Source organism: Nicotiana tabacum, chromosome 2, assembly GCF_000715075.1.
Source record: "Nicotiana tabacum cultivar K326 chromosome 2, ASM71507v2, whole genome shotgun sequence".
NCBI lineage: Eukaryota > Viridiplantae > Streptophyta > Magnoliopsida > Solanales > Solanaceae > Nicotiana > Nicotiana tabacum.
In genome coordinates this window covers 68,998,994-69,071,082 of record NC_134081.1, presented here as the reverse complement: position 1 = coordinate 69,071,082, position 72,089 = coordinate 68,998,994, and the positions used below count along the sequence as shown (strand labels likewise).

The following is a 72,089-nucleotide window of genomic DNA, read 5'->3' as shown; positions in this document are numbered from 1 at the left end:
ATGAAATTAGGTTAAGTTTTGAACATCTGAAAGTTGGTAGCCATTTTTCTTTACTGTTTTAGGAAACTTTATCATAGCTTGTTAATTTTACCTTGGATTTTCATCTATTTATCATTAAATATGAGTTTAATCATTTTTTCTTCTTTATTTTCTTCATCACCCACTATGAGTAGCTAAATTCCTAGTTAGGGTTGTGACCCGACCCTAGTATGGGTACCTAATGGGTGTTTGATTTAGGGTTTTTTTATAGTTGGGTGTGTAATATTTAGCCTAGTTCTTGTTATAATTGTAGAATTAATGGTTGCAAACATTGATTCAAGCCTATTTGACTTAGTCTCTACCCGAGAAAGAGAGACTTAGTCTAGGAAAACTTGGCCAACAAGAAATTGGGATGAACTCAAGAAATTAATAGTCCCAATTAAAGGGTTGAATCTAGAGATAGTAAAACCCGACTTGAGCATCTATCAAGTGTTTTGTGCACTACCCATTTGGACTTGAGAAAGCCAAATTGGGCAAAACCACTCTATTACCGAGAGGTATTGAGTGGGTAATTGTGTGTTGATTGTTATAATACACCCCGACCAACAAAACTCGCTCTAAAGCCCACAACCCGTTAGGCAAACACCTAGATGGAAGTCACAGCTCTAGATCTTTTATATACTTGAAAAACGATACCAAAAATATTATTCTCTAGCTTTACATTTGCAAACCGTAGCATAATTTAGAAGTAGAATCAAAACACAGTTTGTAGAAGTGTATCTTAGACACTTTACGTGCTTAGTCCGAATATATACCTAATCTCATCTTCGATCCATGTGGATTCGATCTCAACTCCTAGTTGAGTATTATTATTGCAATCGACCGCTTTACAACCCCCAAACTGAAGTTTGATGGGAAGAATATTTGGGTTGACTTTGCAATCACTTAGCATAGTATATTTTACCTTATACACCCCTAATTTTCTTTTTCGTTTGGAAACGCGTTGAACCCAAATGACTGCCGTAAGTGTGACGTTTCTTCCGCAAAAGCAGATACATAACTCCAAAGAAGTGTGACTGCCCAAATTTTCCACTTCCTAAAATCTATATGCGTCAAAAAGTTTGAAAAACACACATCCAAAGAAGTCAAAAGCAGTCCAAGGGTATATTTGTCATTATATCTCACATTAACCGCAGATCCTAGTCATTTCCGTCATAATGTAAAAGCTCACTCTTCATTGTCATCAATCGTACGAAGAGAGTGCTCGCGCGAGTGTGTGTGTGTGAAAGAGAGAGAGAAATAGAGATGGCGAGGAGACCGGACGAGGAGTACGATTACTTGTTCAAGATAGTGTTAATCGGAGATTCAGGAGTAGGCAAATCCAACTTACTCTCCAGATTCACTAGAAATGAGTTTTGCTTGGAGTCCAAATCTACTATCGGCGTTGAGTTCGCCACTCGTACTCTCCAGGTCCTCTTTTCGATCCTTCTTTACGACGAATTCATCTTCTTTTTATTATTCATTTCAAACTGTTGATCTCTGTTTCTCCTCGCTCTTGCGAATTCGAATTTTACATTATGCATCAGTGCATTGTCATTGATCATATATTTGCTCAATTTTTTTAACAATGCATCAATGAACTGTCATTGATCATATAATTTTAGTTAAGACCTGGATGATGTGTGTGCATTCCCTCGTTTTGTGGCATGGAGTTAGTTTTTGTGATTTGTTTGGATTAAACAATGCGCTTGTGCTTATGTTTGCGATCTTTTCGGATCTATGGCGCCGCAGCCTTCTTTTTACTTCTTAGATCTTTGCAATCTAGCTGAGCCTGGGTACTTAATTTTTTCATCGATTCAAGTTATTAAGTAGGCATTTGGAGAATACTTGAGTTGAAGTTGAAGTTGAAGTTGAGAAAAAGAGTATTTGAAGTTGAAAAGAAGTTTGTTGATATTGTGTTTTAGTAAGAGCTTTATGTGAAGTTTTCTTTTTTGTGAAAGTTAAAGATTTGTGAGTGGAAATGAGAATTTCACTTAAAAGATACCTTCAAACTCAATTACTGAACTGCATTTGCAAATACGCATGGTCAAACTAATATTTGTAATTATTGAAGTACAGTATTTGTAAATATTGATATAGTGATTGATACCTAGACAGGCCCTAATAAGCTTCTTGGGATCCCCCAGATCACTTAATGCAATATTAGATGTTTGGATTTAAAGAAACAGAAATAAGGAAAAGTAAGAGTGTCGGATTAAGAAAAAGCATTAGTGATGCAGAAAAAGAGAGGAGAGAAAAGGAAAGAGCATTGATCACTCTTGTGTGGCTTACATGAGTAGCTACAAGAATTGGCAGATCTATTCTGCAGTTGAAACTATTAATAAAGTCCAAACACCCTTGAGAGATTATGTTGATCTTTGTAAGCCCATAATTTTTATCTCTTCTTGATTTGCTGTGAAGTTATTGAAAATTCATTCCTTTTTCTTGAACTTTTTGTTATCTATATTTAAAGCGATATTTAACAAAATTATGTGAAAATAAAAAAAAATTCAAATAATTATGTTAAATATATACATTCGTTACTTGATTCCTTTTTGAATTTGTTTTTGAAGTGGACAACTAACAAAATAATCTAAAAATATAAACACACTTTGAGAGTGACTTGGTTTCCATAACAATATTAGTACAACCCACATGAGCCTGTTTTTGTTCATGTTACGAAGGTTTATTTGGTATTACATATTTATTGGTTAATTCAAATGTACCATACTCAGGAAATTTACCTTTATGGTTTACATGGTTTTTCATAGAAGTCTGTTATTGATGTTTTAGATTGAAGAAAAGTGATACAGGGAGCGCAAAAGGCATAAGCTTTCTTCCGCATAAATGTTTGGCTGAGAAAAGAGAGATGGATAGAAAGAAAGGGATAAAATCATGAGCATTAATTTACGCCCCATTTTTGTCCAATGCGAGGGAAGTAGATTAAACCTCTTAAAATAAATGTTTTTGTATTGCCTAATCAATCTTTGCCTATAGATATAGCAAATACTTTAATTAAGAATATTAGTGTCAGTGGCGGCATGACACAATCCTTTTCTTTCCTAATCAATCCAAAAATAGAATATTAACAGTCCTCGCCTTTCATTCCTCTCTTTTCTGCATCACATGGTCTCTCTCATTTCTCTTCCTTTATTTCAATTATTATCCTTTTTATGTTTGGGAAAAAAAGTTCACAACCTATCCTTTTGACGTGCTTTTACTAATGAGGGAGGAGTTGTTTCCGTGGTTGCCTTCTGTAGTATTTGTATTTGCTTCATGGTTTTACGTTTCTCAAAAGTCCTTGCGTGGTTGATGGCCATCCTGTTAATATGCTGTGATTTTTTATCTCAAGGGCTATGTCCATGTTAATATTATATGTGTACCTCCACACACACACACACACACCCCACACACACACCCCTGTTTATGAGCATATTCACTACTTGGGGAGAGCACAAGAGAAGATGCTAGAGTTTGACATTTTTTCCTAATTGCTAACTTCATGGATTAGGTCTTTTTACTGGGAGGTCACCGATATCAATGCTAGTGGCATCCTCTCTGCATGAGACGGTGATGAATGAAGATGCTAAAATAATTAATTAACACGCTTTCCCTCCTGATCTAATATGAAGTTTTCACTGGGAAGAAAAATGTTTATATGTGTTATATGTGATCCTTCCATACAAAACCAATTACATGAGAGGTTGTAAAATGGTCAATACATCGTATTATGGAAGAAGCTTCAAAATTACTGAAAAAAACGTGGTTTGCATTCCAAATCTGCATCCTATGGACTCTCTAGAAGGAAAATGATCTCAGATGTTTTGAAGGAAAAACTAATCCTGTTTATAGATTGAAGGCTTTGTCTCCAACTAAGCTTTTCAGGTGTAACTTCCATTTTGTTGGTGGTTGAGACTCCCTACATTTATAACAGGGTTGGCCTAACTAATTTTTACAGCTGTTCCTTAGTGCTAATTTGTGAGTTATACAAAATTATCTTTCATAAAACTAAAAGAAAAATCACTTTTTTAAGAACTCAACATTTTACGCAGTGATCACTAGATAACGTTTGGTATTAATTCCAGAAAGTTAAAGGTAAACATAGCCTCTATGACTACTGCAAACATAGTTACATTATCTCTTGTTTGATTTTGGATCCAATTATTTGTTTTCTAGTTTTGAAACTCTTAAAAACCTATTTCGTGATGCCAACGGTCCTTATACAATTAAAAAAAGGTTAGTCCTCTCTATTTAACTTTGATTTAGTCCTCTCTTTTTTTCTCTTGAACTTTGCACAGAAGTAAGCAAAATAGAAAGGGGCATTTCTAATAATAAACAATGGATGGCTTTGCACTTAGTGTTTTTTTATAATACACTTGTTACGATTCTCCAAAAAAAAAGCTGGAAAGGATCTTATATTTTGCATATTGAGTGTGTGATGTACAGAATTAACTTTATTAGAATAACGGAAAAGTAGCCAGGAGTTCCAAAATTAAGAGTAAAGTTATGAGTGTTGCTCCAAGTCACTAGTAGGTCAAACATGATTGCCAGAAACCGTTTAAGTGAAGTCTACCTTTGTGTAGATGTCATGATATTTTCCATGGATTTAAATATTCGACATAGCTTTTGACATGCTGTAAGCAAGTGTATCACTTTTCTGTTGTTGAATGAGCAAATGTAAGTTGTCACATCTTTGGGTGTTTCTAAACTGTACACTTGGAAATAATTCTTTTGTGCTAAAGTGATGATATATGCACAGGTTGAGGGAAGGATCATTAAGTCTCAGATCTGGGACACCGCTGGACAGGAGAGATATAGAGCCATTACAAGTGCTTACTATAGGGGTGCACTTGGAGCTCTTCTGGTATACGATGTGACAAAACCTATGTCCTTTGAAAATGTCAGCCGATGGTTAAAGGAACTGAGGGATCATGCAGACTCCAACATTGTGATTATGCTCATTGGAAACAAGACTGATCTGAAGCATCTCCGAGCAGTTCCTACAGAGGATGCTCAGGGATACGCTGAAAGAGAAGGGCTTTCTTTCATTGAAACATCTGCTTTGGAGGCAACGAACGTAGAAAAAGCTTTCCAGATGAATCTTTCAGAAATCTATCGGATAATCAGTAAGAAGTCGCTCTCTTCAGGAGAGGACCCAGCACCTGCTAACATTAAAGAAGGGAAGACTCTTGTTGTTGGAGCAGAGGAGATAAACACCAAGAAAGCATGTTGCTCTTCTTAATGGTCATCAGCTCGTTCAATCCGCTGTTTGATTCCAATTCACAATTGATTGCTTTTATCCTTTTGTTTTTATCTATTTGTTATCATTATTCTAATTAAATTTTGAACGTATTTGTTTTATATTTTCTATCAATCGGTTTGATCCTTTTTTTATGATTATTGTAATTAATTTTTGAACATTTTCTTGATTGAGGTCAAATAGAAGTGCTCATACTTCAAGCTTTACGAGTTCCTTTCCCATGCAATTAAGCTATTCTCACGTAAGGGGAATCAAACCTCCTACGGCTACACTCTTGTTAGTATACCAAATTGGTGAAGCCCTCCGTACCCAATTTCAAAGCTAGTATTTTAACTTAGCATTCAACCTACTGAAGCTACTTGTTCCAATACATAACATTTAATTATTTATTTATATATTTATTTTATAATGATGATGTTGATCTTCCACCAGCACAAATACCTGAGTAACTTTCTTCACCAAAAATTAAGCAAATGAAAAAAAAAAATTGCCTTGACTTTTTTCTCTGTTGAGATTTGGGAGTTACTCATGATTTTCACCAACTTCATTAATTGATTTCCTCCATTTCTGATCGTGTTGAGAACAGAAATAACATTTATTAACCAAGCAATCCGAGCAAGGCCACAATGCTAACAGATGGTTATGGACATAGCAACAGGAGCATGCTATAACAGCTTTGCCAAGCAAGTAATGCTTCTTCTAAAGTCAGGGGTGTCTCTGTGCATTATGTTTTTCACCAAGCAATTCTCACAAGTGCATTATGTACGAGATCCATAGGGGACACTAAGAATTGTACGTTCTTGATACAACATATTCAACATTTTGCCGTCGAACAAAAAGGTACTGAATAAGCAGTTAGCCACAACAGTTGCTCTTTTGCTCAATTGGTTGTCCCTTAATCTGAACACCGCTACCTGATTTCTTCGTTCCAGCTGGTTGGTTACCCATTCTGCAGAATCACAATTTGGAGATGTAGTTCAGCGGAGAATAGACAAATTCTGTTATTGTTTCACATCATTGTCTCAATATTATCATTATTAATCTAATAAGCATATCGCAAATAGTTAGTAATAGCATATGTGATTACATTTGTGGCAAGAAATTAACCATAAAGAACACAATTTAATATCCACCAATGCAATCTACGTTTTGAAAAGCTTAAAATGATACATTGAAATTGATCATTGCCCTCATCTACTAAAGTTGAGAATAGCTTTGTTAGATAGTTATATGTAAATAGTCCTAGTTCCATATGTGCTAGGAGTAGAATATGTCATAGTCTCATACGTAGGAGTTAAATATGTCCTGATCCCATATGTAGTAGGAGTAGAAGATTATTATATATAGGACTCATTGTATCATTATCAATAAATAGATTTTTCTCATGTGCATTCTCACATGGATAGATGTGTGGGACAGAGAACTCATGGTACCTGCTGCCCACCCTTCCTCCTCTGCTTTGAGAACCGTGTGAACGGAGAGTGGGCAAAAGAGAAGGAGGTCCTCATACGGAGTTGCACACTTACTTGAGCAGTGCGGGAAATTGGGGAATGGGTCGAATAAACTCCCCTGGGGCCGGAAAAATAACAGACAAAGCTTTACTTAGATAGGGCTTTGATTGGGATTTTTTTTTCTTAGCGATTGGAAAGGAGGGCGCCTGGGTATGTTATAGAAAGGGAAGGCAGAAGCATCGAATGGCGAAGAGAGGCAGCTCGAGAGGGAAGGAATGGGAAATCGTCAAGGATGACTTCTTTGTTGGCGGAACGAAGGGCTAAATAGCGAGTGATTCTCTGAGCCGGTCTGGATTTCCAACGCCTCAGGAAACTGGTCGAGATAGATGACAAAACCTTTTTCTCCTCTTCCTTACCGGTAGGGAAATCTTCTCTTATGGCCTTCATCCCTCGCCCAGAAATAGCCCCCCCCGCCCGAAAATAGAGAACCAAGCCCCTTTTTGATCCATTCATTTCTGCAAGCAGGGAGGATCCAGAGCGTTGCCCCCTCATATTCGAGGTTTTTTCTCGCCCCACAAGCACCCAACCTTCCTTTTGCAGAGCTTCAGTGAGAAAATTATCGATGTGCGTCATTCCAGCGACATCCGGGAAGAAAGATCTTATCGCCGTGCAGTTTTCCGGCAACTTCGCCTTGTTCCCAAGGTTCATCACTGCTACAGTGATACTGTACATATATCAGTACCACCATCAGATACGAAACCCTTGTGCGACCAAACCCCAGAAATTCCAGTCCCTTCGGAACAGAAAAGTCAATCACCGTGCGTCTTTCGGCTGATGACTCAAGATTGATTTGCATTATCTCCTCATCGGTAAGTATTGTGCGTTAACCAACACTACCATCTTGTTCGAAAAAATCAGGCTACAAAACCCCAGTCAATCGCTCCGGCAGAAAGTCCCTCACACACCGCCGAACTAGGGTTCCGACGAGCTACAACAACCTTTCCGCCGCGTGTGAGCCATTCCGGCCACTTTTTGACAAAACTTCTTCAGGACAACTTACTTGTCCAGTGATTCCGCGCCTACACATATAAATTACATCAAATTTTGACAACTTCTATTTTTTCGGTGTGAACAATGCACTTTTTCCGGCGTGAACAGTAATTTCCGGAAAAGTTTATGTTTCTGCTGGTGTTTTAGAACCTATTTTGTAGTGTGTAATTCGGCGTAGTCTCACTAGTTTCAAATTTTTTCGGAGACTTTTTGGCCAACTTCTGTTTATTAGCAATTACCTGGTTTTGTTGCTCATGGGAAGTCTAGAGGCCTTGTATGTCGAATGATAAGCTTGCAGATATTTTCACCAAACCCCTCACCGGTCCTCGTATTAGTTACATATGTAACAAGCTCGGTACATATGATTTGTATGCACCGGCTTGAGGGAGAGTGTTAGATAGTTATATGTAAATAGTCCTAGTCTCATATATAGTGGGAGTAGAATATGTCCTAGTCCCATACGTAGGAGTAGAATATGTCCTAATCCCATATGTAGAAGATGTATTATATATATGACTCATTGTATCATTGTCAATAAATAGGTTTTTCTCCGGTGCATTCTCACAAGATTAAATGACTTTGGTTGAGAAGACATGGTGGAACTTAAAAAATGTGAGTACTTTTGCAGATTGGTTAAAGACATGAAAAGAAAATTTCGCCAGCTTACTTTTTCTTAATCTCTCCGGCCATCGTCAAGAAAGCCTGCTCCACATTAATGGAATCTTTTGCACTTGTCTCAAGGAAAGGGATACCTAACTCATCTGCAAATGCCTGCAATTCATCACAAGGAAATCACTTGGAAATCATTCGGAATGAGAACATAACTAAGGATTAGGTTCTTCCATACCATAAAATTATGAACTGAATATAAAGAGTGGACAAGATGTAGTTTTCAACATCCACAGAATGAACGAACTGTATGATTATTAAACAAAGAATTGGACAATAATTCAAAAGAAAAAGGAAAACAAATGAATATTCGGATCGCCAACTTTCTTTTTCTGATTGTAATTTTGTCATCTTCCAAAAAATCAATCCCTTAGATGGAACACAGCCTTTTAGAATGGAAGTGGTTATCCATACATATGAATGATGTCATAATCCTCTAAATTGTTTATTCCCTAAGGGGTCGTTTGGTTTAAAAACAAGTTAAGCAGGGATTGTAATGCAGAGATTAGTAATGTAGGGATTGTAATACAGAAATTATTTCGTATCAAACGTTTGGTTCATTGTATTAAATATTGCATATACAGTGAATAACTTAAACTTATGCTTGGTTTAAATCTGCGCAAAATTTTGTTTATCGTTATACCCTTGGATTTTCATAGGCTATTCTATTTCATTGAACTGATTAATCATATAAGACAATGCCTTCAACAGTGAGCTATTTGATTACTGATTAGGAATGAGATGATAAAAAAGATTCTAATTAAACTAGCTAGGAGAAGAACAGCTTTCTCATTAGGTTTGTTAGTTTATAAAAAAATAATTTTGTTTGTAGCTGTAATGAAGGATAAAGGAGCTTTTGTCTACTAGAGTACTAGTACTATATGTTATTACTGCATACTGCAAATTTGATTGAAACAGACAATTTGGTTACATTATATTCTTCTAAAAGGTATGTAAATACTTCTTTTCTGCCCAGATTTTCCATCCTCACCATGGATTATTCTCTGGAAAGCTTCGTGATTGGTTGTTAATATAATTGAAAACGATCAAATAATTTCACGCTCATTATCATTTCTGTCAAAGAATCTGATTTTTATCATACTCATTTTATATCTTAACAAAAAGACCAAGGTTGTTATTAGTATGAGGTAGCAGAGTTTTAACAAAAAGAATTGCTCAATGAAAAGGTTATTGGGAGTAGGGTAGTTTGTCATGTTGAATCTTTATCCGCATATAGATAATCATGGTATTAGTTATTCCATCTTGGGGATGGTATAGAATAATTGGGGTATGATGCAGAAGCAGACGTGGACGTGAGGCTCACGGTTGTAAAAACCGAGCGCTTCCTCGCTAAAAGCGAGAAGCGAAGCGAGGCGAGGTATCTGGTGCTGTTTTTTTTAAAAACACCATCGAGCAGCAGCAACAGAGAAAGAAAGAGGCAACCTAGGGTTTAAGTTTTCAACTTCAAGATCATCAAGTTTGGCCCCAGGTATGTGATCTCCTCCTCCTCCTTTTTCTTTCACTGTTTCAGCATCCAAATAGCAGCGAAATGCTAACGAAATTTTTTTTTTCCCTTCAGTTCTTCTTTCTCATTCATCTCCTCTTCTTCTTCATTTTGTTGCACTGTTTCAGTGATAAAAAGATTGAAATGCTGCCCATTTTTTCTTACAACTACATGTGTTGTCTATACAGTATTTATTTTAATTTTTTTTTTAAATTCCGCTTCACTTCAAAAAAGCGAGCGCTTCGCTTCTCGCTTTAAGCGAAAAGGGCCTTGTCGTTTTTCCTCGCTTCACGCTCTTCACAACACTGGTGAGGCTTGATACACAAGATATTCCCAAGAGAGATAGCTTCAAGTAACTTGGGTTAGTAATCCAAAGGAAATGGAGAGATTGGCGAGGATGTCACACATCGTATTGGAGTGGGGTGGATGAAATAGAGGCTTGAATCTGGTGTTTTATGTGATAAGAATGTAACACCAAACCTTATCTACAGAGTGGTGGTTAGATCAACTATGTTGTATGGGGCAGAGTGTTGACCAGCCAAAAACTCTCATTTCCACAAGATGAAAGTAGCAAAAATAAGGATGTTGAGATAGATGTGCGGGCATACCAGGACAGGTGCCCCAGGAATGAAGTTATTCCGGACAAGGTGGAGTAGCCTCCGTGGAGAACAAAATGCGGGAAGCGGGGGTTAGATAGTTCAGGCATGTGAAGCGGAGGGACACAGATGCACCAGTAAGGAGGTGTGAGAGGTTAGCCTTGGTAGGTCTGAGGAGGGGTGGAGGTAGGCCAAAGAAGAATTCGAGAGAGGTGATTAGGCTAGACATGGCGATGCTTCAGCTCATTGAGGACATGAATCTTGATAAAAGGTGTGGAGGTCGAAAATTAGGGTAGAGGATTAATATATAGTCGTGCGCTTTTCTTTTCAGTACCAGTAGTATTAGGGTAGTCTTGTATTTTTATATTCGTAGATTTCTATTATTACTTGTTGTTTCTTTCGCTTTGGTTTCTTACTATCTTGTCTTTGTTACTGCTTGTTGCTAATATTGTTTTTTATCTTTTCTTGAGCCGAGGTTTATCAGAAACAATATTTTTATCTTCTTAAGATAAGGGTAAGTTCGCATACACACTACCCTCCCCATACCTCACTTGTGGGATTACACTAGGCTTGTTGTTGTTGTTGTAAACTGGGGTATGAGTTATACAAGGATTAAATATACTGAATTTGCAATTTAAACCTAACACTAGGGGGCAAAAGTGTATGCAGATTTTTATACCATGATTATTTGCTAATACATCACAACAAACAGCCCCTAAATGTCTACCACAAATTCAATAAGAGAGCTAAGTTAAGGTGCTGGCCCCTGATCAGTCTTCTTTCTCCACCCAAAATCATAATAAATTAATGGCCAAATACATAGACAGCCCCCTAATCTCGTCCGAATTTCTTATATAGCCACCTGAACTAAGCTCATGATCTATTGAACACTTAATGTTAATTGAAATTATATCAATTAGACACCGGTTGTTGACATGGCACTGTGCGTGTAGTGCACCTCTTTTAAGAGCGTGGAAAGACATGAACTTTTTATTTTAATTTTTTTCTTTCCCCTTCATCTTCTATTGGCGGACACCCTTTCCTCACCTCCCTTTACATTGACAACATAAGATTAGTGAAATGGAGATTTAAATATTTTATTAATTGGAGTGAAATGATGGAAGAGATACATTCATGTTCTTGAACCCACCAAAATAAAAGATTTTCAGAAGAAGCTATGTCGGAGAAGATTCCCCCCGAAGTCAAAGCCAAAGGGAAGAGGCATATGAAGATGAGCGAAGCTGTGTTAGCTCATGAGGCTTACACGAAGAGAAGAGCTAATACGAAGATTTGATCTTTCTTATCGAGCTCATCGGATTTTACACAAATGTGAACAGTTGAAGACATTTACAATTTTCACTGGCTGTTCTTTTGGCATGTGCGTCGTGTCTTTGGTTATTACTCTTTCCCTTTGTTTTGCACTAATCCCTTCTGTTTGCCATGTGACAAATTGTCGAGCACCTAAGCTGAATTATTTGTATTGTTCTTTGTTTGTACTGTTTGCCATGTCTTGTTATCCCCTTATTATTTATCAACAACAACCTCCTCATTCTCCAATGCAGCAACAGATTTCCTTAGTCAACAATCAACTTTTATTTCTGAGCATACTGAGTTTCTTCTTTATTGTTTGTATTTTTGGTTTCCAATTCTTCATCTCTTAACAGAAAGGTCAACTGGAAGGTGATAACTTATAAAAAGAAGAAAAAAAACACGTTTTTGATCAAACCCAAGTGATCAACAACTAAGCATCCTTGATCAGACCCAAGTGATGTAAGGCAACGTTTTTGAGAACAGATGTTATGATGAGGGGAGGAAGAAGAAAGGTTAGGTGCTTTGTATTTGTTTTAGCGTCTGATTTCAATGTAAAAAGTGGAAGAAATAAGAAGGAAAAAAAGGCACGTCTGGTTTCCATGGAAAGAGGTAGAAATAAATAAAGAAAGAAGAAAAAAGAAAAAAAATGGGAATAAGTAAAACCTTAATAAATGTAGCTTTTTTTTTCCTGTCACATGTCTTTATTCTATTTGTTCATTGCCACTTTATCCGCGTGTGAACTACATGCATTTTTGTTTTTTGACTAATTTTTTTGAAGGGTTTAATAGACACACATTGAGTATAGTTGAAGTGTTCAATAGATCATGAGCTTAGTTCAGGTCAAATATTGGGGCAAGTTAAAGGGGCTGTCTATGTATTCAGCATAAATTAATCTCTCTCCGGGTCTTGATCCACCTCCCTTGGTTAATTCACTACCCAAGCAATGTAGATACCAACAGAAACCAATCTTGTGCACCCGGACAGAGAAAATATGAGATCAAATAATGGGTGGCTCAAGTGACTAAATCAAGGTGTTCTAGGCACAACATTAAAACGAGTGTATGTTTTCTGATTGATGACCCAGCCTCCACACAAGTGCGATGTCCGGTGCTAATAATGTGTGAGCCAATGATAATTGCTAAGATATGCAAATCTCTTATGGCAAAGAATAACAAATTTCAAAGGACACATATCTCAAACATAAACGGAACGGAATCAAATGTGAGAACATAAAATGAACTCTACCCTTTGCGCAACAAGCCAGTATAATAGTCTTATTGTAACACCAAAGCTGAAACAGTGAGCAGAACAAAAAAGTAAACGAACTAAATGAATCTAATGCAAAGGCAACAAGCAATACCTTTGCTATCTGTGTGTCCACAACCTTATTCTCTACCAAATCACATTTGTTTCCAACCAGAAGCTTGCAAACACTTTCATTTGCATATCTATCAATTTCACTCAGCCATTGCTTGACATTGTCGAAGCTCTCCTTTTCAGTTACATCATAAACAATCTATAACAATATAACTGCAAATAAGAACACTTCAAGAACAAAGGAAGCCTCATAATTTGGTTTTTTTCCTAAAGAGTGTTAAAGACTGACATTACGAGACTGGATAAAAGAAAAGAAGCAAGTGAAAAAGATTTATACGTAGGGATGCTGTGAATCTCCCATCTTACTTGCAGGAGAAATATTGATGTCAGGCGTACTTGAAGTAGAATATTTATAAAACGGTGCAACTTATAAAAATCTAAAATTGATTTCTACAGTGTGTCCTTACTTTCATGCGAAAAGGTAGAATTAACATCATGGAATCAATATGCCTAAGTTTTCACATTCTCTGCTTTTAAAAACAAAAATGAGACATCTATAATTAGTACTACGATATATTGCTATTGCCTCTAAGAACAACAAAACTGTCAGTTCGTTAAAAGCTTATAGCCGCTACTAGCATAACAATTACCTAAAATTTGAAAGGTAACTCATAAAATCTTGATTCAGAATTGTCCATACATGGATAATAATGCGTGTAAATTGTGGTATTTTCTTCCTTCAGTAGTCTTAGAGAAAAGATATGAATGGATATATTTTGCTTCATTTTTTAAAGATCCAATAACCAAAGCATTGGGACACACAATAAAATTATATCATCAGCAAAATGCCACTAGAAATATCTGTTTACAGAAATGAGATGCTAGAGAGTGCTGAAAATAATGCTCAAGTAGTTTGCGAGCTTTTATGGGCTGAGCAAGTTCTAATCAGATCTAGGTAAGGGAGTATCTCACAATAATCCCATGTGCTCCACGATAATAACTGCTTGTTATAGTCCGGAACCGTTCCTGCCCAGCAGTATCCCACTGGAAATACAGAAAAATGGCATTATAATATGTAAATCATGACAAGAATAGCATTCACACAAGGAGTTGATAAGTTTGAGCAGTGACACTCTTTTAGCAAATACCAGCCTCCTAACACTCTGATAATCAATACCTAATTAGAGGAAAATAATGTGAACATTTTGACAATGATACAATACAACTGAAATTGCTAAAGAAATTTCCCTCTAATATGCTAGAAAAGAACATTACACGCACCAACCAGCAGCAGGACATGCCAAAGACTGCAAATAGTTCAAAATAAAAAAGCAAAAAAAGAAAGGCTGTTCATTCCTCTTCTCCCCCAGCCGAAAACCTTTTTCCTTTCCCTTCTGGCCTCATCCTAGTACAATAGCTTTTCTTACACTTCCTTCCCTAACTCTTATATGCATCAAGCATAAGACAATTGATAACTCACTTTCATCTCAAAACAATTTTTTTGAAAAAGTTTAAGCCGAATTCAAACGATTTTAAAAAAACTGAGCAGCTTTCAGCATGAGCTCAATATTATTAACCAAAACATCAGCAGCTTTATCTGTAAATTTACATAGCACCGATGGACTATACTTACAATTTGCAGCTTGATTGTCTTTCCATCCAGCTCCACGGTCCTAATTTTCTATAAGTAAGAATCCAAGTAGAAAAAGATTATTTCAAAGATCAAACCACTAAGGATAAGAGCGATAAACTAGGAGAGAGATAGAGAGCCTTACGAAATCAACCCCAATTGTGCTTATGTAACTATCGACGTATGAATCATCCTAAAATAACAAAACCAAGTAATATCAATACCACAACACAATATCCAGAAAGAAAATCATTAAACCGGAAAGGACTTTGTAACGAAATTGACTATTCCTTCATTCATATCAATCATTAATCCATCAACTACGCCTCAATTTCCAAACTAGTCAGGATGTCTACATGAATCATCTACACCCATTTCAGCTCCATCTGGACTCATTTCATTCCACTACAAATTTGAGGCCACCATAAATTTTTTTTATAACCAAGAAATCTCTAAGTGCTAGTGGCGCACGGTTCAAAAATTGGTGGATAATGGGCCCGCCCCTCTAACCCTCTCCATTTAAATACAAGACTTTTGTCTGCCGCAGTATTCAAACCCGAAAGTTTTTGTATTATTGTACTTAGGAGGAGGGGAAGGGTACGAAGAGGGATTACAAGGTAGGGAATCGAACTCCCATCATCAAGGTGGACATTGAGGTAGTCAACCAACTGGGCTACCATGATTCCGCTAATTTGGGGTCACTATATGAATCCTAGCATCTTTTCTGTTATATCAAGACCCATTTCATTCCAAAAATTAAATAACTCAGGGTTACTGGTGGCAGAATGGATAAAAGAAAATAGTTATCCACCCATATTATCCATTAAAAATGGGTTGGATAATGAACTTTTTAAAAGCGAGTCAAATATGGATAAGAACCATATTATCCACTTAGAAAATGAATAATCAATGAATAACTAAGGCCATCTCCAACCTTCCCCCATTTTCCCGTAATGGGGGCAATTTTTGCCATAATGAAGCTCCAACCCTCCCCCATTATTGCCCCCAAAATGGGGGATGAATAGTGTTCCTCCAAATATGGGGTACCCTATTTATCTCCCCCATTACTATTCATGCATATTTTATTATTTAACTCTTTTAATTTATCTCTTTATATATACCTAAATATGTTTATGTAATATCTTTATAATATTAATTTTACATCTTAACTTTGGCGTATAATTTTAATAAATTAATTTTCGTGCATTTATTATTTTTATGTAAAATTGTAAGTTAATTTTATTATAAGTTATAATTGTACAAAAAATATATAATCATCTCAAAAAATGAATGGTGCAAATATAAAATATTAGATGTTGCTAAAATTGAAAGGTGCGAATATAAAATATTAGATGTTGCTAAAATTGAAAATTAAAAATACATTAAATGAAAATACATTAAAATTGGAAATACATGAAAATTGAAAATACATTAAATTTAACTCGACATAGAAGAATTAAGGACAAAGATGCTCATTTTGCACTTCGTAATGCATTAATAGATCATTTATGGGAGAATACTAGAGGTTGAAGTTGAATATTTATGTAGTATTTCGAATGAATTTTATTGTTATGTAATATGTATTTAATTAATCTTGTATCACAATGATTTCACTTTTATTTGAATTAATAGTTAATCTATAATAATTGCTTACAAATTATATTATTTAAAATTTGATGAAATTGTTTTAATGGAAATTACAAATTAATGAAAATAAAAGATGGAATTTGTTTAATGGAATTTTAAAAATAAAAATTGAAATGAAAGATAATAATATAATATAGAAGAGAGAGAATAATATAAAAAAGAATATTCTCTTTCTTTCGGGGGGGGGGGGGATGGGAGAGATTGTTGGAGTAAGTTGTTTCCCCATTTTGGGGACCAAAATAGGGGTAAAGGTTGGAGATGCCCTAATGGGTTTAACTTTTACATTTGTAAAACCTCAAATTAGGGGTTTCTCAAGTTTGGGAGACTAGAAATTCTCCCAAAAATGATCATATTCAAGAAGCCATGGATATCCATATTATCCGGCGGTTAACCCATTTTTTATCCGTATTAAATATGGGTTGTGTCCAACCCAACACGCCCGTTAGCCCCCACCCCCCCTACTCAGGGTCATTATATGAATCCTTCGCATTCATTTTCACTCTATTTGCGACCCATATCATTCCAATATTGGTGTCTTTTATATTAATCCTTGCATCATTCTCAATTCAGACTCATTTCATTCCAATACTAAACAATTTTACCTTTAGGGCACATCAGACTTCTCTAAAGCTAAAGATTCTCTAAGTACGAATCACCTAACATTTTATTGGTCCATCAGAAACGACCTAGTAAACCATAGTCATTGCCTCTCAATGACCATTCCTAGTTGTTTGATATTTTGGGGCCATAAAACAGGAATTCTACACGATTTCTGATTTTTCGTGTGCTAATATCCACGTCATCTTCATGAATTCGGACGATCGGCCTCGAATCGCTTAAAACTTTTTGGGCCTACTATAAATGACCTAATGAATCATAGTCATTACTTTGCCATGATTGTTCCTTGCGTTTTGGCATTTTAGGGCCATAAAACAGGAATTCGACACGATTTACGATTTTCATATGCTAATGTGCATGCCATCTTCTTGAATTTGGGCGACTGATCCTGAATCGCCTAATAATAATAATAATAATAATAATAATCACGTAACCACACACATTGCATATTTGCATTACACAAACGTTTATTCAAACACATAAACATACAGACTCTTAAAGCAGTGCGAACAGAAAAGAATGTACAGCGAATCTGAGAAGAAGACAAGATTTGCCAACAGAAGAATCTCCGATTAACAATAGTTTGAACAAGTAATCACTGCAAAAAAATAAAAAACAAATGAAAATCAGTTAGAAGAAAAATGTAATTAAAAAAAAAAATAGAACAGCAGAATAAATGTAGGAAGAGTAGAATAACATTACTATTCGTTGCTCATATTCTTTTTCCCCGGAGGATTTTCTTTCGACTGTTCGGAGTTTTTGAGGCCGTGAGAGGGGAACGCTTATGTTTTTTTTTTAAAATAAAAGGAAAAGGGAATTTATTTGATATTGATGTACAATAGTAGAAATTTATTCTAGTAAGCGCTTTTCTTTATCCACTCCCTTTAATCTTTTCAAATCCTTATCCAGGTACTATATTTTCACACAATAATTAATGGGAGTAAGAGGGTCTTAACTATAACTCCAAATTTCTCTTCTTTTTTTCTTTTAGTCAACCTTTATTACGAACCTTCCGAAAGCAAAACAATTGTTGAGGGGGACATGTCACCTTACCCTCAAAGAATTGAGAGACTGACAAAACAGCCTCTTACTCAATTTTCGAATCAAAAACAAAGTGAGACCGCCTATCCTTTACTTATATGGTAGATAATTTAATGTATAGAGTTCAACTTATATACTAAAGATTAAATTATCGGTTCTTATAAATTATAAAGATTATGTTCACCCAATCTAAGATGGAATTGGACAAAGTATCGTAATGTTTGTAGCACAAAATTAAATATAATTTATCTTGATTATTGGAATGGTATAATTCTGACTTCTTGTACATTTTTTATGTATTGAATGGACCAAGTAGAGATAAATATTTTATATTGACGTAATAAAATAAGTCTCTAGCCACTAAACGTACTTATACTTAATCTTGATATAATTATTATTAGTTGTGTATATTATTTATTATTTTGATTTACTAAAAGGTAAGATTCTTTTGTGGGTCAATATGCCTGATAAATTGGATAATAATAATATACATTGGCGAAGTAATAGTTAGTTGATGGAATCCATGTCTCGGTTTAGAGATTGATGATATACCGTTATGAAAGCTTATAAGTTTTCACCATAAAAATCTCTGCCATCTTACTATCCTAACACATTTATTCTTAAGTGGACGGAGGGGACACGTGGCACTCATCCATGCCTTTTTTATATCTGGTATCATATTTAATCGACCCGATCCACGATACCCCATACCCAAACCTCATAACACGTAAAATATAACACAAAATAAACCCCAACCCTAAGTTATACTCCTACAGCCATTTCCATCAAACCTTCTATGCTCTAAGCTCCATCAAGACTGCCAATTTTAACAAATTTTATCATAAATTCCTTTTCTGTTGGTGGTGGTAAAAGTGGGTCAAATGTCGGAGTCTAGTACTACATCAAAGAAGAGGTGCCATTGTGGAGATATTGCCAACCACTTCCGATTGACCACACCTCAAAATCTCGAAAGGGGATTCTATAAATGTGTTAAAGCTGAAGTAAGTTGAAATTTTTCATGTGTTTAGTTTGTTAATTGTTTGTACCCAAATTAAATTGTTATTCCTTGTAACCTAATTATTGTTCATTATCGTTAGAATGAGTCTTGTAGATATTGGGAATGGCAAGACGATTTACGGACCAAGCATTGATGGAACTCAATAAGTTGCAGAGTAAATTGGATGTTACTAATATTACAATCAATATGTTGAAGCAATTGTTGGAAAAGGTTGAAGATTTGGAGGCTGCAAAAAATGTTGAAGTGAACAAAGCAAGGGAAATCGAAGATAAAGTGGTTAAGATGAAGATTTTTATTTCGATTTCAGTTGCAATTTTTGTTGGATTTGTTGCGGCAATATGGATTGATCACGCCCAACTCTAGTCCTAAAAAGGATAAGCGGTAGCTGCAAATATAATCCGGTCTAAAAGTCCGGAGTCGAATCCCACAGAGAACTAAGGTTTCACTATAACTGTTCAATAACACTAAAAAGACAAGCTCGAACAATTCCAAAGTTATAAATATTAAGATTCTTATGTCTAACTAATTAACTAACAAATTAAAGTAGTAAATTAGCAACTGTGATACTAAGGGCTGGAGACAAGATTAGAAAATCCTAGAGTTATAATTTTCCCAATTGTCGGAATCCTTCTCGCTACGTCTCCTACAATTTTGCCTAAGTATTCTCTTCTGATCATGAGCACTCGACTTATCGTAATTCTCTCTCGAGCAACTACAATAATTTATTAGTCATATTTTCTCGAATTACGCTAGCTCGCACTTTTTCACCGCCCACAATGATCACGTCAAAGCTTCGTTATCTCTAATCCCGCTTTTAAACCCGTCGTATTGATCTCTCATATACCTTGGGAGTGACGTTATTCGATAACAACCTAAATATGCACTCTTTCTCAAGCAATCCATAATAAATAGGCACAGTCAATTGATGGTCATTTAATCAACAACAATAAATACGTAGTTGAACAAGTTGGGATATTCAAAGGCAAAATTATATTAAAACGTAACAAGAATTCATTCTCCAAAAGGTTTCATCAAACCCTAGATTAGAAAGTTTAGTTACTCATAATTGTATAAACAATCATAGTCATATTTGTCACGCCCCGACCTCGGGGAGCGCGACCGGCGCTCAACCGAGATACTCCGGTCAAGCAAGCCTTTACAATACCTTATACCCAACTCACCCATAAATAAAGAAAAGAATATATTTCATTAATTAGACAGTAAGAGGTCATGTGAAAATACTAGTTCATTTCCATTAGTTACGAGATTAACAAGTCTCCAAAATAGTACATTGTACAATAATAGTTAAAGTGGAACATATGATTCGATTACAGCATTTTTAGTTTAACCTTCCAAAAAAAAAAAAGATACAACCCACACTATGTCTACGGGGCCTCTAACAGGAACAAAAGAGTGATATGACAGTGCCGGCAATAAGGTTCCGGCTATACCTCAAAACGCTATGTACAAAGGATAAAAGATACAAGACCCCGAAATGAAGTGGGGCTCACCAAATCAATTGAGGAGAGGGTGTGCTGCTATCACTGATCAATACCACCTGCTATGGAACCACCTGCATCCATTAAAGATGCAGCGCCCCCGGAAAAAGGGACGTTAGTACATATAGAATAGTACTAGTATGTAAAACTAAATACCATTTCAATAGAACGACCAACAGTAAACGGAGAATAAAACATGAAATCAATAAAAGACTCAAACAGTATCAAGGTGTCAAGTTAATGGAAAGGTAAATTTCAAATAGGTTTCGGTAATTTAAGTTGGGAGATTTTTAGCATCGATACACCACCGTATTTTAGCACGGAGTCCGTTCTCAGCCCGACCAGCTAAGCCGTCTCACCCTGAGACATACACTCACAATACCACCATGTGCGCGGTATGGCGTTCGATCTCAGCTCGATCCGCTAAGCCGTCTCACCACAATGCCGTGTGGACATCACATCTCGCTAGCAATAATCTCATCCCATTTAAGGGAAAACATCTCAATACACCAATCTCATCCCATATAAGGGGAAACAGTCTCATCATATTAATACGGGGATTTACCCCTCAATCACTCCTACACCGGCACGTGTAGTTTCGGGGTTAGGTTGTTCCGACCTACTCTTCCTCGGTGGCTAATCGATACTCCCAAGGCATTTATTATTAAAAGTATTTACCACTCAATTCATATTCGTTTACATGTCATTCATTGTATTGGCATCATTGGCCATAACGCAATATCATTCTTGGCACATTGGCCGTACTTCATAATTCATGCCCACTATTCCACTTTCAAACATTAACACGGATTTTCAACAACAAACATTTCTATTCAAGACTTTAAGCACACACTTGAGCAATTTAGGGTCTTAAGCACATATGATTTCTTACACAATTTGATATGATCACTTTCATTTGGGCTTGACTTGAAGTCACAACATTTTAATGCATACTCATACATTGAACACACTCCCGAAGAACAACATAAAAATGATAAGAATATTTTGAAACACATTTTGAACATATTCATATAAATACATCTTTCGACACCAAACTTATTCATAAAAGTCAATTCATAATGGACAACTCGGGACTTACAAGAACATCGTGGGAATTCAATTCTAAGAGAGAAGTTTAGCCAACATACCTTGCCTCGAGCTTTTTAAATTACTACAATGTTCCAAAAATCTTAGCCACTTCGATCTATTTTGAGATATAGCAAAATTGAATACAAATTAGGAAGGAGTTCATAGTTACAACTCACTTGAGCATTTTTTAAAATACTAGGTGAGCATTAAGGTTTCAAGGTCCTCCTATGGTGGATTCTTTCACTCCACTACCCAAAGTTCACCCAAAAGAGCTCAACAATCTTCCCACTACCCTTGATGGTACATGTATGTAAAAATAAACAACTCCCACACCTAAGAATTGCTTGGATTCTTACCTATTGTCAATTAAAATCACAAAATTGAGGGTTGTAGAGTAGAACCTTACCTCTAGGATGAAGACCTAATGAATTCTTCTTGCAAATTCTTCAACTTTGAGCAATAATTGATGGATGATGAGCTTAGGAACTTCCCCTCTCACTTTTTGGCACTCCCTCTCTCTAGAATATATGTTTTCCCTTTTAAAATGATCCCCAAGGTTGTTTCATAAGAATGGGGTCGGGTTAAAAAATTAGAAACAATAAAGCCCCGACGCACATCTGCGGTCGCATATACGATCGCATCTGCGGTCCGAAAAATGGACCGCATAATGGCCCTCCGAAACTGGGCACTCCTGCCTTACTCTGCGACCGGTCTGCGGTCGCATAATGTGCCGCAGAATGTTCCTCCAAATTTTTTTTGTGCTGGATCTATGAGGGGTTATGCGGATCGCAAAGTGATTATGCGGCCACATAATAGATCGCATAATGGTCAAAAAATTTAGCCCATATTTCTACCTCGGTCTACGGCAGATATGCGATCCGCAGTTCAGTTCTACGACAGCAGAATGGATCGCAAAAAATGCCCTGTATTACCCAAAAAATTTCTTCAACTCCCCAACGCACTGTTCAACCCAAAATATCTGAACTCCCTACAATCGCCAACACATAAGCCTACTTCGGCACCACGAAACCCCGGGTTTTAGGTAAACTTTTATGGGGCCTTACAATATTCAAAAGCATTAAACTACAGATTGAAGAAGAACGGAGAAAAACTCTTGTGATCCGCGTTCCAGAGTGTTCTGTAGCCTTTTGCCTTTCCAATAATGTCCCATATTCAAAAACTAACTATAAGAGGTATTTATATGGTGGGGGCGAGGTCTACACGTCCAAACATTATGAGGAAATAAAAGTAACTCGAAAAAGCATCGTCGGTGGGGGGCATTGTCATAGGCACCAACATTACTCCACGAGGCACCATTAGAGGTGCCAACATTTCCCCTCAAGGCGCTATCAGAGGTGCCAATGACAATGCCCTGGACAAAGCCTTGCACTGTTTACGGCCGTGACTTTTCATTGCATTGCACGTCTTCTTTTATTGCTCTATTTTGTAGATTTGAGGTATCATTTCGAACTTTTCTACACTTCATGTCCAAGCATTCCTACACGTAAAATAAACTCTATTAAGCTCAATTATCGCACAAATTAGTATCCAAACAATAAGCAAATAGGGTAAATAACGTCAAAATATATAGAATTATAGCACGACATCAACACCCCACACTTAAATGTTGCTCGCCCTCGAGTCAACCAACTAAACACTTCCTCTTCAAGGATCCAACAAACCACACATTCACAATACATTACACTTATGACCATGGTTGGTAATAACAATTAAGCTCTAGCATAGGCGGTCAAAATACACTTCCCGTACTTATGTCCAATTTCAAAATGTTCAACACAAGAACAACATGATTATAATAATCCTAGCCTCGAAAACTAACTCAATATACCAATGCACCTGAGGCTTGAATACTTAATCTAACATAGAAGTTTAATAATGTTACATATCCTTTGTGAAACCATGTGCCCTCATAATAAAACAAAATAGTAAGCAGTTCACACATACAAATCACATGATCGAATATATTTTAAGGACTCATACATATGAAGAAAAAACACTCACTCTCTCAAAGAAGTCACATGCATGCAAAAGGTATCATAGGATTGCCCATTATGTAAACCTCTACTAATATATGCTCGCTCGGTCTGAAATCAACTAGGACTTTATTATGATTGTAATGTGGGCTAAGGGACGGGTATGATATACTTAGGATATAGTGGCTAAACCTCCTAAGCACTTTAACACATCACATATTCAACTTTAAGCACAAAATTCCTTCAATCCACTTCAATCATCACAAAATAGCTCACCCCAGAATATTTTTCCTTCTTCTTTACGCACTGCTTAGCAAAAATAGTTATTTATTTATTTTCTTTTTTTTTCCTTTGTATTTTTGCCTTGCCGCTAGTGAAATTTTATTTGAAATACAAGTGCACATTTCTTCCTTCTATTGGTTCCACTCAAAAGTTACCTCAAGTTTTCTCATTACTTCTCTCTAGCGCTCTCTTTACAATTCAAGTTCTTTAAGAGGTCTAAGGATCAAAATAATTCAAGTAATAATAAATGGAGATAGGCTTGCAATAAAGGGTAACTAAGGATGATTTTATTTGTGATAGGCAACAAAACTCAAAAAGATCAAAGAAAGCCTAACATCACTTTTCAAACCGAGCAACACCTAGGATTTCGATTCAATTCACATTCCGGACAAGTTCTAGATTCAAACGCAATAACATGGACTATGCAAAGAACTCACTTCACACGTGGCACATGACTCCCTAAGGACGGTTTCATTTTGACTCTAACTAAAATAAGTATTCACAAAGCCAAAAGATATATTAAGCATAAAGCACAAAGTGAACACAAGTAAAGCAACCGAGACATAGGAGTTATACCACATGTTATTCATTTTTACCAAGTCATCATCATATATTTTAAAATCAAGGGAAGGTGAAACACATGCCAGAACCTAAGTATGCAACCATCAAACAAGTCAAAAAGTGCGAATCACATCATTTCTTCTCCTTTATTTCCTACACTAAAAGTACAAAAAAAAAAAAAAAAAAACTACTACTCGGTTCAAGTTACATCCCATAAAAAAGAATTGAGGCACAAAGAAAAACCATAGGGGATTATTACAACATAAGAAAAATAAAAGATATGTTTTTGAATTTTTTATTTTTTTTGTATTTTTGGTTAGACTTAAATCCCTCAAGAAAACTGTCTAGGAGATCCATTGTTGGGAAAAGTCCAAATTATTTTTCTAAAAAAATCATCAATTAAACTAACACAACTAAAATAGCATAGAAAGTCATCCAGACAATCTCCTCACCCCACACTTAAAATTGTGCATTGTCCCCAATGCACAATATAAATAATAATAAGGTTAAAAGAAACTCACTGGTAGGCCAAAGGCCGAAGCACTAGCAGCTCATGGGGTACTCAGACTTCTCCCCGGGTATTTTACTTTGTGTAGGCACCCCGCACTTAGTTCTAACCATCTGGCGTGTCGTTGCATCCTTCCAATGGCTTTGCTTCACATGCTCCTAAAAAATAAAAAATGACACTATAAAAATAAAAATAAAAAAATACTTTAAAAAAACTAAAAATAAAAAAAAATCAATAAAGTTGGGTTACCTCCCAACAAGCGCCTGATCTAACGTCGCGACACGACGTGAATAATTTTTTGCCTTCACCTCGAGCTTATGAATTGAGCCCCCAATTTAGCTTCAAGTTTTCGGTTATGATCCAGGGGTGGTTGAACAAATCTAATTGGCCCAAGCAACCATTGTACAATTTTACACTTCTTGGCTTTTAGATGAAGTATGTAGTTGTGTCTTTCTAGCAAGAAATTTTTTAGAATGTAGGCACCTTGTTCCTCATTCCTTGACTCCTCAATCGGCTTGGATGACTCTATTTCCATATCATCATCCAAACACAATGTGAAAAATTATTTGGAGTGAGGACCAATGCGCTCAAACACATGAACTTTAGGACTTTCAACATCCTCAACATCAATGATACTAGAGTCAATAAAATTAATATCCTCAATGTCTTTTCCTGACTCTAGTCTCACGTCTTCAACATCGACATCCTCAAATTGTAGTTGGCTAGGTTATTGATGTTCTACTCAAACCTCCTCCAATAGAACCTCGAATTCACGCTCTTATTAGCTACTATCCCCAATATTGGCTTGTTGAACATTAAAGGCTTCAACTAGTTGACTCACTTGAGACTCCAAGTTGCGAATAATTGCCTTTTGCCTTTGTATCTGCAGTTGTGTCTCATTATTATTTCCCACAAGGTACCTTAGCATATCTTTGATCTCTTTCAGGTCTTTATCCCTGAGTTCTTTATTCCTATTAACTTCACAAGAAAAAGTAGAACCAACATAGTAACGGGTTGGGGAAGATAAGAAAATAAGCACAACCAGGAAAGTTACCATTTTCACCACCACACACATCACACATATTCCACAAATAAGATTGAGTTGGTGCACATAACTCGCTCTCGGAAATATTTTGATAATTTTGCCACGAGTGGTTTCCTTCACAATATGTATGAGGATCAACAGTAGAATTACCAACACCTAAACTCCCATAATTCCAAGATGTTATATTTCTCAAATCAACAAGTAGAATAAAATAAAACAAAACAAAACAAAATAAAAGTTCAAACTTGAAATCTAGCAATATATACAACTACACCGTTAGTTCCCCGGCAACGGTGCCAAAATTTTGATCACGCCCAACTCTAGTCCTAAAAAGGATAAGTGGTCACTGTAAATATAATCCGGTCTAAAAGTACGGAGTTGAATCCTACAGAGAACTAAGGTTTCACTATAACTGTTCAATAACACTAAAAAGACAAGCTCGAACAATTCCAAAGTTATAAGTATTAAGATTCTTATGTCTAACTAATTAACTAACAAATTAATGTAGTAAATTAACAACTAGTGATACTAAGGGTTGGAGACAAGATTAGAAAAGCCTAGAGTTATGATTTTCCCAATTGTCAGAATCCTTCCCGCTACGCCTCCTGCAATTTCGCCTAAGTATTATCTACTGATCATGAGCAATCAATTTATCGTAATTCTCTCTCGAGCAACTACATTAATTTACTAGTCATATTCTCTCGAATTACGCAGCTCGCACTTTTTCACCGCCCACTATGATCACGTCAAAGTTTTGTTATCTCTAATCCCTCTTTTAAACCCGCAATATTGATCTCTCATATATATTGAGAGTGACGTTGTTCAACAATAACCTAAATATGCACTCTTTCTCAAGCAATACATAATAATAGGTACAGTTAATTGATGGCCATTTAATAAACAACAATAAATACGTAGTTGAACAAGTAGGGATATTCAAATGCAAAATCATATTAAAACGTAACAAGAATTCATCCTCTAAAAGGTTCCATCAAACCCTAGATTAGAGAGTTTAGATACTCATAATTGTATAAACAATCATAATCATATTCAAAAGCATTAAACTACATATTAAAGAAGAACAAAGAGAAAAACTCTTGTGATCCGCGCTCCAGATTGTTCTGTAGCCTTTTGCCTCTCCAATAATATCCCCTCTTCAAAAACTAACTTTAAGAGGTATTTATATGGTAGGGCCGAGGTCTACACGTCCAAACATAATGAGGAAATAGAAGTGGCTCGGATAAGCATCGTTGGCGCGGGGCATTGTCAGAAACACCAATATTACTCAGCGAGGCACCATCTGAGGCGCCAACATTTCCCCGCGAGGAGCTATCAGAGGCGCCAATAACAATGCCCTAGACAAAGCCTTGCACTGTCTACGACCGTGACTTTTCATTGCCTTGCATGTCTTCTTTTATTGCACTATTTTATAGCTTTGAGGTACCATTTCGTGCAATGTTTCTCCACTTCATGTCCAAGTATTTTTACACATAAAATAAACTATATTAAGCTCAATTGTCGCACAAATTAGCATTCAAACAATAAGCAAGTATAGTAAATAACGTCAAAATATATGGAATTATAGCACGACATTATAGATGAAGTAAATTCTGTAAAAGAAAGATGGCATATGCTCCATATTTCAGTTCCTAGTTCTTGTAAAACTTAGATGTTTCTATCTACTATATTTTGATGCTCCTATCTACAAACTTTTGATGTTCTTAGCCATTGTAAAATAATGACATCAATTGTTAATGTATGTTCCAAGTACTATTGTTTTGATGTTCTATCTACTATTTTTTATGTTCCTATCTATTGACTTGTACTAGTTGCAATTGTTTAATTCCTTCACCAAAGATGTAAATGAAACATGTTTTCTTCCAAATGCTTGAAGACACTTCAAAACATAGACACTTGAAACATAGACAGTTGAAGACAAATGCTTACAACATATATCTTACAACTTAGAGCTTAGAACTAACAACTTGTAATATTGAACTCCAATATAGCAAGCTACAACTTCGAAACAGTTAGATTAATATGGCATCCAATTTCAGTAATTACATCACCAAAAACATACACTTCTTCACAGTAACTCCAATAATTACATCACCAAAAACATACATCAAAAAACTGTAATTATCGTAATTACATCACTGGATCATAATATGATATCCAGTGACAACATTCAGAACCAACCATTAATCAAAAAATACTAAATTTGAGATAACTATCATTAAGTTTGATGTAAATACATCCAACACACAACAAAAAAATTCCAACTTTGTCTTTATTTATTTTCTCCTTAATTTCAGCTTCCCAATTCTCTCTTGCCCTTATTTTTCCAACTGATTTGCAGTTACAACAACTTTCCCCTTCCACTGTAATGTTGGTGCTGAATATGGTAGATCTGTTGGCACACTAACACCAGTGTGATCACCAGTAAAGTTGATTGACTATGTTTCAGCTGGTATTTGTACATATTTTTCTCATCTTGAGCCTTGTAGTTACATCTGATATAACTCTTGGCCTAAGCACATTATCTTCTTTATGTCTAACTCTTGGCCTAAGCATAACTCCAGATGTAGGCATGAACCTAAGCCCACTGTCCTGTGTTGACTGGCTTGAGGTGCTGAACAATTGATATAATTTTCAACTTGAGGTGCTAAACTATCCTGACTTGGTTCGGTCTCATGATCTATCAAACAACTTTGCCTCTTCCTCTGCTACTTTCCTTTTGATTTTGTTGCTTCAAGTGCAACACGTGCTGAACTGGTGGCTGCCTGCTCAGTTCTTCCACTCTTTCTTTGCTTCTTTCCCTTTGGTGGTTGTTAAAAAGACAAGTTAGAAAATATGTTTAATTTCTAGCATTTAATGCTTTGAAGTTCAAATAAACCATGTAAAAGTCAAAAGTCGGAAAAGAATAATTAAAGCCAAAAAAGAACTTGTACTAGTTGCAATTATTTAATTCCTTCGCCAAAGCTGTAAATGAAACATGTTTTCTTCCAAATGCTTGAAGACACTTCGAAACATAGATACTTAAAACATATACACTTGAATACAAATGCTTACAACATATATCTTACAACTTAGAGCTTAGAACTAACAACTTACAATATTGAACTCCAATATGGCAAGCTACAACTTCGAATCAGTTAGACTAATATGGTATCCAATTTCAGTAATTACATCACCAAAAATATACACTTCTTCATAGTAACTCTAATAATTACATCACCAAAAACATACACCAAAAAACTATAATTATAGTAATTATATCACTGGATCATAATATGATATCCAGTGACAACATTTAGAACCAACCATTAATCACAGAATACTAAATGAGAGATAACTATCATTAAGTTTGATGTAAATACATCCCACACACAACAAAAAAGTTCCAGCTTTGTCTTCATTTTTTCTCTCCTTGATTTCAGCTTCCCAATTCTCTCTTGCCCTTGTTTTTCCAACTGATTTGCAGTTACATCAACTTTCCCCTTCCATTGTAATGTTGGTGATGAATGTGGTAGATCTGTTGGAACACTAACACTAGTGTGATCACCAGTGAAGTTGATTGACCTTGGTTCAGCTGGTATTTGTACATGTTGTATCATCCTGAGCCTTGTAGTTACATCTGATATAACTCTTGGCCTAAGCACAACATCTTCTTCATGTCTAACTCTTGGCCTAAGCATAACTCCAGGTGTACGCACGAACCTAAGCCCATTGTCCTGTGTTGAGTGGCTTGAAGTGCTGAACAATTGATATAATTTCAACTTTAGGTGTTGAACTGTCCTGACTTGGTTCAGTTTATTGATCTATCAAACAACTCGGTCTCTTCCTAAGCTACTTTCCTTTTGATTTTGTTGCTTCAGGTGCAACACGTAATGAACTGGTAGCTGCCTGCTCAATTCTTCCACTCTTTGTTTTCTTATTTCCCTTTGGTTGCTGTTAAAATGACAAGTTAGAAAATATGTTTAATTTCTAATATTTAATGCTTTGAAGTTCAAGAAATGGGAAAAGAATAATTAAAGTCAAAAATAAGTTGTACTAGTTGCAATTGTTTAATTCCTTCGCCAATGTTATAGATGAAACATTTTTTCTTCCAAATGCTAGAAAACACTTCGAAACATAGACACTTGAAGACAAATGCTTACACCATATAACTTACATCTTAGAGCTTAGAACTTACAACTTACAATATTGAACTCCAATATGGCAAGCTACAACTTCGAAACAATTAGATTAATATGGCATCCAATTTCAGTAATTACATCACCAAAAATATACACTTCTTCACAGTAACTTCAATAGTTACATCACCAAAAATATACACCAAAAACTGTAATTATAGTAATTACATCACTGGATCATAATATGATATCCAGTGACAACATTCAGAACCAACCATTAATCACAGAATACTAAATGGGAGATAATTGTCATTAAGTTTGCCGTAAATACATCCCACACACAAAACAATTCCAGCTTTGTCTTCATTTTTTTCTCCTTGATTTCAGCTTCCCAATTCTCTCTTGCCCTTGTTTTTCCAACTGATTTGCAGTTACAACAACTTTCCCCTTCCACTGGAATTTTGGTGTTGAATATAGTAGATCTGTTGGCACACTAACACTAGTGTGATCACCAATGAAGTTGATTGACCTTGTTTCAACTGGTATTTGTACATGTTATATCATCTTGAGCCTTGTAGTTACATCTGATAAACCTCTTGGCCTAAGCACATCATCTTCTTCATGTCTAACTCTTGGCCTAAGCATAACTCCAGGTGTAGGCATGAACCTAAGCCCATTGTCCTGTGTTGAGTGGCTTGAGGCGCTGAACAATTGATATAATTTCAACTTGAGGTGCTGAACTGTCCTGACTTGGTTCAGTTTTATGATCTATCAAACAACTTGGCCTCTTCCTCTGCTACTTTCCTTTTGATTTTGTTGCTTCAAGTGCAACAGGTGCTGAACTGGTGACAGCCTGCTCAGTTCTTCCAATCTTTCTTTGCCAATTTCCCTTTTATTGTTGTTAAAAAGACAAGTTAGAAAATATGTTTAATTTCTAGCATTTAATGCTTTGAAGTTCAAATAAACCATGTAAAAGTGAGAAGTGGAAAAAGAATAATTAAAGCCAAAAGAACAAATTTTTATGACAAGAGGTCCTCCCCCCTTAAAGAAGAATCCAAAATACCCGAATACTTTAATTAGATGGCCACAAAATTGGGCACCATAGTTGTTAATAAACAATAAAAAAGTGTAGAATCTTTAGACAACACAATTATATTTTATTAACAATGATAAAAATAAACCCCACAAAATCTCACAAAACAGAGAAGCCTAGATATCGACACACCCAATAATAAATAAACAACAAAGGCCTAAACCATGCATACAGACACTAAAACAGACAAGAAATAAGGATATATAATTGAAATTGCAGAACTTAAGTTGTATTTAGATGAAACCCAAGGAATCGAAACCCAAGAATAAAAACCCTAAAAAACGAAAATATACTAAAAAGATGAAATACTAAGAGAAATAATATAATAGAGACGAATCACTTTAATGGAGGAAGGTATTACCTCCATGGCATTTGTTGTTCAAATCGGTAGTCAACAGAGAAGAGAGAGGTTAGAGAGTTCTAAAGAGTGAAAGACAAAGAAAAGAAAATGAATGAAATGGGTTTAATTTGAATTATATTTTACGGGTTATGAGGTTTGGGTATAGGGTATCGTGGATCGGGTCATTTAAATATGATACCAGATCTTAAAAATAGGTACGGATGAGTGCCAATGTTTATATGTTAAACTCTTAACAGGGGTGAAATTCAAAAATAACCATATTTACAAGTGGTAATTGAAAAATAGTCACAGTTTCAAAAGTAATTGAAATTTAGTAACTTTTCATGTAAAGATAAATTTGAACAAAAATACTGTTCAGAATCCGAAAAATATTTCCAGCATAATATCCTGTAGTTCGAATTTTTTACATATAAACTTCTAGCATAACATGTTGGAATTTCATAATGTGCTAGAGTTTCAACATAATATGTTGGAAGTTCATGCACATGTGCTTCAATCTCCAATATATTATGCTGGAATAGGGGTGGCAAGTGGGTCCGGTCGGGCCCTAAACAGGCCTAACAGGTTGATCTCGTGGGCCGCGGTCCCGGGCCGGTCCTCGTCCTTAAATAAATGGGTTAAACAGTCTTTTTGTAGCAACCGGCCCGGGACCAGGCCCACGAACTCATGGTCCCGGGCTAAACGGGCGGGCCCGTGGTCCCAACGGGCTAAATGGGCCCAACGGCTAAGCAGTAATATTTTTAAAAAATTAAATAGAAATTAGAGATAAAAAGATGTTAAAAAAATATCTAAGGCAATGCCTTGTAAGTTTATTATAGAATTGTGACCTAATTTTTTAATTCAAATTTAAAGACAAAAATATTGTAAAAAGATATTCAAAGCAATGCCTTTTAATTTAATTATAGCAATAAAAAATATGGCAATATCTTTCTTAGTCTTCCTCTCCCCTATGGAATGAATACAACAAGGTGCTAATACCACCATTGAAAAAAAAGAAATTAATCAAGATGTGCCAAAATACAAGTTATATAATACATATTAATTTTTGTTCATACAAGTTACATGCTATCTCTTACAAACTTCATAAATCCTTAAAGGTTCGGAGTAAGTTCCGTTGGTGGTGGCAGAAAAGTAGCTTGGTCATCGTCGCTTCCATTATCGGGCGAAGCAACATCCTCACCAATAAAGTTGGCAAGTGGGTCGGTTTAGGCCCGGGACCACAGGCCAGGACCGTTAAGACTGGATTTAGTGTGCATGGGCCGGTCTCGTGGGACGATACTTTTTAGGTTTGGTTTGGTTTTGGCTTTAAATTTTAAAAACCGATCAAATTTGGTTTGATTTTGGTTTTAATAAAAAAATAACCGAAAAAAATAAACCAAACCGACTATAAAAGTAGCTATATAAATTTATTATTACACATATATATATATATATATATATATATATATATATATATATATATATATATATATATATATGTGTGTGTGTGTGTGTGTGTGTGTGTGTGTGTGTGTGTGTGTGTGTTATATATGTGTGTATGTATTTTTTTAATTACTTATAATAATATAATAATATAATAATATAACCCATTTATTCTCCATTACTTCTTGTCCCCTTTATATTATAATAAAATAACCTCCTTATTCTCCATTACTTCTTGTCCCTTTTATATAATAATATAATAAAATAACCCATTTATTCTCTATTACTTTTTGTCCCCTTTATATAATAATATAATAAGATAATAAGATAACCCATATTTAATTTATTTTTAAAATTTTGGTGGGCCCACTTAGCCCATTTAGCCTGCGGACCGGGACCGTTTAGCCCGGGATCAAACGGGCCCGGTCCCGACCCAGTCCCTACAAAAAGACTATTTAGCCCGGTCCCGTTTGGCCCGTTTAATTTGGGACCGGCCCACTTGGCCCGGGACCGGCCCACTTGCCACCCTTACTCACCAAGTTGAGCTAGCATTTCTTCGTAAGATTCGTCTTCCTCTGGTTGTGATTCAGCAAGTCTAAAATTTCTTCTTTCCGAACGGATCCAATTTCTATAAAGTACTAATTTTTCCAAGCTCTCCCTCATAGACGGGTCATCATTTGGATTAGCAGCGTTATCACTAGTTGGGTCAACATCAAGAGCAGGACTAGTGGGTGTATCATCGTCCGGTTGAGTTTCATCAAGATCAATTTCCTCATCATTATTTTTATCAATAGTATTATAATTATTAGAATAGAGAGCATTTATTAATTTGTGGTCTAAATATTCACCAGGTGCAATATTATGACAAAATTCAGTCTTGGTAAATTATAATAAACTATTATCGGTATCAAGAATAACAGGTGTAGGACGGGTATGGGGTTTGGTTCGGGGAGTCGGGGGCAGCAGTACCACTAGATTCGTCAGTCTTGGATTTTTCCTTATTCTTATTTTTACCAAAAATATTTCTTAAAGAAGACATCTTACTTAATCAAGTAATAGCAAATAAATAAAAGAAATAAAACTATAATATTAAGACTTAAGAGTTGGAACGAGTTTTACCGAATTGACGAATAACTTGTTGAAAATTAATTATCGTTGAAGACTTGAAGACTTCAATTCACCAATTTCACAATTTTTTCACAAATTGGAACAACCTTAATATTTTTTGACTATTTTTTGGAATAAAGTAAGCAATAGTAGCAAGTATAGAAGAAAATTAGAGAGAGATTGTGATAAATTGATATTGATTTTGTAAGAAAATAAAAGAATGAGGGGATATTTATAGTTGAAAATAAGAAAAAAGTGTAATAATAAAAAGTTTGGGGTTAAAACTAAGTTGGGAGGGGGAGGGGGTTAAATGGCTATTTTTTAAACCCCCAACAACTCTTTTTTTCAAAAGCCAAACGACTATTTTTTAAAAAAAAATATCCGTTGGGCCTGTTTGGCCCGCCAAGCGACCGGTCCAGTCCCATTCTCTTGGCGGGCCAAACGAGCCCGGTCCTAACGGTTCCTAGCTAAGAACCGGCCCACGAGACCGGCCCGGCCCACTTGCCACCCTTATGCTGAAACTTTTCATGTGCTGGAGTTCCAGCATAATATGCTGGAAGTTCATACACATGTGCTCCAATCTCCAGTGTATTATGCTGGAACTTATAATATATTGGAGTTTCAGTATAATATATTAGTCCAACATAATATACCGGCGGTCCAATCTCCAGTATATTATACTGGAACTTTCTGCGTGTTGGAGTTCAAGCATAATATGCTGGAAGTTCATACACAGGTGCACCGATCTCCAGTATATTATGCTGGAATTTTCCGTGTTGCAGTAAAATAATTGCTATTTTTTTAATAATTTTACAAACATTGACTATTTTTTAATTATCAGTCCGAAAACCGGCTTGACCGTGCTATTTAACTCTTAACCGTGTGATTTGCCAGCTTAAGTGACATTTCACAGACAAGGAGACAAATAGTGGCTAACCGAACCACTAAAAAATGACTCAGATTCTCAACTACTACAGGGTTTCCCCGTAGGGCTGCTTATCGGGCGGATTGGGCGATTAATTACTCTTAACGGTTTGGCTTAACGGTTATCGGTTTTTAAATGTATTAATCCGCTAGCCACCCGATATGATATCGGGCGGATTGGTATCGGTTTAACTCTTATTGGGCGGTTATCGGGCGATTTATCGGCCTAATTCAATCTATATTGCGTGCATTAATTGTTTGTTGACCGCCTAGCATACAAACTCAGAATATGAAATTACACATTGAGTCCAGACATACATGTCTGTTAACGCCTACATAAGAATAATATAGTGTGTCATGTGGTGTAGAGTGAAAAAAGCAGAATACATTGTAGTCTACATTACATCCCAAAGCAGACTATGATATGATGTAATTAAGGAAAAAGTAGTTCTAATGGATATGCCACTGTAACTCTTGCTAGCTATAACATGGATCATACAAAGATATCAAATTTTATTGAGATAACTATGTGATTGCCTGGGTTTATATGCAAAGGAATAATTTCAGTAGTTTAGCTCATTAAATATAATGGCATCTAAGCTTTTATTAATTTATTCATATCACAAACGAAGCAACATTACAATAAACGTGCGGTCCTTTCCTTTGTTTCTTGTTCATTTCTCTTAGAAAGGTAACAATATATTAATAATTAACACAAAGGATGTGCTGGAGCCATATTTACAGTTTTAAAAAGCAAAAATATGAGCTTGCTCTTCATACTAGGGCACTAAAATAGAGTGCTGGAAGCCTGGAAGTCGACGAGATAGAGTACTGCGGGTGGCTGCTGGAGTGCTAGTTGAATTTCTACTGAAGCTGGTTGAGTTATGGTCGAATAAAGAGAACCATAATTCTGCTGGTGGTTGAAGTTTAGGCGTTAGGGTTCTGATTATTTAGGAATTAGGCGTTAGAACTTAGAGATAAAGTACTAGAAGAAGTGGAAGGGTTTTTGATATTTAATATATATATATATATATTCTTAACGGGTTAACGGATTATCCGTTAAGAAAATTGAATAATCCGCCCCCAAATCGATAAGCCGTTAATTAAAAAAATTCAATCTGTTCCCCATCCGTTAAATCGTTAACCCGATACCAATAAACCATTAAGCTTCGATTTCGGTTCGGTTTTCGGTTTTGATTCGATTTTGAACACCTCTATTTCCCCGGTGATCATTGCCTTGGATTCTTCTATCCTTTGTTTGCGAAAAACATGTAGTCCTTTCGATCTCAACACATAAAAAGACACACGTGCTTCCAAGATAAATTAAGTTGTGCTATTTTTGAAGAGGAGATAATTAACATTCATAGGATGTTATCCAATCATGTTCTCTTTCATGTTTAAAGCTGCAATAAATTAAGGCTGAAGCACTCTTGAAAAAGAATCCAACCTTTTTTCCCAAAAATAGAACAAAACCGTGAACCCTTTGACTGTTCAATTTGAAGAAAAGATGTTGAACAAAATTCCATTAAATATCTTGATGTTTCGAACACGATCTTGGAATTGTTGAAATATTTAGAGCATGCGGTTGTATTTTTTCACATGACTTAGTCAATATAATCTAGTATATCAGCTTAGTTTATTTGTAGTAATTAGTTAAAACAAATTCAGGCATTCTTGTTAGATAAAGTTAGTACTCCCTCCTATCACTTTTTCTTATCCACTTTGGATTTTGCACGCCCCTTAAAAAATAATAAATAAAGTGCATAATTTATCATAATACCTATATTAATTGGTGTATAGTCTTAATAAATTTAGAAAATAATTTGGAATGAGTAATTAATGCTAATTATTTTCCTCTTAATATGCAAAAAGTAACAAGTAAAAATAAAAATTTATTTTTAAAATACTTGACAACTAAAAGTGAACGAAGAGAGTAAATCATTGGTGTTTCGGTATGGTAAACCTCTTGAGCCCATAATCACAAGTCACTTCACAACGTACATATCTTTAATTATTCAATACTAGTACTCCATCTGTTCCAGTTTATGTGAACCTATTTTCTTTTTGGTCCGTTCCAAAAAGAATGATCATTTTCTAAATTTGGAAATAATTTAGCTTAAACTTACAATTATACCCTTAATGAGAAGTTTTTATAACCACACAAATACTTTGCGTCCTTTTTGACTTGTTTAGGACCACAAATTCCAAAAGTCTTCATTTTTTCTTAAACTCCGTGCCCAGTCAAACAGGTTCACATAAATTGGAACGGAGAGACTATTAGTTTAAATTCATAATTGGAGTGATTCGGCCCAATCAAAGCCAATTAACTGAAGGTTACATATCTTATTATCTAGGGAACTACCAGCTATGTCAATTTATAAGTAGCTCATTATAAAATTTGGCTAATTCATAAAATATAGCCAATTAGTTATTTATTTTTACTTTCTTTTGAGTGAGTATTATTAGAATAGATTGGGTACATCTTAAGGAGCTTGAATCTCAGTTTTGGGATGATTTGGTGAAGTTTTGAGGTAGTTTGAATTGAAAATTCGAAGTAAAAACTGAACATGAAAAAAAATGATATATGTATCACACTGTGTATCATTTGTGTATCAATTGTGTATCACATGTATATCCATGTATACGTGTGCATGAGATACATGCGCGATACATGTTTGATACATGTGTCGCAAAAGAATTTTTTGAACTCAATTTAGTTACGAATTTTGATACAAAACCAGTCCAAATCACCTCCAATCTTCCTCTTTATCTATATGTTTTCAATGAATTTCAACTATACCCATTGAAAAAGTTCCTTTTTTGCTTAGATTTTTGGAATATTGTATTTTTTTTTTTTTGTATTTCATCACCTTATTTGCTACCTCATCCATCAAATTTCCTTTCCGTCTTGCACCTAATGTTGCTAATCACGCTTAAAAATATGGAAGGTCATTTTTGCATGTGATTCTTTGAGAAAAAGAACCTTATTTATTTGGGTTTTTCAATTTTTATATTTGCTTGGCTAATTTTGGTAAGTCTATGACTAATGACTAGAAGTTGGTAAGTTGAGATTTATTTGGGACATTTGTGTAAGTTTCCTATTATTTAATAAGTTGATAATTGGTACATGAAAGCTATTAAAATTGGTGCTACGTTCAATTTCAACAGTAGAGCAAGGAGAACAATTAAACACAAATGTAACTAAGAATAGAGATCATATCTCATACTTTCATTATATAACCAGAGCAGAATCTGGTTTAATATTAAAGCTAATTAAGCAGATAGTTTGGCAGAACCTCTTTAGTTAGGCCTATCATACTTAAATTGAAAAACTTATAACAGTATAACAAGTTGCTTAGATTGAGATACTATTGGGAATTCCTTTGGCAGTAAGTCCTGGTTCACTTGTAGGATAGAGCAATGTGTATGGCATCTTAACAGGCCCAGTCCTATTCTTCAATTTCCCATCATTGTTCATCTGCGAGATATTTTCCTCAATTTCAGCCAGCTTCTTTCCAAATCTTTCAAAAGCTCTCAGTGCTTCACTGCTTCTTTGTCCATAGTCCATTCCAGAGAGTCTCTTTAGCCAAGATAAACCTCATCTGAGGTATGTGTTGATAAAACCTCAAGAGCAGATATGCCAATCAAAGTCTGGAACTGGGGTGTAATTGTCTTTAGATATCCCTTTACAGGGTTCAATTTCAGCTCCTCATACTCAGTGGTTCCAGGCTCAGGAATAAGCCTTCGGCTCATTCCAGGGCGATTTGGAGCAAAGCCTCCATACGGATACTGCCCAAAGTTAACTGCAGCATGAAGAGCAGATGCCATCCAAATAATGATAGTCAATAAGTCGACCAGCTCTTGACGCGTTTGCATCTTAGGCCACCAGGGCTCATCTTTCTTGTCACCATGTCCTACTTCGCGAACCTCCTTCCACCAAGCTTGGAGTTCAATGTCTTTCTGTATCATTTCATCTGATTTGTAATACAAACTGGTATATTCCTGTACCCAATTTTTGATTGCTGACCAGATTTCAAGTCCATCCACCGCATAAGGATAATCCTCAATTACTAGGCGGACACCATGTTTGGAAACAGGATCCTCCACTGCCACTCCTTTGAAATAAAACAATAAACCAAAAAACTTACCTTAGGACATTGTTACATAGCAGATAGACAAAGTAATGACTCACCTCTTAACAAGTACAGCAGGGAGAGCTTGATCAGGGAAAACACAATCCCTATAAGCAATTGATGTCAACTCCATTGACAGTGGTCCTGGGAAAACAGTTTTCTCAACAATACCTCAAGCGTTAAGTACAGCCTGTCGAGCCAAGACGTTGATATGCATTGTATCACAGAAGTGAGGATGCAAAAGCTTATAGCTAGGATGGAGCACGCTCAGCTGCCTATGTGTCGCTATCACAAAAGGCTCAACTGAAGCATGAGTACGTAACCTGCAAAGAAAAAATAGACACGATATCAAACAAATGTTTTAACAGACTAGAATTAATGCACTTGAACAAATTTAGGTACCAGTGGCTGAGGAGTTGGTGCACTCCAGAGTCATTGATTGCAACAAATGCCTTTGCAATTTGCCATAAAGCACCCTCAACACCTTTTTCGGCTGGAGTGAATACTTTGCTGATTGCACCAAGTTGATCTCCATCTGGATGAGGCAAGCTTAATTCAATGGCTATTGGCTTCAAAGTCCCCTCTTTTTGCAGAAAGAGCACAGTTCTTGAGGCATATATCTTCGAATGTGACATGTTAACTTTCCTTGCATATGACATCACTATGTCATGGTAATTCAGAATGAACAGTCGGTTAACATTCATTGCCTAATAAAAATCAATATACAGTTGAGTCACCACTAACCAAGGTAAACTGCTTTCTTTGTTAGAAACATTAAATAGTCGAATTAGTTACCTCCTCAATGGACAGTCCATTGAGCTGATTCTGTATGTGTTCTCTGGTTATTTTGCTTGATTGGTCACCATATATTTTAGGTTCCAGCTTGCTTGTTGGAGGGAACTCCTGTATCAGGAGAGCGACGAATGTAAACTACACCATTCCTTGGACTAAAGACAAGGTCTTTAAAATAGAAGCAAGAGATTTACTTTTAGGCCAGTTATGCACACAGGGTTCAATCCAGCTAACGTCTCTCTTCCGAATTCTTCATCTGACATCCAAGCCGACTTCTCCTCTGTTTTAACAATAAATTTTCAGAAATACAATACAAAAGGAATCATTTTAGAAAGGGGTCGAGCCAAAGACTCATCCAAAGTAACCTCTAATAACATGTGGCATTGGATACTTGAGAAAACCCGGAGATCCTGGTTCATAAACTTTCAGTACATCTTCAAAACTGTTGAATTCATTAAGAGTGAGGTTTCCTAGCGCAGCAAGCTGAGGTGCAAAAAGTTGTGCAATGGCTTTCTGCGCATTACTAAGCACATCTGTCAGCTTCAAGGGCGAAAACTGTTCATCCCTTGGGACATAGATTGCAAAGCTAGCAATTTGTGGCAGTCGGCTTTCACTGTTAGGATCTGTCCAACCAATTGAAAAAACAAAACAAACAAGAGCAAACGTCAGTAAAGAGGAGTTTCTAAAAATCAGTTATTGAAAGAGTAATTACCATTCTTTGATGGAGGTCTTCCTGTTCTTCCTCTACGCGGATAAGGATACTCAACAGATCCGCCAAGAACTGGTCGGGCATAAAGTGGACCATTGTTGGGATCTCCAAGATCATTGTAACAATCATAGTCATAAACCCTGTCCCATTCCTCAAGCTTTCCACTTCCATTTCCTCTCAAACTGAGTAACTCTTCTTCTCTGTACCACCGCAATGCTGCTGGAGTTTCACTTGGAAGCAAAGCCTATTGCAATATAATAAAAAAGGTCCTCATCAAACCAACAAGAGTATGTCATCTATAACACTAGAGTTAAAATCATGTTACTTGTGTACCTGATTCACAAAGAAAATACGGTCTGACTTGTACTTGTCAGATGGATAAACCCAAGAATTGCAAACAAAGTGGAAACTGCATTGACTTGGATCATCAACTTCAAGAGTCAGTGACTTGAGAAAGAATTCACTTTGATTAAGGTTCTTGATTATGAATGCTCCTGGAGCACCAAGCCTTTCATCATCCCACTCAAATGTCACACTAAACCTTGATTCAGTATTGCCTGATTTGTTTTAGTCTCCCAAATGTGAAGGCTTCCCAAGTTTCCCTTTCAGATTATTTCCTTCAAGAAAATAAAAGTAAGACTTTTTAATCGATCTACACTTTCAAGAAAATGCATATATTCACATTTAACCAGACCATTATGTTTGAAGCATGAGAAATGGAGTAAACACTAAAAGTTCATACCTTGATCATCTCCATGAACAGAGCTAATTAGCTGCAGGATGACTTTGTGCCCAAGAATTTCATAAGCTTGAGGTTGAGCAACTGCTAATTCAGTTGAACCAAGGTCTAAAGGTGTTTTTTTCATGAGCAAAACAGTGCCATTGATCATTTTGCTTTCACGTTTGTCACTTGATCCCATTATTTCTTTGGTAATAAAAGTACTATAAGCCAATATTGTAATGGAGTAATTAAAATTGGATTTCTGATGAGGGTTGATATGAAACAAAGCAGGTACTCTCAATTTATAGGTGAAGACTGGCTAGTCTTATGTGACGAGTGGAATGAATTTTCATAAATCAAGTGTTGGAACTTGTGTTTGAATTCTAAAGAAGACTCCTTGAAAACTCTTAAGTCTTGAGAATTAACAATTTACCATGACTTGATAGCTGTGTATTTACCAGAGACGCATATCTTTGTTTACATGAGATTTCCATGTGCGAATGAATTTGTACAGTCTATAGTAAATTTGTCAAAAAAATGTATACTATGTACCTGCTTTGTGGCTAAGACCCTTAGTAATTCGTGCTAACGAATGAAAAGGTTTTCCATTTATATCTCGATGAATATAATGTAGTGCGGCATTTGGATTTGGGACGTTCTCCCTTTCTCTTCCTATTTTAACCGAAATGAATTTTAGCATGGGACAAATATAAACTACTCCAACGGTCCAACCAAGCTATGGAAATAATGTTGTAAAGTTGCTTTTAAATTTTTTGTAATAATAAAATCATAATCTACGCACAAAGTCATTTCAATCGGAAATCAACTTTCCGATACCGGAAACATGACGTGAAACTTTTGCAAAATCTTTCTTTGTTTCATAAATAAATTCTATGCCAAGTCAATAATATTTACTGGGTAAATATTTTTGTTTCCTATCACAAGATAAAATATTCTCCCTTTTATAATATTTACTCGATAAATAAATTTTTCATCAAATAACATGTACGTTTATTTGAGGAATAAAAGGAGCGTAGAGAATTGGTGTAATTAAAATAAATTTTTTCTTCATTTATCTAGAAAGTTTATCATGCATTATCCCCAAAAACATCATGCACAGCACATTCTAATTTCCTCCTAGCCATATTCTGCCTGGTGCTTTCCTCATAGTACACCCTGTTGTAGGTAACATGAAAGGATCCCAACATTGGCAATCGATCTTCTTTCTATTTGCTCAAATCCAAGTCCCATTTTCATCAAGATTGTTTGCCCTCTATAGTTGAGTGTCTACCACATTAAGCAGTCATTGCCTAGAAAATTGCAGCTGGATTTCTTTTCTAACAACTTGAACATTACCATATCTCAATAGGTGATTGTTTTTTTCAGTTTTATTTTTTAATAGTAGAGGTTGTGTAGTGAATGTAAACATAAGATTTTGTTGCGCGATTTGTTGCTTTCATGTCTCCAGTAGACGACATTAATCTCTACTTCAACGAAAAACAGAAGGAAGAGAGCCACGGCCCACGGTAATACAGATGATAAGAAACGTTAGGCTGAGTGAAATATGCCTCGTGTTTGGCTTGTTTTCTAATATAATAAAATCTGAGATGAAGAAAACATTTGGAGAAATGACATTAACTCAATATGAGCAAGACCATGTTTCGCAAAAGGGTCCAGATATTCAGACACAAGTCTTCAACACTCAGGGGAAGACCCAGCAAATTCATCGCCAATAACCCAGAATGGTCAAAATATCCTGATTTTTCCTTTTTGGGTGATAAGAACCCAGAAGGGCGATTCTAATGAAGAGAAAAAAGAAAAACAAACAACAATGGTGATCCAGAAACTCAATTTATTTTTCCTTTTTCTAAGTAAAAGGGTGACTCAATTCAATTAACAGAAGAAAAAAAAAATTCAATTAACAAAAACTCGAGGACTAAACAACTCACTAGAGAAGAATGCAGTCTTTCATTTGATGCTAAGGCACATCTGTAAGCACATAAATGTTTGGAAGACAGTAACTGTTATATTCTTGACAAAATTCCTCATTACCAGCTTAGCTGAACCAGAGAGATGGCTTAAAGATCCGTGTGGACTCATTTATTGGAGAAATAACAAGACTGTAAGAAAGAGTTGAACTATAACTGGCACCAATGACCAAACTATTCCCTAGGCCACTACCAAAAAGTATTATCATGCTTCTGTAGAGGAAAGTTTTCATGCAGTTGCTTCCTTGAGATAAGCTATTAAATCTGCGCGCTCCTGTGGCTTCTTCAACCCAGGGAAAACCATTTTTGTTCCAGGGATGTACTGCAAAGAAAGGATTCCAAGTCATTCAGCTTCTAACAAGCATCCATACACATATATACCTCAAGAAAAGATTCCTAGCACATCCAATTCAAGCTCTGAGTTGTACGAGATGAAAATATAAGAACAAGCCACGATGCATGTCAATGTACAGTATGATGCAAGAGCATGTTGATGATGATGATCATCATGATCCACACAGAACTTGGAGATACGAGAAAGAACTGCAACCAAGTTGTTCTTAGCATCTGCATTCACGTCAGTCATCCCTTACCGTAGTACTGAGCTTTTTAGTATCTTAATATCTCCGTGTCCTTTAACAGAAAGATCTTCTCATCCCTCGTATCCTGTCCCAGAAACCTACTGCTCAATTTTAGATGGTTTTCTAGATGAATAGGTGGGTTCAATTACCAAGTGGCTAGTACACAGCACTCTGAGTCTCTGACAAGTTAAGCCATTTAAATTGAGAATCTCTCCTCTTTTAGGCATGCATTTCAAGCTATTTAAACCTGAAAAGTTCAGTGGAATTTATTGCAGCTTCACACAACTTACACACAAGATGTTATCCCAAAAGCACTCAACTCCGAGGTGCAAAGACCTCTTCAATTCCAACTTTCAACAGTCCTATGCATAAACTTAGTGAACGAAGGGCACAAAATTGCAATATGTTTTCTAGGTTTGCTGCTAAACCTATGTTTGATTCCCTCAATGGTCATACTCTCCTCTTCTCCCACCATTTACATACATTTTATAAGTCAGTCATCTCTGAGGCACAAAAGTAGTTTGCTTTTTCGTATCTTGATACCTCATGTCCTCTAATATCTTACTCTCTTATTCTCCACCAGTTTCACACATTATTTCAGTCAGTCATCTCTGAGGTTCAATTGTTGCAGTAGCCAGCTCTTTTATATCTTGATATCCAAGTGTCCTTAAATTATTTATCAACTCAAGTAGGAAAACCATCCACTTAACAGTTTTGACTGATTTTGACTGATTTAAATAATAAAATTCCTGCTTTCAAATGATCAACAGCCCCCCTCCCCCGGCATCAGAGAGTGCATAGGAGAGACTCACAGCAGTTGGACCTGAATTAACACCTCCTAACTATTTCTTTTAAGTAACTAATACCTCTTAACTTTTTCTTTCAAGTAACTAATACCTCCTAACTGTGGCCAACAAATAAAAGAGACACAGGACTTCAGGGGAAACAGAGAAAAAAAGAGAGAAGGATCACGTTGACGTATATAGTTAAATTCCGCTAGAAGCAATTTTTTTTCAAGGAGCTCTTAACACTCAGTATTTGTGAAGAACTGAAGTCATTCAAAACGGATATATCTCGCAAAGCAAACACAAATTATTCTGACCTTCTTAGGGTTGAGCAAGTAGTCATATAGTGTATTCTCTCCCCATGTCACAGCCATGTTCTTGTTAGCAGCAGAGTAAGAGTAACCTGGAGTTGTACCAGACTGCCTCCCAAATAGCCCATTCAAGTTAGGACCTGCAAATTTAGGATGTATAAGAGAAGCACCCTTGCTATATAAAGTAGACAAGCTGTAACCTCCTCTAATTAACTATATGCACAAGAAAAGGATACTGTACAAATCATAGGCATCATTGCAAATCCAAGTATTTCAGAGAAGCAAATCCAAAAAAACCTAATTAATAATTAGAAGTAGACATGGTGAGATGCCCCAGGCATATCGTAAAGAAGCATAAAATCTACTATTGATTAGGATCTTTTCTTTTTGGTTGTGATTAAGATTTAGTTCACGGAGAGTTTTTTGTCTTGCTAGAGATTTGTATGTCCTGAAATTGGCTAGTTTTACATTGGCTGTCAGCCTACCGCAATCCTTTTCCTTTATTCGCGGGAGCGGATCTACATGGAAGGGTACGAGTTTGCGTGAACCCATGCACCCCTCCCTAGATCGTGCATATTACTGGTAATATTTCCAGGAAACATACTAAAAATATATGGCAGAACCCAAGTTCAATAGAGCACATTGGTGCGCTGGTGGTTGCGTGCAGCACTGCAAGCAAGGTCAAGGGTTGGAATCCCTGCCCTTGTCTTTCAATTGGAATCCTTTTTTTTCTGTTTCTTTTGTTTCTGTTTCTTTATTTCCCCTTTCCTTCTTTCTTTTTTGCTTCATTCTTTGACTTATCTATTCCCGTTTTTCTGTTTTTTTTTTGTCTTCTTTTTCGTTCTTTTCTTTTTTTGTTCATTGTTGGAGTTTCAAAATTTATAAAAATGGAAACACCCATCTCCGCCAAACCCTTCTTTCTGTCGGAGTCTTCAGCAATGCGTTTACCATTCTTCTCTTGAATAGTTATTCAGATTTTAGTTTGCTATATAGAGTTAAGGTATTTTTTGTCCAGTATCAGAATAGCTATTCAGATTTTTACTCGTCAAGTTGTTGTCATGGAAAAACTTTATACCATCAAACCAAACGTCAGGAGTGTCTCCTTAAATCCTGGATACGCCTCTATTTATTCGGGTTCGGGACCGGCAACGTGAGCAAGCTCATACATGCCAGTGAGTATGTATATAGCCAGCCCCAACTTATTTGGAAAACTGAGACATGTTGTCATTGTAGAGATTTGCATGTCAATAGAAAATGTAGAGATTCTTGATAACCTAAATCTTCATGATTGATCAATTGAGGTCTAAATAGAGAAACATAAATACTGATGATTCATATAGTCAAAAAGCAATTTGAGGCTGCTCTGAAACCCAAGCACTATCTCACACGGGAGACCTGGAAATTCACAAACGGGCCTCCAACTACCGCATATTTGCCCAGAGAGGAATCTTTATTTTAATTGTCATAAAAGAAAGATTATGATTACTGCAAACATTCACGCCAACCTTGAACACGTTTCTTTTAATAAACAAAAAAAGCAGCATAACGCACACATTAATCTGCAGATCATATTCACGTCTCAAATCATTGTAGCAGTGGCATAAACCAATTGAAAATCGTCATAATTTTATACTCCATGAAATAGGGAAAATTTACCTTGTTTGTGACCAGAACCTTTTTCGACAGTGTGACATTGAGCGCATTTGGTCTTGAATATCTTTTCTCCGGCTTTAGGATTGCCTGCTGGAGCTTGTTCGAAAGTTGCCATTTTCTTAAACACACACAGTGAACGACGCGATTCTCAGTTTAGGTGTATTATTATTATTATTATTATTATTATGAGATTTTTCACTGAAAGAATGTTTTTAGGCAATTGAAATTGCAAATAAGGAACGTGTCTTTTGGATGACGGCACGCTTTCCTGACCCAGTTTCTATTATGAATCCGCCCTCTTCGCCTTTTTTTAGCGGGGATGTTAAATATCCCCGTTTGACCATAGAAATAAGGGTGTTAAGTGGACCGGTCTCGGGCCTAAACCGGTCGGTTCAAACGGTACCGGTTCCAAATTAAACGGGTAAAATGGTCCCGGGCTAAACGGTTTTTTTGTAGGGATCGGTCCGGGACTGGGACCTGGACCGTTTGGTCCCGGACTAAACGGTCCCGGCCCGCGGGCTAAATGGACTAAGTGGGCCCAACGAATTTTTTTTTTAAAAAATAATTAAATAGATATTAGAGACAAAAGAATGTTAAAAAATTATCTAAAGCAATGCTTTATAAATTTTATTATAGAATTGTGACCTAAATTTTATTTATTGTTAATAATCTTTTTTATAATCGATTTTCTCTAATTATCTTTATTCAATTGATAATATAGCCAGCTCATTTAATTTTTCTTGAGATATTGTTGATATTAGATACTCCCTCCGTTTCAATTTATGTGAATCTGTTTGACTGGACACGGAGTTTACGAAAAATTGAAGATTTTTAGAATTTGTGGTCCTAAACAAGTCAAAAAGGGCCCCAAAGTATTTCTGTGGTTATAAAAGCTTCTCATTAAAGGTAGAATTGTAAGTTTAAGATAAATTGTTTTCAAATTTAGAAAGTGGTCATTCTTTTTAGAACGGACCAAAAAGAAAATAGGTTCACATAAACTAGAACGGAGGGAGTAGCTTATATACTATACACTTAGTATATATATATATATATATATATATATATATATATATATATATATATATATATATATATATATATACACACTTTTTAGTAGTAACATGAAAGGACCAAAGTATGGTACTTCTTAGCTGGTATAAATATGGAATGATAGAAGATCAAGTTTTAGCTCAACTCAGATTACAGTTTCAACTAAAAATGAGTTGAGCTAAAACTTGATCTTCTATCATTCCATATTTATACTAGCTAAAAAGTACCATACTTTGGTCATTTCATGTTACTACTAAAAAGTATATATATACTAAGTGTATAGTATATAAGCTATATAAGATGTACATATAGTATAGTATAGTATAATAAAGTAAGCAATAGTAGCAATTATAGAAGAAAATTAGAGAGAGATTGTGATAGATTGATGATTTTATAAGAAAAATAAAAGAATGAAGGGGTATTTATAGTTGAAAATAGGGAAAAAAATATAATTATAAAAAGTTTGGGGTTAAAACAAAGTTGGGGGATGTTAAACGGCTATTTTTGACAGCCCAACAACTATATTTTTTAAATTTGTTTTTTAAATATAGCCGTTGGGACCGTTTGGCCCGCTAAGAGACCGGTCCCGGTCCCTGACGGACTAAATGGTCCCGGGCCTGGCGGGCCCAAAGCATAGGACCGGCCTGCGAGACCGGCCCAGACCCACTAAATCCGGGCCAACATTCCTGGCCCGTTTAGCCCGCAGTCCCTAGCCGGTCCCGGGCCTGAACCGGCCCACTTACCACCCTTACATAGAAAAGTTGTTCATAAATTTTCCTAAAAAGAATTTTCTCGAAAAGGTGTTTTCTTTTCCTTTTACTTTTTTGATATCGGAGAAGTCAAACTTTTGACTCGACTGTTGGTGCATAACCTTGAGACTCTGATTCATTTTAAGCTTTTTAACCTATATTAGTGGAAAATAGACTCGCCACATAAATTGATACTACAGTGACACGTATCATGTGAATTAAAACGACGAAGAAGAATAATGTGTACAGAAGATGTAAGCAACACCTAAAGGATCACTTGTACATATAGCATACCAGTTGGTCTCAAGGTTGAATTCAAGAAAATAGTTACATGGTTGATAGTTAATGTTATTAATAACTACATATATAGAAAGGTCATTAATAGTTACAAATATAAAAAGAATTAGTCAAATCTCCGATTACACGCAATTTACTATTATTGCCTCAATCATTGCAAATCACTCACATAACGGGCAATTAATGCAATAAATGATAGTAACGGGCATGAGCTAAATAAGGCAAAGAGTTACAAGAAATAGTATTATTTAAAACCTACTTCCCATATCTTGTATCCCATCGAAAATTTTGCCAAGTTATACTGTCAATTACCAAAATTTTTACTGTTCTCTATATTGGAAGAATTATTCTTTTCTACTGGAAGAAAACGACAATCATCAATAAGATTTCTGTTTCTTTATTCTCTTAGTTTAATTCCTTATTATTGTTATTCCCTTTTCATATCAAGTATATTTGAAAAAGTGGAATAAATTGGTTGTTAGAAACCCGAATTTTTCGATTTATTTGTATTGACTTCAAATACTATATTTTGGGTTAAACAAATTACTTCCGCTACTGGAAAACTAACAATTATTTCACTTTTTATTTATATATTTTATCTTTAACAACAAAATTATGTGTGGAACTGATCAAATTACTTAGCAGGGGAATGGACAAGGGGGATCTCCTCCGCACAATCCACCCACACATTCTCCACAATGCTCGCATGACAATTCACCCGCCAGATCTGTTAGTCGCAACATTGAGCAACGAAATATGAAGAACAATTAGGTTTGCAGGATGATTTGAAGCAATTCATCACTCAACAGATTGGTGAAGCTTTACGAGCCTTGACAATTAGTGTGCCAAAGATAGTTCCAGTTCCACCATCAGAAAATACAGCTACAGAAAATCCCAATTCGGGGCTTGAAAATTCAAGAAATAAAGAAACCAAAAAATGATGAGAACAAATAGATAATACACACGATACAAAAAATAACTCACAGTAGGTCTTTACTTTCCAGCCAAACTTTTTGGAAAGAATTTTTAAGTTCTCTAATCTATGGGGGCAGAAGATAGCATCAACTCCACCTATTCACGGAAATTAGGAATTTCACCAAACACTTCCATGATTATTATAAAAGAACTATATGGAATAATTAGATTTTCGAGCAAGAAGAAAAGAAATTAGTAGGTTTTATATAAACGAAACTTACGTGCGAAGTTCCATTTCTCAGGAAAAGACATGTTCTCTTCTCCCACCAACTAGCGAGTTGGAACAACCATGAATCTACTATACCATCCTCTATCGTGGTCATCCTCGCATCTAACCACAACCCGCTTACTTCTTGTCATAAGTGTAAATACACCAGTACAGAAGATTTTAGGGGAGTAAAGGTGGCTGAGGTAATGAAAGGTAAAGGGAGCAGAAACTAAACTTAATAAGCAATGAAGAAACGATACTGATGTCTAAATTATCAAACCTATTTGTCCGAGACATATATTGAAATATCGATAAAATTCAATGACTACTAGATCAATTGCTGGTTTGAACTCGAGGGTAAAAGAATAGGTGTAGATGAACGAATAACCCTCACGATGAGTGGTTATCCAGTCATCATTACCAGGAGCTATGATTGGAAAAGTAGATTTCCAATGGCATTCTCTTCGCACAGGGGGAAGATGACCAGGAGCAATAAGGGATAAATAAAGGTCAACATGTTTATTACGACCGTCTTTTGTATTTCCCTCTTTATTCCATATAGCACAATCAGAAGCAAAAGAAAAGTCTTGGGAAATAATTTCAAAAATCAAAGGATCGGGCAAGGGTTTGTTGGAATCCCTTATCTTACTTTGGGAAGAAGATTTAGGAGTAGAGACACTCTAGCCTTATAAAATGAGACAGATTTCGAAGAACTTCCTTTAGAGAGAGCATTTCTAGTTGCCATAGAGCCTAGGCTACGAAGACTACCGCTTCTCCTTCGACTCCTAACCAGAGCTATTGTAGAAAAAAGGTCATCAACTAAGATAGTACGGTGATGAGGAGCAATAAATGCAATAGAGATTAAAGATTTGGAAGCCATGAAGAAGCTGAAAGCAGGAATGGAGATTTCTGGAGAGAGTTTAAAGAAGAAGGCATAGACGAAAAAGAGCAAAAGAAATTTTTAAGAGCCAGTGGTCCCGTATTTATAAGAAAAATACGCCATCATGAACCGTTATCATGAAACTATCACATCAGATCCGTCTGTACCTAGAAAATCGCTGCAAACTTCAAAGCCAATTATAGTAAGACACGTGTCTCGAGCATTAAATGGAAAAGACGCAGGTCTCTTCGCTTCTGCAGCACGTCATAATGATCTCGGGAAGAGGCACCAAAATATTTTAACCATAAATAAACTCTCCAGTTTTTGCATATTTAGTTGAGAATTCAGAAAGTGGGGGGACTATCTGTATTATTGAAAAATAAACTCGCCACATGGACTAATGCTACAATGACAAGTGTCACGAGAGTTAAAATGACAAAGAAGAATGATGTGTACAGAAGATATGAGCAATACCCACGGGATCACTTGTGCATATACCGTATCTATTGGTCTCAAGGTTAAATATAAGAAAATAGTTTTGGGGTTGATAATTAATGTCATTAATAGCCACATATATGGAAAGGTCATTAATAGCCACATATATGGAAAGGTCATTAATAATCACGAATAAGAAAAGAATCAGTTAAGTCTCTGATTACAGGCAATTTGCGATTATTGGATCAACCATTACAAATCACTCACGTAACGGACAATTAATGCAACAAATGGCAGTAAGGGGCAGGAGCTAAATAAGGCAAATTGTTACAAGAAATAGTATTATTTAACCCCCCCTTCCCATATCTTGTATCCCATTGAAAATTCTGCTAAGTTATACTGTTAATTACCAAAATTCTTATTGTTTTCTACTATTGGAAGAATTATTCTTTCCTACTGGAAAAAAGCGACAATCATCAATAAGATTTTTACTTCTTTATTCTCTTAGTTTCATTCCTTATTATTGTTAATTCCTTTGGAGTAAATTAGTAGTTAAAAATTCAAATTATTATATTTATTTGCTTTGATTTCAAACACTAATTTTTGGGTTAAACACCCTTCCCCCAAAATATAGGTGTGGGAATTCGTTTAAGACGACTTGGGGTTGGTTCACAATTTTTTTGAAGGTATTGTTAAGCTTTAATATGAATTCAGATTTAATTATTCTTATTCCGAAAGTCTAAAGTTCTTGATACGACATTACAAAAGAAGAACGAAATGAAGTGTGAGGCCGAATACATAAAAAGAATCGAGACGATCCAGATGACGTTCGAAAGAAGAAAAATTAAATTACAATTAGCGAAAAAAGAAGCAAGGCTATTGCAGGGGCGCTCAACCCTAAAGACACTAAAGCAGTGGCTTTAGGCTCCAAAATAATTAAGTCCTCAAAATACTCATATATTATATATAATGTACACAATTATGTACCTTTTATTTTATTTTTGCTAAAACGACGAACTTTTATTGAAAGCTGAAAATTAAGGTGAGTTATTACAACGTGTGACTAATCTTAATGATTCAATCCCTAATAAGTCTTTGCAAAATATTAATGTCATGTTTCAAAATCCCACCAAAGACTGTGATGACGCCTAACCCTCTCGCTAGGTAAGCCACCACTCACATCAGCTATATAATTCAATTAGTAAGCCATTAACTGATTCATAATTTAAATAGCAAAGCATAATATGATATAACTCAAATGTCAAATGTCTCATAAACTCTTCCAAAATACGAGTGTCACAACTAGTAACAAGCATCTAACAAGAGTACAAGATCTCAACTTAATACAAGGTCTGTCCCGAAAATGACAAAGATACAAAGACAAATATAAAGAGTTAGGAAGGAGGACTCCATGTGCTATGGATTATATCAAGCAAGTAGTTCACCACGAAGTCTCCTAATAGCACTCCTACTCTATTGGGTGCTCAATAAGTATCAAGTCTAGCCTCAAATAAGTAGTAGCCATAGGTCAATAGTCGTACCTATAACAACTCAATAATCATAAGAGCCATAAACAACATATGAAATAAAGTATGATGTCATCAATTAAATCCACCAGTAGAAACAAATAAAGTTGATACGTAAACATTCTTTTCAAACAGGAGATAACACACAATATCAAATATCTCAAATCTTTCATAATCACGAAATGAGTCAATCAATAGTCATACAAAATAAAAGAGCCACTGCATATATCTAGGCTACCAATGCATAGTCACAATCAAATAACAATTCTCACCGCACAATTCCATATATCCGATACTGATAGAGTTAATACCAATCTAAGTATCTACGCTCACAAAGCCCAAATTAATATGGGTAATCACCTGAATCCGAAGGGATGGTACCAAATACAAGCACCATTGCAGCGTGCAAACCGACCCTTATTTACTAGCATTGCGACGTGCAACCCGATCCACACAATATCATCAATAATAAATATCTTATCATAATGCCCGTGGTAAAAACAATTCTCATCTTTTCATAATATTCAACTCTCCAACTCACAAATATATGTAAGAGGCAATATAATTAAAAGCACCGGATCATAATAATAGAAATGCGAATATAAGCCCATATGGCTAAAAGATGGCTATGGTTAATCATGTAATTCAATTCATCACAACAATTCAACAAGCAATTTCATATTTAGCAGTTTTTTATAACATTTAACATAATAGATTAAGTCATGTAATCACCAAATCATGAATCAATAAGGCAAGCATATGAATACGGCTTGACAAAGAAGCTCAATATGGCAAAATCATCATTTATGCCCAATTTTAACAAGTTATAACCTTAAGCATGCTTCTAACCCACAATCACAAATCATCACGTAGTCATACGAATCAATGAAATATGAATAATAAGTTCACCTAGTCCAAACAAGGCAAAATCATAAGCCATCCTTCACCGGATATGGTCATAACCTAGCTATGCATATACGCTCGTCACCTTGCATATACGTGGCTCCTAAATTGAGCAACAAGTAGCAAATAGCTAAGCTACGGGGAGAATTCTCACTTACAATGATAGACAAGAGACTTACTTCCACTCTGTAGTCTTCAACTTTCCAAATTAGCTTTCCCTCTCAAATCAATATCAAAACGACTCAAATCTAGTCAAATACAACTCAATAACGTCAAACAAACATATAGGAATCAATTCCAAATAATAAAGTTTCAAGCTTTAATCAAATCCTCAAAAGTAAACAAAAATTAACCCGGGATTACATGGTCAAAAATCCGAGTCAAGGAGTAGATCTTGACTACCCATAATTTAACGAGTCCAAATATATAATTAGATTCTAAAATCGAGTCCAAATTGACTCCCAACTTCCCAATTACACTCTCCAAAATTATAGGCAAAGCCCCCAAAATTTCTCTTTAAAATTTCATAAACTAAGTGTACTACTTCATGAAAAAATGAGATAGATAATCAAAATCAAGTAGAAATCACTTACCCTTAAAGTGGCAGTGAAAATCCCTTCTAAAATCGCATATAACCGAGCTCAAAAATTTAAAATTGTGAAAAATGGGCTAAAGCTCGACTTAAAATAATTTGCCAGGCATCTAGCACCTGCTGCCCATATTGTCGCTTCTATAACAAAATCTTGCATATGGGACCTTTACTTAGACAACCGACCCTTCGCACCAGCGACGCACCTACCACATCTGCGGACCCGCAGGTGCGACTAACCTTCGCCCTGCGACATCGCATCTGTGATACTCCTTGTCATAGATGCGATCACTGCTAAACCATCAACCCTTCATAAATGCACATCAATTCCTCGCAGGTGCGATATCGCACCTGAGCACCAAAATCTCGTAGGTGCGACACACTTGCACCAACAACACAACCAATTTTAAAATGGTCTGGATTCATTCTGAAGCACACCCGAGCCCCCATCCAACTATACCAAAAATTCCAAATATCTTATCCAAGCTTATTCAAATGCTCAAAACACCATGAATAACATCTGAACTATGAATCAAAGGTCAAATTGCATCTCTTAACTTCTAAACTTTTTAACTTCACCAAATATGTCAGAATCATGCCTAAACATTTCATATCACAACCAAACTTTACACATAAGTTCCATTTAACAAAATGAACCTATTCCAAGTCTCAAAACCCCAATCAAAATCCGATAATATCAAAGTCAACTTCCGGTCAAACGTATGAATTCTCCAAACCTTCAAATTGTTAATTTTCAGCAAATAGATCCAAAACCTTATATGAATCTCCAAATCCAAATCCGAACATACACCTATGTCCAAAGTTACCATAAAAACCTACAAGAACCGTTAAATTACAAATCCAAGGCCATCTACTCAAAAGTCAAACCTTGGTCAACTCTAGCAACTTAAGTTATCCAAAATGAAGCTAAGTGTTCCAATTACTTCCAAACCTTCCATAAACCAAACCAACCATCCCTTCAAGCCATAAAATTACAAACAACTATATAGGAAACATCAAATAGGGAAACGAGGCTCAAATACAAGGACAACCAGCTGGGTCGTCACATTCTCCCTCTCTTAAACAAACATTCATCGTCGAATGGGTTTAGAATCATACATGGAATGTCAAAAGATGAGTATCTACTCCACATATCATGCTCATTCTCTCAAGTACCTTCCTTGACCGATTTACCTCTCTAGTGAACCTTTATTGATGCAACCTTTTTCGATCTCAACTTTCGAACCTGCTTATCCAATATCTGTTTAAACAAATAGATTTGAGTTTGAGGCAGAAGATATGGTTGAAGCTATTGAAGGATTATAATATCACCATTCTTTATCATCTAGAGAGGGCCAATATGGTAACATACGCCTTGAGTAGAAAGGCAGAGAGCATGGGGAGTTTAGCATTTATTCCAGCTTGGGCGAGGCCTTTGGTTATGGATGTTCAGGATTTGGCCAACATGTTCATGAGACTGGATATATATCAGAGCCTAGCAGAGTCCTTTCTTGTGTTGTGTCTCAATCATCCTTGTTTGAGCACGTTAAGGCTAGTCAGTATGATGATTCCCACTTGATTATCCTTAAGGACACGGTGCACGAGGTTGTGCTAAGGAGGTGACTATTGGTGATGATAGTGTGTTACGCCTTCAGGGTTGGATTTTTGTTCGTAATGTGGATGGGTTGAGAGAGTTGATTCTTGAGGAGGCTTGTAGTTTGCAATATTCTATTCATCGGGTTCTTTGAAGATGTACCGTGATTTGAAGCAACCTTACTAATGGTAGAGGATGAAGAAATTCATTATTGGATATGTTGTTTGGTTAGGTCAAATGTGAACATCATAGACCTGGTGGTTTGCTTCAGAAGATTGACATACCGGAGTGGAAGTGGGAGTGTATCACTATGGACTTTGTGGTAGGTTTGCCATGGACATTTAAGAGATTTGACGTAGTTTGGGTCATTGTGGATAGATTGACCAAGTCTGCACATTTAATTCCAGTTATGACTTCCTACACTTCAGAGCAATTGGCTAAGATCTACACTTGGGAGATTGTTCACTTTCACGGTGTTCCTATTTCTATTATCTTGGACCGCAACACTCAGTTTACTTCGTATTTATTGAGAGCGATGCAGCTTGAGTCGGGCATGCTGGTTGAGTTGAGTACTGCATTTCACCCTCAGACAGATGGGCAGTCTAAGTGGACCATTCAAATTTTGGAGGATATGTTGAGAGCATATGTCATAGATTTTGGAGGCTAGTGGGATTAGTTTCTTCCATTAGCGGAGTGAGCATACAACAACGACTACTAGTGGAACATTCAAATAGCTCTGTATGAGGCATTATATGGGAGATGATATCGCTCACCGGTTGGTTGCTTTATCTTGGCGAGGCTAGGCTATTGGGCACAAATTTGGTTCGTGATGCTCTGGAGTAGATGAAATTGATTCAGGAGCGATTTCGTATAGCACAGTCCAGGAAAAAGCGTTATGCTGATTGAAGGGCTTGTGATGTGGCATTCATAGAGGGTGAGAAGTTTCTTCTCCGAGTTTAGCCTATAAAAGACGTGATGAGATTTGGGAAGAAGCGCAAGTTGAGCCCTCGGTATATTGGTCCTTTTGAGGTATTGGAGAGAGTTGATGAGGTGGCCTATAGACTTGATTTTCCACCTAGCTTATTGGGAGTTCATCCGGTGTTTCATGTTTCTATGCTTCAGAAGTACTATGAGGATCCATCATATGTGTTGGATTTCAGTTCGGTGCAGTTGGACAAAGATTTGACTTATGCTGAGGAGTCGATGGCCATTTTGGATAGGTAGGTCCGAAAGCTGAGGTGGAAGAGTATAGAATCAGTGAAGGTTCAGTGGAAAGTCAACCGGTCGAGGAGGCGACTTGGGAGATCGAACATGATATGCGAAGCAAATACGTTTGATTCTAAACTTGTTCGAGGATGAGCGTTTGTTCAAGAGGGGGAGAATGTAACGACCCGGCCAGGTTTTTTGTGTATTTGAGCCTTGTTACCCTATTTTATGCTTCCCATATATTATTTGTTGTTTTGTGACTTGCGGGGATAGTTTGTTTGGTTTCGGCGAAGTTTGGAGTGAATTTGGAACATTTCATGGTTGGAAGCTTAAGTTATAAGAGTTGATTGAGGTTTGACTTTTGTGTAAATGACCTCAGAATGGTATTTTGAGGGTTCCAATAGGTTCACATGGTGATTTTGGACTTAGTCGTATGTCCAAATTTGGATTTGGAGGTTCCTAGGTTGATTTGGTTCTATTTGGCTGGAACTTTGAAGGTTTGGAAGGTTTATAGGTTTGACCAAGAGTTAAATTTGAGGCTATCAGGTTCGGATTATCGTTCTGGAAGGTGGAATAGGTTCATTATGTCATTTGGAACTTGTGTGCAAAACTTGAGGTCGTTTCGAGTTTGTTAGACGTGGTTCAACATGAGTTTGGAAGTTTGAAGTTTGATTAGTTCATTAAGCTTGAATTGAGGTGCGATTTGTGATTTTGATGTTATTTTGTGCTATTTGAGATCTCGAGTAGGTACGTGTTATTTTTTGGAACTGGTGGGTTTGATTGGACGGGGTCCCTAGGGACTCAAGTGTGTTTCAGATGGATTCTGGATCATTTTGGAGCTAATTAGCGGTACTAGTCTGGTGGTTTTTCACCTGCAAGGTTTGTTGCGTAGGTACGAGTTCCTAGGTACGGACTAGTGAGCGAAAGTGTGAAGGCTGGTTAGGAAAGGAGAGGTTCGTGAATGCAGAGATGTTTTCGCATCAGCGAAATCGTATGTGCGGAGTGCTGGGCACAGAAGCGGAGCTGGCATGCCTGGGGGAGTTGCACAGAAGCTTGCTCTTTGTCGCAGCAGCGGTATCACAGAAGCGTAGTAATGCTCCACCGATGCGAGAGGTTCGAGGATTAAGTGGAGCTCACAAAAGCAAGACTTCGGTCGCAGATGCGACTTCATAGAAGCGGAAAATGGGCCGCAGATGTGAGATCACTGGGCAAAATATATTTTGATCGAGGGTTTGATTTCATTTATCATATTTTGAGATCGAGAGCTTGGATTAGAGCGATTTTTGAGGTGATGTTTTTCCACTTGAATTGCGTAAGTGTTCTTACCTTGAATTTGAATATTCTTCATGATTCTATCTTTGATTTTGTCTTTTGGCTGGTGAAATATAAGGGAGAAAATTGGGATTTTTGTAAGAAATTTTGGAGAATGAATATTCTAGATTTGAACCCCGATTTGGAGTCGGATTTGGATGAAACTTGTATACTTAGACTCGTATTCTAATGGGTAGTCGGGATTTGTGACTTTGGTTAAATTTCGTGATGCAGGCGTTGAAGTTTTGCAGTTTGATAAAGACTGGAGCTTTATTACTTAGAATTGATTTCTATAGCCGTGTTTAACATTATTGAGTTATTTTTGACTAGTTTTGAGCCGTTTGGAGGTCGATTTGCATGAGAAGGGCTTTTTGGAGTATTGATTCACGCGCTTTGAGGTAAGTAATTTGTCTAAACTTGGTTTGAGGGTAGTTTACCCATTGGCTATGATATTTGAGATAAGTCGGGGTTGACGCACGTGCTAGGTGACATGCGTATGTGTGTACACCGGCGGTTATTCATGACCATGGTAGACTTTAGGCTATTATGTGCCTTGTTTTGCTATCATGCCCCGTTATTTTTGTGTTTTCTTTACTTGTATGACTACTTGAGCTATCATTCATTCTAGAAATCGTGTCTAGGTTATGTGCTTATCTGTTTGAGACATGATAGGGCTATGCGACAGACCTCACCCAAACAATTAGGCTTGGGATATTTGGGGAGGGCGGATGAGGTCTCCATCGCGAATGCGACCTCTTGGTCGTGAACGCAGAAGCTTGGTTGGGGAGATGACTTCGTTAACGCGGTGCAGAACTCGCGAATGCGAAGGCGTGGCAGGTGCTCCACGAATGCGAAGAGCACCTGACTCCCAGTTATATAAAAAAACTGAAATCGGTATTGCACTATCTTTCACCATTTTTTAGACCTAGAGCACGAATTGGAGAGATTTTTGAAGAGATTTTCATCACAACTTCATTGGTTAGTTCTTTTTCAACTAGTTTTGATGTATTTCCATAAACACCCATTGATTTTTGTCCTTAAATTTAGTAGCTTAAAAGTAGAAATTAGAGGTTTTGGGTAAAATTTAGGAATTTGGTTTAATTGCAATTTAGACCTCGAATTGAGGTCAGATTTTGAAACAAATCACATATTCTGCTCGGGTGTGAATGGATAATCGGGATTTGGTCTGATCTCGAATTTCAACCAAGCGAACCCGGGGTTGGCATTTGTTGACCTTTTCAATTTCATTAAAGATTGAACCTGTTTTACTCGTGGGTAGTTTCTAAAGCTTGTTTCGAATTATTTGAACTATATTTGGCTAGATTCGATCGGTTTGGAGTCTTGTTCTAAAGGAAAAGTCATGGTTGATTATTGATTTGACTCTGGAAAGAGGTAGTATCGTGGTTAACTTTGACTTGAGGGAATTAAGACTTATTTGGTCTATTTGGTACGTGAATTATGTGTGGGGACGACGTATATGCAAGGAGACAAGTGTATATGTGCTATCATGGGTTAAAGCATGCAGGTGCAATTTTCCTTATTTGTACCATGTTGTTTCATTTAATATGCCTTCCATGCCTTAGATAGATAGTTTATTCTTTGACTATTCGCTTTCGGGCTTATTGCTTATGTTGAAATTGTTGTGATGTTGAAAGTTGAGTTTGCTTATTCTAACACTATTGTTGAGATTGAAATTTATTTTCCACCTTGCTTGATATTTGTGTTGTTGTTGTTGCATGGTGAGGAAGAGTGAAGAGCACGAAGGGTGTTGCCGTGCCTCATTTGCATATTGATATCATTGATTGAGTGAATGTGAGGATAAAAGCATGAAGGGTGATACCGTGCACATTTTTATTAATCATAAGAGGTTAAAGCACGAAGGGTGATGCCGTATAGAGCCAATAAGACCTTCTGTGACGTGCAATCCGATCCATAATAATAATAAAGCCAATAGACTTGCTGCAGCGTGCAGTCCGATCCATAATAATAATAAATCTAATAGGCCTGCCACAATGTGCATAATAATAATAATAATAATAATAATAATAATAATAATAATAATAATAATAATAATAATAATAATAATAATAATAATAATAGTAATAAAGCCAATATGGCCTGCTGCGGCATGTATCCCGATCCACAATAACTCTCACAACATGGCTCTCAGGCCCACCACAATCATCAATCTCGCAAGTCTCATGGGCTCACAATCTCGTACCATTCAACCCACACAATGATAACATGTGATGTAACAATGAATTATGAACAGAGGTTGAGATATGATATGCAAATAAAGAATCATGACTGAGTATATAATTACAGTTTGAGCAGATAACTCAAAACAACAGAAATAACCTCATTATGTCTCAACTGAATAAGCACATAGCATAAACATGATTTCTAACATTATTCATAACTCATATAATCAAAAAGTAGGGAGAACATGGATGTAACAAGAATAACAGCAAAACAAGTCCGGTCACACTCTAATAGTCAACTAGAATCATGATTTCCCCGGTGCATGCCCACACGCTCCTCACTTAGCACGTGCGTCACCTTAATATATCTCTTATAACATTGTTCTTAGGGTTAAATACCCTCAAATCCAACTTTTGAGATATCACTTACCTCGAACGAGCCAAATCCAATATCGAGCAAGCAAAACAATACTCCAGAGATGCCATCCCGCGCGTATTAACCTTACGACTCAAAACTGGCCAACGGCAACTCAAAAACATCAAATAATGCTTAAGGAAACAATCCCAAATGATAAAGGTTGAATCTTTAATCAAAAGTCCCAAGTCAACCAAAAACTCATACCCGAGCACGCACCTCAGAACCCGACAAAAATTATAAAATTCGACAACCCATTCAATTACGAGTCCAACCATACTAATTTCACTCAAATCCGGCTCCGAAACGATGTTCAAAACTCAAAAAATCACTTTAGGGAAATTTTGACACCCCCTCCCCCCAATTTCTCTTTCAAAATCATCAATCGCCAAAATCGAAGATAGAGTCATGAAATATAATCAAATCTGAGTAGGAAGTGCTAACCCCAATCCATGTGGCTCAAACTACGCGAACGCGTAGAAGCAGGCACGAACGCGAAGAAGACCAGTCCCTAGCGCTACACGAATGCGGTCATACTGTCGCGAACGTGAAGACGAATATACCAGATCCAAGAATCACTTTACGATCATGGCCCCATCTTCGTGATCGCGAAGGTTAACTGAAACATCAGTAATCAACAATGCTACATGCGGCGAAAAGATCCAAAACACGTCGGAAACTCACCCAAGTCTCTCGGCACCCCGTCCGAGCATACCAACAAGTTCCAAAAAATAATACAGACTTACTCGTGGTCTCAAATCACATATAACAATATCAAAACAGCGAATCATGCCTCAATTCAAACTTGAAGAACTTTTGAATTTTCAACTTCCAAAACTCGTGCTGAACCATATCAAATCAGCCCGGAATGACCTCAAATTTTGCACACAAGTTCTAAATGACATAAAGAAGATATTCTAACTCCCAGAGCAACAATTCGATCCCGATATCATCAAAGTCAACTCTCGGTCTAACCTATGAGCTTTCCAAACCTTCAAATTTCTAACTTTTGCCAATTCGTACCGAAAACTTCTAGAAATATCCAAATGCAAATCTGGGCATATACCCAAGTCCAAAATCACCATCTGACCTAACGGAACCATCCAAACTCCAATCCGAGGTCAAATACACAAAAGTCAATCTTGGTCAACTCTTCCAATTTAAAGCTTCAAACATGAAAATCATTCTTCCAAACTAATTCCAAATCACCTGAAAACCGAAATCGATGATTCACACAATTCATAATACATCATATGAAGCTACTCAAGACTTTAAACAGCTGAACAGAATGCAATTCTCAAAATGATTGGTTGGGTCGTTACATTCTCCTCCACTTAAACATTCGTTCGTCCTCGAACGTGCCAATAGTCATTCCAAAGTCATCAAATCACTGTGTAACCTTACCATGCATCTACCCGGGGGTGATCCCATGTTACCCCAATCCATATAAGCCTGACAATGCAACATAACTGAAGATCCTTACTTCAACCCCAGTCCGTATACCTTACAACCCAATTCCCAACATCCGAAATTCATTACAAGACCCGAATCTCACATCTACATACTGTATAAGTTTGAACAAGCTGTATCAAGCCACAACAATAACCCAAGATGTAATCATATGATATAACACATAGATTGCATACTCGTAGTAATAATTTCTAACTAAAGTAGCTGCCATAAAACAAACCCGATACGGGTAATAAACCTCATATCAAATAAAGCCTCGGTCAAAACCTTCGTGCACTGCCAATGATGAAAGAAGCACGCAGAAACTCATAACCACTCATCGGATCAACAATTCATGGAGCTCTCTCTCGTCCGACAAGAACCAAAGCCAAATTCTAAGCCGACTTCCGATATTATTTTTCCAAACATACCATAATCAAATCCAATAGCATCCATTCTAGGGCTAATGACCTTATCTCATCAAACACACATATTGTACTGACATGCCACACCAATACAACCTAAAGCCACAAACCGTGCAATCCGTGCACCAATAAGCAACAATTCAAATGTACTCAACATGGAAAATGACTCAAATGAGAGAACCGTCATGCAAGCTCAACAAGTACCACCACAAACGCAATGCTATGAACCCATCATGCATAGTAGAACCAAGACATACGAATCTATCACAAAGGAGTGACCCCATCCAAACACCGGTCCATATGACATGCGTCAAGCCACAATGCTCAAAATCAACAACCACACAAAATTCGACATCAATTACATGAAGTGCATGACCATAACCATATAGAAGCGAATAACACAATATACCACAGCCCGGAAAGACCCTAACCAAGGCGCAATCAACCATTCGACACCCTAATAACCATCTCGCTCGAATTTCGCTACAAGGCCCAAACAGAATGCATCATGAGTGCATATAACCAACAAATCACGACCCCTCGTAGCATAGAAGAGTAACACATAGAACATGTCAGAACACGAACAAGCTCAGCTCTAACCGAATGACATACCCTTCAACACTAACAATTCTGAGTCAACAAATCCGAAACGATGTATAATACACATCCTCATTAGGCCTACCAATGAGCCCCTAAATTAACTTCGGTCATCCCCAAACGGATAAATAGTCCTCCAATAGTCCACACTGATCTAACCATAACAAATACTACCATCTAGCTAACTTTGACCACATCTTCACAGCCCACAACCATGAAACAATCTGCTTTTGAGAACTCTCAGTCTCCAAATCCATAGAACACATGAATCACCATGTATGATCCCAACTCCACCACTCAAATATCTAACACATCTCTTATACACGCTCATCCCATGAGAAATACTTCTATAATTCTTCCGTGTCACATAGCAAAAATTTGAATATTAGCAGTCGATCAACCAAGCGAGTACCACAATACCAATGAAGCATCCTTAAGCCAAAACTCAGTGCGCCTTCTAAATATACACTCTTCTCAAGTAACACCAAATAGTGCCAACATTTTTCTCACCATTTGAAATCGTCTGTGCTGCATAAACTCATGACCTTGCTTTTGAAATTGAACCGTATACTTGCACATGCAAATCCAATCTCACACCATGCACTACCTTTATCAGGACATCATATGAAAATACGAGAACCTCATTATCAACTCTGAGACATAAGCATAATACATACTCAACTAGCTAGAAACCTTCCATTTGGTCCCATCCAGGAGAAAATTACAGTATGCAACATATTCTCATGTCGGTAGGAGATATCCATCTCAACCCGTGGTAGAAATCATAGAGAACTCTACGAAACCCATATGCACATAACCAAACCATCAGAACTAAATTCTTCTAGCTCAACCAAGTCACACAGGTTGCCAAACCTAAGAGTATTGTCACAAAACACCTGTAGAGACTTACCATATCATAAGTACCCAAAAAACTGACCATATCCATTACCGTGTTGATCCAACCTACTACCAAGCTATCCTATTTCTCCGACTTCCTTCTGAATCACCCTCAAGTTGACACTTACCTTGCCAGAACACCACGATCCTTACCCAAATCTCACAAGAGATCCTAGCATAATACCACACTGCCCTAAGGCCCATAAGCCGTTGTATTCCCTCTTAAGCACCCCAAAAGTACCACAACTGAGACACCCACTCTGAAGAGACCTTCTGTGAATTTAAAGTTGTTCCTTTTAACTTTACGATACTGAAATGTACATTCCATAGTGATAAAGAAATACCACAAGTACCGATACCATCCGATGCAAATCTTAGATTCTAGCCATACACAAATCTAGAAAATTCTCAATTGCCACATATAAATCTTGAATCTATTAGAACCTTCTCGAGAGTCATCCACTCTGCTCAAATCTCAATTGCATCACCCAAACAGGTTGAACGACCTGTGCCACATTAGCACAACATCACTCGAAGAAGTAACTCCACCTGAACGCAACCGAGTGACCCCCTTTTCTTAGTATATTACATCCATCACGAATAACAAACTCAATCATTCCAAGATTTCCATGTATCCATAAAGTGTAACACATCACGCATCCAAAAATTCCTTACTCGAGTCATCCTCAAAATCAACATCTTCAAGTCATAACTGATTTTCAAACATGCCTTAGACTGATATTATTACAACATGTAACCATGCAATCTGATCGATAATAGTAGACTCCCTCACTTGGCTCGAAGCCATAGAACAAAACATCCAATAACCCACAATACCCTTACTCCATTATTTCCATAATCCTGCACTGAAATTCAACTAAATCCTTCATAAACTCATGTAATGCAAACCATAAAATACCTCAAATTATTTGCTAAGTTCTCATTCATCCTCGTGATAGTCAAGTCAACTTTTTCAACCAACCCAAACTCAAATCGCAACACATATAACCCACTAGTAGAAAGAAACTCTCCATACAACATCATAAGGATCACACATCCGTAGATTACCACTCAGGTGATAACCCACCTGCTTCTAGCCTGTTTGGCCAAGCTACAAAAATCAGCTTATTTTGAGAAGTACTTTTTCTCGAAAGTGCTTTTCTCAAAAGTAATTTTGGTGAGAAGCAGTTTTTGTTTGGCTAATTAACTTAAAAAGTACTTATGAGCAAGCAGTTAGTGTTTGGCAAAGCTTTTAAAAATTATTTTTAAGTGTATTTTTCTCAAAAAGTACTTTTCAAAAAAGTACTTTTGGAGAGAAGCTACTTTTTTCTGCTTCTCCAAAACCTCTTATGCTTCTCTTCAAAAGTACTTTTTTTTTCAAAAGCTTGGCCAAAGACTTATACTTTGAAAAAGCACTTTTTTGAAAATAAAAATACTTCTAGGATTGGAGAAGCTTGGCCAAATAGGATATTAGTCTCAAACTAACATTTCTCTATACCCTTTCACAACTACAACTACTACGCAATCACTTAATCTTCCTGAGTCTGAACTCATCAACTAGGCATGAGAATCTACTTCGTTCCACAAATAAACAACATGAAAGATCCCTCAACACGATCATAACTCGTGACTGTACAACACATCAAGACAGAAATCAAGCATCCAATAGTCTTTTTACATCCCAAGAAACCCTTCTGGTAACATCAAAGCCATCTAAACATATCCTGAAGTAACATGATACACATCATATAGCTATCCAACCACACACCGAGCCACCAGTCCCACTCATAGAGACACCATCAGATATAGAAGTCTAAAAGCACATACTCACACAACTGAAATCACTGCGCCCAAGCTGGGGTTAAAACCCGGCCTCAAGTCCTCCAGGCTGGCCCATCATCAATATAGAAAAAGCACATCTCGCCCCTCATCCATGGAAATCACAAGCTTTGATGCACAATTGATACCAAACACTCACATACACATACGAGTGAGTGGAAGGAATTCAAAGATTTGCACTTCAAACTGAATCAATGCAGCATGATAAGGAATGAAAGATGGGAAGTTTATCCTAAATGCCATGTAGCCTCTCCAAGATAGGTATGGACATCATCATATTGATCCGCAAGACTCTACTAGACACTTGCTCATGGTTTGTAGACTCTATGAACCTAGAGCTCTGATACCAACTTGTCACGACCCAAAATCCACTAGTCGTGATGGTACCTAACCAAACCCGCTAGGTAAGCCAGTTAACAATAATCCAATTCAAATGAGATTTACTGAGAAAAAAATGATTAAATAGCTGAACTTTTATACAACAACACAAGGACTGGTAGTACAAATCATGAGCTTCTAAGACTTAGAGTTTACAAAACTGGTATGAAATAAATACATCATGTCTTCGGGATATACATGAACATATTTATAAATCTAAAGCTACCAAGAATAAGAGGCAGCTATAACCAGAACATAGATACATCTTCAATGCCAGCTCCCGCCATACACATCATCATCAGCTCCAAAATCTGCATGCAAGGTGCAGAAGTGTAGTATGAGTACAACTGACCCCATGTACTCAATAAGTAACAAACATAACCTTAGGTTGAATGCAGTGATGAGCTCGAAAAATATTCAGAGTCCAACACCAATAACCAAGAACAACTCGTAACAATATAATGAAAGCAATACAAGTAATAACTCAAAAGCTATTATGCTCAGCTCATTCATAGTTACAGAAAAATAGACATGCTTTTCAGGTATAATAATAAAACCCAAATCCTTCACCGAAATCACCAAAATATGAGGGTATTTCAGAAAACTGTGATTTTTCCCAAACCATTCAACAACAGAAAAGATATTTCATAATAAGATAAATGAGGAAAGTAAATCTTTATGCTTACATGTCAATATGCATGTCAAGTCATCAATATCATATACCGTGTAACATGAGGGATATACTTCTCAATGCCTATATGTCAAATGTACATGTCAAATCATGAATGTCACAATACCGTATAACATAAGGAAAATGCATATCTATGCATACATACCAAATATTCATGTCAAATGAATGAGTTCACAGTGATATTCCCAAGTACTCTCATCCTCATACATACTCAAGCTGTCTGTCTCAAATGCCCACTTCATTACACACACACACAAAATCACTCAGCACTGTACGATTGCCTGGCTCATAAGTCCCTCACCAAATATATGTGTGTGTGTGTGTGTGTGTGTGTGTGTGTCTATATATATATATATATATATATATATATATATATATATATATATATATATATATAAAATTATGTATACACTCACTGCTGGTATGTCATACTCCAGAGGAGCGGATCTTGCCCAAGCGCTAATCAAAGCCAATAAGGCCTTCTACGGCATGCAGCTCGATCCATAATAATAATAAAACCAATAGGCATGCTGCAGCGTGAAGACCGATCTATAGTAATAATAAATCCAATAGTCCTGTTGCGGAGTGCAACCTAATCCATAATAATAATAATAATAGTAATAAAGCCAATATGGACTGCTGGGATATGCAACCCGATCCATAAAAATACTCACAACACGGCTCTCAAGCCTACCTCAATCATCAATCTCGCAAGTCTCATGGGCTCACAATCTCGTACCACTCAGCCCACACAATGATAACATGTGATATAACAATGAATTATGAACAAAGACTGAGATATGATATGCAAATGAAGAATCATGACTCAGTATATAATTACAGTTAGAGCAGATAACTTAAAACAATTGAAATAGTGTCATTAGGTCTCAACTGGATAAGCATACAACTTAAACATGATTTCTAACATGATTCACAACTCATACAATCAAACAAGTAGGGAGAACATGGATGTAACAAGAATAATAACAAAACAAGTTCGGTCACAGTCTAATAGTCAACTAGAATCATGATTTCCCCCGTGCATGCCCACACGCTCCTCACCAAGCATGTGTGTCACCTCAATACATCTCTTATAACATAGTTCTCAGGGTTAAATACCCTCAAATCAATGTTTTGATATGTCACTTACCTCGAACGAGCCAAATTCAATACCGAGTAAGCCAAACAATACTCCAAAGATGCCATGCCGCGCGTATCATCCTTCGAACATCTCAAACTAGCCAAAGGCAACTCAAAAATATCAAATAATGCTTAAGGAAACAATCTCAAATGATAAAGGTTGATTCTTTAATCAAAAGCCCCAAGTCAACCAAAAACTCAAACCCGGGCCCGCACCTCGGAACCCGACAAAAATTATAAAATCCGACAACCCATTCAATTAGGAGTCCAACCATACAAATTTTACTTAAATCCGACTCCGAATCGATGTTCTAAACTAAACAATTCACTTTAGGGAAATTTAGGCACCCCCCCCCCCAGTTTCTCTTTCAAAATCATCAATCAAATGCCAAAATAGAAGATAGAATCATGAAATATAATCAAATATGAGTAGGAAGTACTAACCCCAATCCATATAAGAAAATCCGAGTAGGAAGTACCAACCCCAATCCATGTGGTGAAAATCCTCTCCAAAATCGCCTAAATCCGAGCTCGATAGCTCAAAATATGATAAAATAACTCAACGTCCAAAAATAGAGTACTTATATGCACACCCAGGTGATCCCTTCGCGAACGCGGAACGATCTACATGTTTGCGATGAACAAGTTATAGTGCCTCAAATAACTCAATGCGTTCGCAACAAAAGCCTCGTGAACGTGATTTACACAACTCACTGACCTACGCGAACGTGGGAGCAACATCGCGAATGCAAAGAGTAAACCACCGACCTTCCCATCTCAGCTCAACACCTACGCGAACGCGAAGAAGACCAGGCCTTAGCTCTACGTGAATGCGATCTTACTGTCGCGAACACGAAGAAGAAGAAGATACCCAACTCCATGAATCACTTCGCGATTGCGGCCTCATCTTTGCGATTGCGAAGAACCACAGACACACCAACAATCAACAGTGCAACATGCGACGAAAAGATCTGAAACACGTCCGAAACTCACCCGAGCCTCCCGAGACCCCGTTCGAACATACCAACAAGTTCCAAAACGTAACATGGACCTACTCGAGGCCTCAAATCACATATAACAACACCAAAATGACAAATTGCGCCTCAATTCAAACTTTTTAACTTTTGAATTTTCAACTTCCAAAACTAGTGCCGAACCATATCAAATTAACCCAGAATGACCTCAAATTTGGACAGAAGTCTAAATGACATAACGAAGATATTTCAACTCCCCGAACAATAATTCGAGCCCGATATCATTAAAGTCAACTCTCGTTCAAAACTATGAGCTTTCCAAACCTTCAAATTTTAAAATCTTCAGAGAAATGCTTCAAATTTTCTCGTTGTTGAAAAAGCAAAATAAGTTTGAATGGATAAATGACTGCCAACAAGCATTGAGAGATTTGAAAGAGTATCTTTCATAACCGCATTTATTATCAAAGCTAAGGGATGAAGATAGGTTACTTTTTTACTTTATTGTATCTAAAGTTGCAGTAAGTGTAGTCTGGTATGGAAAGTAAACGGTATGCAGTCTCCTATCTATTATGTTAGTAAGGCATTACTAGAAGCTGAAACAAGACTCTCACATTTAAAAAACATTTAACGTTGACATTAATAATGGCATCAAGAAAATTACGACCTTATTTTCAATGTCATCCTATATCTGTCGTAACTACTTTTCCATAACAGAATATTTTTCATAAACATGTATGATCAGGAAGGTTAGCTAAGTGGGCAATCGAACTTAGTGAATATGATATTGTTTATCACCTACGAACTGTCATAAAGTCACATGTACTAGCATTGTTTAGTTTAAGTTTACTTCCTGAAGCTAAAAATAAGGTACGAGTATCTACCAGATCTAATTAGGGAACTTGGACTCTATGCACTGATGGATCCCCAAAGGTAAAGGGTGCAGGTTTGGATATTTGTCTTAATATCACCTTCAGTGTAGATTATTAGACATGCGATAAAATGTTACTATATTACTAAAAATAAAGTTGAGTATGAGGCAGTGGTTGCAGGTTTGGAGTTTGCAAAAGAGATGGTAATTGACCAAATTGAAATCAAAAGCGATTCTCAACTAGTGATTGATCAAATGCAAGAAAACTACGTGGCTAGAGAGACACGAAAGCAACAATACTTGAAAAGGGTAAGAGACTTGTTGCATTAATTCCGAGTGTGGAAAGCCAATCAAATTCCAAGAGAAGAGAATGCAGAAGCAGATGCGTTGGCAAACCTAGGATCAATAGCTGATGTGACTCAACTAAGTTTAGGTAAGATACTTACCTCAAGCAAGCAAAATTAAATATCGAGCAAGCCAAACAATATTCTAGAAATTTTATCCCACGCAAATCAACCTCTGCACGACTAGAAACTAGCCAAAAGCAACTCAAAGTCATCAAATAATGCCAAAAGAAACAAACCCAAACGTTAAAGGTCAAATCTTTAATCAATTATTCAAAGTCAACCAAAAAGTCAAGCCAGGTCCGCACCTCCGAACCCGACAAAACTTACAAATTCCGACAACCCATTCGATTATGAGTCCAACCATACTAATTTCACTTAAATCCGACTGGGAAGAGTTCAAAACTCAATAATTCACTTTAGGAAAGTTTAGGCAAAAATCCCCAATTTCTATTTCAAATTCATAGTCAAAATGCCAAATTCGAAGATAGAAATATGGAATGCAATCAAAACCGAGTCAAAGAAACTTATCCCATTCCATGTGGTAAATATCGCCTCCAAAATCACCCAAATCCGAGCTCCATAACTCAAAATATGATAAAATCGCCAAAACCTTCGAAATAGAGTACTTATAGATCTGCTCTATGAATCTCTTTGCGAACGCGGAAGAAACATCGCGTTCGCGATGAACAAAAAGGAATAGCCACTAAAATGCCTTACGTGTTCGTGATGACTCCAACACAAACGGGAGGCCCATAGAAGCCAACACTACGTGAATGCGAAGAAGGGTTTTCTAGCTCCCAGCTTACCAGCACGAACGCGACCTCACACATGCGAACGTGAAGTTCAAGTCTCACAAAGATACGCGAATGCGACTCTACTGTCACGAACGCAAAGAAGAAAAATCACCCAGCTCCAGGAATCTCTTCACGATCCCAAAGAACAACAAAAATACCAGAAAACAACAGAAATCAACAGTACCAACATGGCCCAAAATAGTCCGGAACCCATATGAAACATACCCGAGCTCCTCAGGACCCTGTTCGAATGTGCCAGCAAGTCCCAAAATGTAACACGGACCTACACGAGGCCTCAAATCCCACATAACAAACTCAGAACCATGAATCACACCTCAAATCAAACTTTATAAACTTTTAAACTTTTAACTTCCTAAAATCGTGCCGAACAATATCAAATCAACCCAGAATGACCTCAAATTTTGAACACAAGTTCCAAATGATATAACGAACCTGTTCTGACTCCTGGAACCACAATCTGAACTTGATTAAAAGTATAAGGCGGGGGGGGGGGTGAATTGTAGCCG

At 36.6% G+C, this 72,089-nt stretch overlaps 3 protein-coding genes and 1 pseudogene across 3 annotated transcripts; 1 reads left to right on the top strand and 3 right to left on the bottom strand.

Annotated features, from left to right (window-relative positions):
* Positions 1-1,220: 1,220 nt before the first annotated feature.
* On the top strand, positions 1,221-5,390 carry LOC107763367 (ras-related protein RABA2a-like). The gene is made up of 2 exons (XM_016581861.2): positions 1,221-1,449; positions 4,778-5,390. Exons 1-2 carry the CDS (start codon positions 1,285-1,287, stop codon positions 5,258-5,260), a joined length of 648 nt encoding a protein of 215 aa, XP_016437347.1. The 5' UTR covers positions 1,221-1,284; the 3' UTR covers positions 5,261-5,390.
* A 468-nt stretch (positions 5,391-5,858) lies between these two features.
* LOC107763368 (ras-related protein RABD1-like) lies at positions 5,859-18,001 on the bottom strand. The gene is made up of 8 exons (XM_075233764.1): positions 17,774-18,001; positions 17,597-17,669; positions 14,952-14,999; positions 14,810-14,857; positions 14,149-14,220; positions 13,220-13,375; positions 8,447-8,550; positions 5,859-6,227 (listed from the first exon to the last, which is right to left on the bottom strand). Exons 1-8 carry the CDS (start codon positions 17,785-17,787, stop codon positions 6,134-6,136), a joined length of 609 nt encoding a protein of 202 aa, XP_075089865.1. The 5' UTR covers positions 17,788-18,001; the 3' UTR covers positions 5,859-6,133.
* A 20,441-nt stretch (positions 18,002-38,442) lies between these two features.
* LOC107817786 (putative linoleate 9S-lipoxygenase 5) lies at positions 38,443-42,437 on the bottom strand (annotated as a pseudogene).
* A 1,018-nt stretch (positions 42,438-43,455) lies between these two features.
* Positions 43,456-47,090, bottom strand: LOC107817803 (cytochrome c). Its single transcript, XM_016643680.2, has 3 exons — positions 46,828-47,090; positions 45,178-45,311; positions 43,456-43,816 (listed from the first exon to the last, which is right to left on the bottom strand). The coding sequence occupies exons 1-3, from the start codon at positions 46,937-46,939 to the stop codon at positions 43,724-43,726; spliced, it is 339 nt and encodes a 112-aa protein (XP_016499166.1). The 5' UTR covers positions 46,940-47,090; the 3' UTR covers positions 43,456-43,723.
* Positions 47,091-72,089: the final 24,999 nt, after the last annotated feature.

Bases quoted from the DNA above. Each gene is read 5' to 3' on its own strand.
- LOC107763367 (XM_016581861.2), top strand. From the start codon at position 1,285: ATGGCGAGGAGACCGGACGAGGAGTACGATTACTTGTTCAAGATAGTG. The intron at 1,450-4,777 runs GTCCTCTTTTCG...ATATATGCACAG, and splicing joins TCGCCACTCGTACTCTCCAG to GTTGAGGGAAGGATCATTAA.
- LOC107763368 (XM_075233764.1), bottom strand. The intron at 15,000-17,596 runs GTACATTCTTTT...TTGTTATTTTAG, and splicing joins GTCTTCTTCTCAGATTCGCT to GATGATTCATACGTCGATAG. The intron at 14,221-14,809 runs GTAAGTATAGTC...CTGTATTTCCAG, and splicing joins AGACAATCAAGCTGCAAATT to TGGGATACTGCTGGGCAGGA.
- LOC107817803 (XM_016643680.2), bottom strand. From the start codon at position 46,939: ATGGCAACTTTCGAACAAGCTCCAGCAGGCAATCCTAAAGCCGGAGAA. The intron at 45,312-46,827 runs GTAAATTTTCCC...CTAAATTTGCAG, and splicing joins AGGTTCTGGTCACAAACAAG to GTCCTAACTTGAATGGGCTA. The intron at 43,817-45,177 runs GTCAGAATAATT...CTTTCTTTGCAG, and splicing joins ACTTGCTCAACCCTAAGAAG to TACATCCCTGGAACAAAAAT.